The 70,302-nt window shown below is 38.9% G+C and overlaps 6 protein-coding genes and 1 non-coding gene across 16 annotated transcripts in view; 5 read left to right on the top strand and 2 right to left on the bottom strand.

The window, feature by feature from the left end:
* Positions 1–3,998, top strand: part of LOC141596405 (heat shock protein 90-6, mitochondrial) — an 8,417-nt gene extending 4,419 nt beyond the window's left edge. Inside the window, exons 11-20 of the mRNA XM_074416553.1 lie at positions 1–103; positions 259–399; positions 491–583; positions 664–741; positions 948–1,202; positions 1,340–1,442; positions 1,619–1,793; positions 1,933–2,038; positions 2,828–2,917; positions 3,614–3,998. The exon at positions 1–103 is cut by the window's left edge and continues 2 nt beyond it. Of these exons, the coding sequence (XP_074272654.1) occupies positions 1–103; positions 259–399; positions 491–583; positions 664–741; positions 948–1,202; positions 1,340–1,442; positions 1,619–1,793; positions 1,933–2,038; positions 2,828–2,917; positions 3,614–3,769 (1,300 nt within the window). The 3' untranslated portion in view covers positions 3,770–3,998. The remainder of the gene's footprint in view (positions 104–258; positions 400–490; positions 584–663; positions 742–947; positions 1,203–1,339; positions 1,443–1,618; positions 1,794–1,932; positions 2,039–2,827; positions 2,918–3,613) is intronic.
* Positions 3,999–5,409: 1,411 nt separating this feature from the next.
* On the top strand, positions 5,410–12,629 carry LOC141596389 (histidine kinase 2-like). 3 transcript variants are annotated; one of them, XM_074416542.1, is made up of 13 exons: positions 5,417–6,226; positions 6,791–7,042; positions 7,125–7,267; positions 7,757–8,032; positions 8,114–8,283; positions 8,375–8,587; positions 8,817–9,003; positions 9,116–9,167; positions 9,286–9,515; positions 9,612–9,710; positions 9,811–10,472; positions 11,205–11,702; positions 11,999–12,629. In XM_074416542.1, the coding sequence occupies exons 2-13, from the start codon at positions 7,030–7,032 to the stop codon at positions 12,243–12,245; spliced, it is 2,790 nt and encodes a 929-aa protein (XP_074272643.1). In that variant the 5' UTR covers positions 5,417–6,226; positions 6,791–7,029; the 3' UTR covers positions 12,246–12,629. The 3 variants fall into 3 exon arrangements, with proteins under 3 accessions (XP_074272624.1, XP_074272643.1, XP_074272633.1); XM_074416532.1 differs by having other exon boundaries at positions 5,620–6,226; positions 7,130–7,267; XM_074416523.1 differs by having other exon boundaries at positions 5,410–6,226; positions 6,791–7,267.
* Positions 12,630–31,418: 18,789 nt separating this feature from the next.
* Positions 31,419–31,525, top strand: LOC141622571 (small nucleolar RNA R71). The gene has a single exon (XR_012533016.1). It is a non-coding gene; the product is annotated as a small nucleolar RNA R71 (small nucleolar RNA).
* Positions 31,526–43,244: 11,719 nt separating this feature from the next.
* LOC141596381 (putative F-box protein At1g32420) lies at positions 43,245–44,994 on the bottom strand. The gene has a single exon (XM_074416515.1). The coding sequence runs from the start codon at positions 44,884–44,886 to the stop codon at positions 43,759–43,761; it is 1,128 nt and encodes a 375-aa protein (XP_074272616.1). The 5' UTR covers positions 44,887–44,994; the 3' UTR covers positions 43,245–43,758.
* Positions 44,995–46,579: 1,585 nt separating this feature from the next.
* LOC141648825 (glucan endo-1,3-beta-glucosidase 4-like) lies at positions 46,580–49,620 on the top strand. Its single transcript, XM_074457553.1, has 3 exons — positions 46,580–46,736; positions 46,833–47,093; positions 49,276–49,620. The coding sequence occupies exons 1-3, from the start codon at positions 46,670–46,672 to the stop codon at positions 49,308–49,310; spliced, it is 363 nt and encodes a 120-aa protein (XP_074313654.1). The 5' UTR covers positions 46,580–46,669; the 3' UTR covers positions 49,311–49,620.
* Positions 49,621–49,882: 262 nt separating this feature from the next.
* LOC141596353 (uncharacterized) lies at positions 49,883–53,613 on the bottom strand. Of its 4 annotated transcripts, none has more exons than XM_074416492.1 (3): positions 53,552–53,613; positions 53,247–53,335; positions 49,883–52,493 (listed from the first exon to the last, which is right to left on the bottom strand). In XM_074416492.1, exon 3 carries the CDS (start codon positions 52,375–52,377, stop codon positions 50,443–50,445), a length of 1,935 nt encoding a protein of 644 aa, XP_074272593.1. In that variant the 5' UTR covers positions 52,378–52,493; positions 53,247–53,335; positions 53,552–53,613; the 3' UTR covers positions 49,883–50,442. The 4 variants fall into 4 exon arrangements, with proteins under 4 accessions (XP_074272593.1, XP_074272599.1, XP_074272607.1 ...); XM_074416498.1 differs by having other exon boundaries at positions 49,883–52,488; XM_074416506.1 differs by lacking the exon at positions 53,552–53,613 and having other exon boundaries at positions 53,251–53,549.
* Positions 53,614–56,874: 3,261 nt separating this feature from the next.
* Positions 56,875–69,606, top strand: LOC141596324 (transcriptional adapter ADA2b-like). Of its 5 annotated transcripts, none has more exons than XM_074416466.1 (12): positions 56,875–57,094; positions 62,873–62,928; positions 63,038–63,219; positions 63,353–63,418; positions 63,514–63,639; positions 63,722–63,797; positions 64,456–64,504; positions 64,592–64,641; positions 65,203–65,419; positions 65,874–66,084; positions 66,662–66,928; positions 69,309–69,606. In XM_074416466.1, the coding sequence occupies exons 1-12, from the start codon at positions 57,042–57,044 to the stop codon at positions 69,498–69,500; spliced, it is 1,545 nt and encodes a 514-aa protein (XP_074272567.1). In that variant the 5' UTR covers positions 56,875–57,041; the 3' UTR covers positions 69,501–69,606. The 5 variants fall into 5 exon arrangements, with proteins under 5 accessions (XP_074272567.1, XP_074272552.1, XP_074272560.1 ...); XM_074416451.1 differs by having other exon boundaries at positions 62,873–62,949; XM_074416459.1 differs by having other exon boundaries at positions 62,870–62,928.
* Positions 69,607–70,302: the final 696 nt, after the last annotated feature.

The following is a 70,302-nucleotide window of genomic DNA, read 5'->3' as shown; positions in this document are numbered from 1 at the left end:
TCGGAATCCTAAAGAAGTTACCACCGAAGAATATAACGAGTTTTACAGGAAGGCCTTCAATGAATATCTAAACCCTCTAGCTTCATCACATTTCACTACTGAGGTGAGAACGGTTATCTTCACGATTACTTTTGTCAAGATATGGATGCCCAAACTATGTTTTCGTTGTTGCTCTAGTTTCTTGTATATATCGTGTTCATTATGCGATCCTGTTTTAATCTCTGCAGTACTTAGGATGCTCTAATATTTGTATGACAGGGTGAAGTCGAGTTTAGGTCTATCTTGTATGTCCCGCCTGCGGCGCCTCAAGGTAAAGGTGACTTGATGAACTTTAAGACCAAGAATATAAGACTATACGTCAAGCGTGTTTTCATTTCGGATGACTTCGATGGGGAATTGGTAAGAATTGTACTTAGATACCTAATTTATTTATTTGCCTTGGCCCTTGTGAGTTATTGATCATATTTTTCTTATCTTGGTATCATTCTAGTTTCCTCGGTATTTGAGCTTTGTTAAGGGTGTTGTGGATTCCAATGATCTTCCGCTGAATGTTTCACGAGAGATCCTTCAAGAAAGTAGAATTGTAAGTCAGTTTGCTAAGCTCTTTTATTATCTTATATGTTCAGATTTCACTTTCCTCATCATCTCTTTTATTGGTTACAGGTAAGAGTTATGAGGAAAAGATTGGTCAAGAAGGCCTTTGACATGATCCTTGGCATATCTATGAGTGACAACAGAGATGTAAGTAAATATTACCTTAATAATACTGAAATTTCTGACTTTTCTGAAATGGTGTGGCGGTAGTGCTACATAAGTACATAGTGCATATTGGGGCATGGACGTGTTCGGCATTTTGCCAAAGCTGTTCATTTTTAGTCCACTACTGGTTAGTGCGTTGCTTCTGATTCTTTTTTCACTAATGGATTTACTTATGTTCTGGGCTGTAGGACTATGAGGCTTTCTGGGAGAACTTTGGTAAACACCTAAAGTTAGGCTGCATTGAGGATCCTCAAAACCATAAGCATCTAGCACCTCTCTTGAGATTTTTTTCATCTCAAAGTGAGAATGAAATGATAAGCTTAGATGAGTATGTAGAAAATATGAAGGCTGACCAGAAAGATATCTATTACATTGCTGCTGATAGTGTGTCAAGCGCAAAGAATACACCATTCCTGGAAAAGCTTTTGGAGAAGGATCTTGAAGTATGACTCTTTCTCATTTCTGTTTGGTTTGATTCCCTCTGCTTTTATTTAATCCTACTGTTGCCCTTCAGTATTAGAAAAGGTAGGACCTCAAAGGGAGGTTACATATCTCATGACATTTTGTTTTTGTTGTGTAGGTCCTCTTTTTAGTTGATCCCATTGATGAGGTTGCTGTCCAGAATCTGAAATCTTACAAGGAGAAGAACTTTGTTGACATTAGCAAAGAAGATCTTGATCTAGGTGGGTTCTTTATCCCTTATGTTACTCGTATCCTCATTTTTCCTTTCGTACCAAGATTTGACAGACAAATATATAGCCAAACATACAAGGTTTTTCATACAATAGTCCAAGACCGAGTAACTTTGTTTGTCCTTGTTGCCTTTCTGGAAGTTTTCTCATCCTCTGACTTGTTGCAGGAATTGAAAATGAGGCAAAAGGAAATGAGATCAAGGAAGAATTTAAAACCACCTGTGACTGGATGAAAAAGCGGCTAGGCGACAAAGTTGCAAGCGTCCAGATATCAAATCGGTTGAGCTCTTCACCATGTGTTCTTGTGTCAGGAAAATTCGGATGGTCAGCGAATATGGAGAGGTAGAGAATCCTTTTAGTTTAATATACTGAATTTACTTGGTTTGGCACTTTGGCTTTGGCCTTAGCTTTGCAGATCGTACGGGGGGCCATACAACCTCTTTTAAAATAACTTAATACATATCTTGTTTTGCAATTGTAGGCTGATGAAGGCGCAGCACGCTGGTGATTTATCGGCTTTGGAATTCATGAAAAATAGGAGGGTGTTTGAGATAAATCCTGAGCACCCTATTATTAGAAGTCTTCAGGTATATAATCACGTTACAACCTGATAATTCACAAAAAACTAGGTGCTATTTAGTATTAATATAACTTGTGCTAAGACTTGTAGACTCCACACTCTTTGAAGGTTTTTGAGTGACGGGTGCTTGTGCACAAGATTTTGGTTTGTGAGTTTCGATATTTTGCATTCTGTAGAAATTTAAGCAAGAACTCCTCGATTCCTAAAGAGTTACTGTCGATGACAGGAGGGAGGGGGTTTCAGGGACGTACTTTGCTCACCCCTTTGTTATCAATAAAGAGATACTCCCTCCATTTTTTTATATATGACGTTTTACATTTACGAGGTAAGCCTTTGACTTTAATATTTACAAAAATATATTTGTTCAAAAAATATAAAAAATGGTACCATTAAATTCCTTACGAAAAACTCTTTTATATGAGTATACATATCATAATATTTAGTCTTATATTTTAAGAGATATTGAAGAGAGAAAGGAGTGTCTCGAAATGTGAGAAAGTCATATATAAAAAAATAGAGGGAGTACCATTTTGGAAATTGCACTTCGAATTGCATTGATTGATTGTTACTTCAAAGTAAAAAGAAGCTCAATGGGTTTAGCAAGCCTTTCAATTTTTTTTTAAAAAAGTCCAGTGAGGTCTTATGGGGGATTAACCTTCAGTGGAACTAGTCTAATTGACAGCAGTATCTACTAGGGCTGTGTGCCTGTGTGTAATGTCTTTTACCTATTGTTCCCTTTTTTCGTTGGTGTTCAGTATCTCCAACAAAGTGACGGTTGTTTTTGTTGATTATTTAGGCTGCGTCCAAGTGTGGCTCAGAAGATGAAGAGGCTCTTAGAGCTGTTGATCTGTTATATGATGCAGCATTAGTATCCAGCGGTTTTACTGTAAGTAGTCTCTTTTGGGCATTTGATTATTACAAGCTTGTTTTATAGCTATAGAGTATAGACTAATGGTAGCTGACTCAAAATTAAATCACTCCCCTAGATACCAAGTATTGTGTTTCCTTGGGCTCTAATATATTGACCAAATTTCCTTTTCAAGTCAATTAATTACGTGTAGCATACGATTGTAGTGTTCTACACACTGTTAATTTCCATGGAGACAAATAATATTTTCTTCTTCAAGGTCTGAACCCGTAGTGAACATTTTCTGCCCAATAGCAATTTTTTCTTTTGAGTTGATGCTGTATTGACTCATCCATTCTTAACACACTTAAAACTGCGACACTTCCCCTAGCGGTGACAAAAGGGTTGGTTTGACGAAAGTAAAGAAAATGCCTCTTAGGGATGTATTGCATCATCTCTCTGTTTCATATTAAAATTTCTTGAATATTTATAGTTTTTTATTTTCTTGTTTTGAAGACGTATCCGTATTTTTAGGGGGAGTCCCCATGTGGCTGTATCTCAAGAGTCATCTTGAGTTCGATATATCAGACACTTGTACCCGTGTCTTGTTAACATAGGCTCTTGGCACAAATTCACTACCAAATTAAATGTGTTCACTGTCTTTAGGTTGAAATGTGGTTGTTATAGGGGTTTTGCTGTTGTTTATGTTGTCTGAGCTGCGTTTTACATCTGCAGCCTGAAAACCCGGCACAACTAGGTGGAAAGATATATGAGATGATGGGTGCTGCTCTAGCTAACAAGTGGGCAGATCAAACAGTTCACCAGCCACAAATTCTGGAGACAGTGGAAGCCGAGATTGTTGAGCCTGCTGGGGCCGAGAGTCAGAAATGATGATTAGTTATATTCACTCCTTACCTCTCTCGTCAATTATGCTTATTTAATAGGTGAAAACCTGAAACTAGATGAACAGAGCATAATGCACAATCAGTCGGGCTATTGCTAAAAGCTTTTTGGGTGTTGTAGTTCTGTTATTTTTATGTTCTCGCTTTCACCATTTAATAAGGATAGACTCTGCTTGAGTAAAACTTTTCCGTAATATGAAATGTGAGAGGTTGCCTAACATCTTTTAGCAGGTTTGCTCTTCAGTTGCTTATGATAGAACGAATGGTGCACAAACCGCGAATGATCAACTGTTGCTTGATACTTTTTGGCTTTCGCGTAAATTCAAAGCCTTTGGAAAGCTAGGAACGAGACTGTTTCAAGAGGTTCTTCACTATAACCGCTTTCTATTCATAACTTTAGTTATTGCCCAGAAACGACTGGATTACATTATGAAACATAGAACGAGCAAATCTGATTCTCTCGGATTTCAATTATACAAGGAGCCAAATTGCTCAATATAAATCCGACATGGGTGGCTTATGTATTAGTTTTTAGCACATAATACCAAAATCAGGAGGAAGTTGATTAAAGTTAATACGTATGACACATAAGCTTGTGACCTCTTACAAAAAGGGAGAGGGGACAAGGTGGGGTACCCCATGTGCTTCTTACTTACCTCTCAATGGACATTTTGTGAGAGGAAACGGTATCCGTCAAAAGCTAAATTAGTGTGGGTACCAAATTTGAATTATTTTTGATACAATTAACAAGAATGGTGAGCATTTCGTTAGCCAATGATGTGAGCTTCCCACTCACATCTTTGCAAATAATCTCAAAACCTGAGCTTCCCGATTCTCCTCATTTTTGTGTTCCACTGCCTATCACCATACAGAGTTGTGGTATCTGGCCCCATTTAAGATTTTCCCGAGATTTCTAATTGTTTGATAGTGTCTCTTGAAATTGTCTGGCTTGTCTCAGTAAATTATGCCGGATGCGATAAACTCGTAATTAAAGAACGAGTCAAATAAGTTAAAAGTTGAGTCATTTTAGCAATGTTTGCATTTGTGTAGTGTTACTATCTCCTAATTAAGTTAAATTATACCTTCAATTATTCTGTTCGAGTGATTATTTACCTAAAAAACCTAAGTAGAAGTGCCAGTCAACACTTTTTTTTTTTTGAGGGAGCCAGTCAACACTTTTTTTATAATCACTATTGATGCTCAAGATTTCTTTACAACTGTTCCAAAGAAGATATTCCATGGGAAAGAGTCGTAGATTTTCTTACAAGAATATCACAAAATCTCTATCATCAAATCAAATTCATTAACCAAAAAGAAAGATAAAATCTTTTTACTGTTGAATTAAGTGGGAATTTTGTTGATTCTTGTATGTGGAGGCTGCCTTTTTCCCATTTTGAATGCACAAAATCTCATTGAAGACGACACGTATCCGTCACTTTCAAGTGACGGATACCATTTCCTTTCACAGATGACCCAAATAGAAGAGAGAGGGAAGCACATGGGGTGCCTCCACCTTGTCCCCCCTATTCGTTTTGTGAGTGACATTACCCGTCACTTGCTCTGACCCGTCTTCGGCAAGAGTTGTTGGAATGAATGATTGTGTGCTCCAAAACTGCTCCAACAAATTCTGCCCATCAAACAAACAAAAATAAAATAAGCAAAAAAACAATGAGTGTCTTAATTTTGTACATATTTGAGTTAAGACCGTTCTAAATTAAGACGACTCTGAAATTAAATAAGACAAAGTGAGAAAGATTTGATTTGCATTAATATTGTCAGAGGTTAGGAAAAAAAGGAGTGAAGACTGGAATGTACAGTGTACAGTACCTTTGAAAGAGTAACCAACCAATTGCTTTCATTGTTTATTTACCCTCTCAAGGTCACATTGATGGGTTCATCAGAGAGTTGCATGATAGGCAACTGTGTGTTTGACATATTGTCTTATGAGTAGACCACTAATATTGTATAGGGCTCTCACAGTCTCACCATTTTCAGCTCTTTCTGCTCATATAATCTTTGGTTTTTGTTTAGTTTTTCTTTAAATTTAGGAAAAAAAATTGTTGGGATTTTTTTTTTGTTGAAGTATCTTAATTTGGATTCTTACCCGGCAATTTGCGGGAACCATTGAGGCATTAGGGGTAATGTTGTTGTAGTTATCTTATTTTGAATGGTGTTGGTGAAAATGTCTTTGAATTGCAACCACTGTCAGAATTCCTGTAATGGCAGAATTCCTGCTAATTTCAAGCTCAGAAAAAGCAAACAACAGAAGCATGGGTTTCCGGGTGAATTGAGATGGAAAGGCAGTGTTTTTCTGATGGGTTTTGTGGGTGTTTTTGTTGGAATAAGTTGGTTTTTGTATGGAGTTTCTGGTGTGGAGCACAAGTCTGTGCTTTTAAGTCAATTTAATTGCAGCCAGAATAGCCAGTTTCATGCTTTGTCTGACCAGGTAATTTTAATTTGTTTAATACTTTTTATGTTGGAAGTTTTGATAAATTGTGGCTATCCCTTTTGAATTTCTGACTTATGTTTGATACTCTTTCGATTTCAGTCATTTATTTACGTTTTATATTAGTCAAAGGTAAGCAAATGAATAGGACGGAGGGAGTATATGTGAATGTCGTGTGACTGTCTAACATGTGAGTGTTATGAATTAAATGAAACTAGATGCTGTTTAGCCTGTTTCTTATACAATAATTTGTTTTTTTTTTTTCGATGACGAGGGGGTTGAATCCCCCGGGCCCATGCATTCCCGCACCACCACATGGACCATGTAAGCCACCCCCTTCGGGGGCTGTAGTGGCCAAGTGATCATCGCCCCCTGCATTTCTGCAAGCTTCAAGGTTTAACCTGGCTACCACTGGACTAACACCATTTGATTGATTAGTTAATCTACGACATTTGGTAGATACAAAGACTTACTCAAAATTCTTGTTTTCAGATGATAAGGCGAACATGCCATTTTGCTAATAGATATGGCAGTGTATAATCTTTTGTTGTGTCTTGTGCGCAGGGGAATTTGGTATGGTCAAGGATACATAGTGATGATGCACAAGAGGCCTGCAAGTCTAGGTGTTTTTCGTTATTGACGAATTGCTGGTGGGTGATTTTGGGGTTGATAATCATTTGTTCGTGTGTCACTAGCGTCCAACTTAGGTTATGGAATAAGCATGAGTTACCGGAGTCACTGCAGCACCTGATGCAGCACAAGCTTCCATTGCCTACTCAAACTCCTGCTAAAAGTACTACAAAATGGCAGAAGAAGGTATTAAACTCTTTTTTTGTAGCTTTGATGATCTTCGCGGCATGGCTGTTCAATAAAGTTTATCAAGATACTATTTTTAAAGAAAAGGAAACACTGTCCAACATGTGTGAAGAGCGAGCCAGAATGCTACAAGATCAGTTCAATGTGAGCTTGAATCATGTTCATGCTCTGGCCATTCTCGTCTCTACATTTCACCATGGAAAACATCCCTCTGTTATGGACCAGGTAATCTATAGCCAATATGTTTTTTATCTTCCATTTTTCCAAATTGTAATGAAATGCATTTGCAATTGTCTATAGCCAATATTTTTTTTTTTTGGGTAAATTGATAAACACTACCAACTTTAATCCTCTTTTTCATAATGAATACCAACATAACCAATAATTAATACGTCAGTACCAAAATATTAACTTTTTTCTAGGATAGGTACCAAATCGCCTTTTTACTCTAATTTTTTTCCTACTTTGTGCTTTCATCTAAGAGAGGGAGTTTGGAAGTGGGTGAGTGGAGATTTGTACTTGAATGATGTTTTTTGGACTTTTTAGAGTAGGTTAAGATGAGATTTTCAGGCGACTTGGTACCTATCGTAGAAAAAAGTTAATATATTGATATTGATTATTAAATATTGATTATGTTGGTACCGATTATGAAAAATGGTCATTATATTGGTATTGTTTATCAATTAACCTTTTTTTTATCTTCCATTTTTCCAGAGAACATTTGGAGATTATACAGAGAGAACTGCTTTTGAGAGGCCACTCACTAGTGGAGTCGCGTATGCATTAAAAGTTACTCATTATGAGAGGGAGCAATTTGAGAAGCAACAAGGATGGACTATAAAAAATATGGAACATGGGGATCAGACTCTTGTGCAAGATTTTGATCCAACAAAGATGGACCCTGCACCTAGACGAGATGAATATGCGCCTGTTATATTCTGTCAGAGGACTGTAGCTCACATTGTTTCCATAGACATGATGTCTGGAAAGGTATTTGAGTTTTTTATTTAGCTTTATAATTCCTTTTAGTCATAAAGATCATAAATATTATGGCCTGCTTTAATATTGCAGGATGATCGGGACAACATTTTAAGAGCCAGGGCGACAGGAAAGGGAGTCTTGACTTCTCCATTTAAGCTGCTTAAGTCAAATCACCTGGGTGTGGTGCTTACATTTGCTATCTATGACATTGGACTTCCACCAGAGGCCACTCCAGAGCAACGAATAGCGGCCACTGTTGGGTAATTCTATACTAGTAGTTATTTTTATGGACTTTGTGCACTACTCTACACCGAACTTAATTGAAGCTTATAGGATATTCTATTTTTCTAGGTATCTTGGTGCATCTTACGACCTTCGATCCCTAGTGGAGAAGATTCTTCAACAACTTGCCAGCAAAGAAACTGTTGTTGTTAATGTCTATGATACAACAAATGCGTCAGCTCCAATTAATATGTATGGGACTGATGTAGTAGATACAGGCCTTCTGCATGTCTGTGGTCTCGACTTTGGTGATCCATTCCGAAAGCATGAGATGCATTGCAGGTAATTTTACTTTCATACCTTTAGATAGTTCAATACAGGCAAAAATCTTCTTTATTTTCTCCTCCTCCATTTTCTATTAATGGTTAGGATTCATTTTAAACCAAAAATGGGAGTTTTTCATAGACCAGCTAAGTCCAACCCTTCGGCACACACTCGTGTTGAATACTTCTGACTAGCAAAGGTCATAAAGTTAGAGTGTTGTCCTTAGCAGGGTCGATTTATGTTGCAGGTTCAAGCACCAACCTTCTTATCCTTGGATGGCTATCACGGCAAGCGGTATAGTCGTGACAATCACAATGCTTGTATATTACATTTTGCTTTCAGCAATTAATCGGATTATTAGAGTGGTGGAAGACTGGCATAAGATGAAAGTACTTAAAGCTCGAGCAGAAGCCGCAGATGTTGCCAAATCTCAGGTGATTTTCTCAATTCTAGCATTTACATTGATTTACCCTTATTATAGCTGACCCTTGTCCTTTTGCAACCTCCATACATGTCATTATATCTTCTGCTTTTGTATTTGTACAGTTTCTTGCCACAGTCTCCCATGAAATTAGAACTCCAATGAACGGCGTATTAGGTAAGGACCTTTACTTTATTATTTTTACTAATGTGTGTGCAGCCGTGGTAAAACTAATCCGACCAGAATGGCCCTTCCCAAATTAGAATCCGAATTTAGAATCCGACTTGTGCTGCAGGAATGTTACAAATGCTGATGGATACCAATCTGGACGATGATCAGCTTGATTATGCACAGACAGCTCATGCCAGTGGGAAGGACCTCATCTCTATTATCAATGAGGTCCTTGATCAAGCAAAGATAGAATCAGGCAGGCTGGAACTTGAAGCTGTGCCTTTTGATTTACGGGCTATTCTTGACAACATTGTCTCACTATTCTCTTTGAAATCTCGTGAAAAACAAATAGAAGTAAGTTTAAGTAGCTATATGACAGGAAAATCATTTCTTCATGAACAGTAAGTCAAATAGATGCCTAACATCGATTGCATACTTTATGTATTGCAGTTGGCTGTATATGTATCTGAAGAAGTACCTGAAATTGTTGTTGGAGATCCTGGGCGGTTTCGTCAGATAATTACCAATCTGGTTGGGAATTCACTGAAGGTTGGTTTTTTGCTTGTGTTCTTTTCTGAGAGTCATTGAGTCTTTTGTTCAAATTTATGTTAACAAGCGTCTAATGGACGAGCTTATCTTCTACCTACAGTTTACAAATGATGAGGGGCATATTTTTGTGTCTGTGCATTTGGCAAATGAAGTGAAGGCCAATCCTGATATTTTGGATGAATTGCTACAACAAAGCTCGACTGAATCAAATGCTGGATTAGAAAGAAACACGTTGAGTGGTTTTGCCGTTGTTGACAGATGGAAAAGTTGGTCTAGTTTCAGACACTTGTGTTCCGCTAATCCTACTGAGACGACTGGAATGATAAAACTGTTGGTGACAGTGGAGGACACAGGGGAGGGAATTCCTCAAGACGCACAAAGCCGTATTTTCACACCATTTATGCAGGCCGACAGTTCCACTTCACGGCATTATGGAGGTACTGGAATAGGGTTGAGTATAAGCAAATGTTTAGTTGACCTTATGGGAGGAGAAATCGGATTTGTTAGCGAACGTGGTGTTGGCAGTACCTTTTCCTTCACTGCTCTTCTTATGAAAGGAGAATCAAGATCTCTGGACCCAAAATGCCGCACATATGAGACATCTGTTATGGAGTTGAAGGGGTTGAGAGCTCTGATCATCGATAAAAGAAGCATTCGAGCTCTAGTTACACGGTATCATCTTCAGCGATTGGGAATATCTGTCGATATAGTTTCCAATCTTCCATCTGCATGCTCATTTATTTCTAGCAAGTTAAATTTCAGGTAAATTTCTTTCTTATACCTTTCATAGTGACAGTTGTGTATGATATTTGTCCTTCAGTCCATCAGCACATAACCAAAGTGCAATTAGCCCAAACCCGCGGGTAGAGCTGGCAAGTCTGACCCGACCCAAACCCGACCCTACAGGGCCCAAAAACATTGCGACCCGAAACCAACCCGACCCGTAACCCGACACGACCCGATTACCAGCGACCCGAACCCGACCCAGACCGACCCGATATTGACCCGACCCGATGCTGACCCGATTAAATTGATAACCCGACAATTATTAAGCTTAATTTTGATCAAAATGAAAGTGATTTTGTGTTTAGATTGATATGTTTGCCTTTGTAATGAAGTAATTAAACCAAATAATAGGTTAAAAGCTAAATTTAACGGTAAAAAATTATAGTAATGTGATTAAGTTATCGGACCCGATAGTGACCCGACCCGATACATCATTTGACCCAAAATGACCCGACCCGATAACGACCCGAACCCGACCCGGCTCGACTTGAAAGGGCATGATGGCCCAATATGACCCAACCCGATGTGGCCCGATCCAAACCCGACCCGACTGACCCGATTGCCACCTCTACCCGCGGGCATCAAAGTGGATGTTTTCCTACAGTAAGAAAAAATCAGCTTGATGTTCCTAGTTTTAGACATATAACTTCCCTTAATAGCTGTAAAATGTTTTAAGGACCTTGCTAATGTATGATATTTGTCCTTCAGTCCATCGGCACCATTAGCCATGGTACTCATCGAAAAGGAGGTCTGGGAAAAAGATATTGTTGCTGATCTCCGTCGCCTTGTTAGAGACGCAGCACCAACCAACTATACTGATAGAGTGCCCAAATTTTTCCTTGTAGCTACTTCAATTAGTTCTAGTGAACGGAGCGAGCTCAAATCTTGTCATTTGGTAGATGATATATTGACAAAGCCTCTGAGATTGAGCATCTTGAGCGGATGCTTCCATGAAGTGTTTTCAAATGGGAGGAAAAGACAATCATACAAAGCCAAACCGGCTAGTCTTGGTAGTTTGCTCAATGGGAAACAAATATTGGTAGTAGATGATAACGCTGTTAATCGTAAAGTGGCAGAAGGAGCTCTTAGGAAATATGGAGCCGTTGTTACTTGTGTCGACAGTGGAAAGGCTGCTGTAAAGATGCTTAACCCTCCCCATGGATTCGATGCTTGCTTCATGGATCTTCAAATGCCAGAAATGGACGGGTAATCAATGCCTTTTCGCTAATTAATACTCCGCAACTTTTTCTCTGTAGGATGATTATTAGTTTCATTTGGTCCAAACACACTGCCTCTTACATTTTCCGTCTCATTTTTCATTATGGATAACCCGAGAATAGCCTTTTTTTTTGTCGGTTGTTACTTGTTAGCAAATTGTAAGTTACATCTCACAATATCTTTACGTGAGACATAGTCCCTCATGAGACTTGCTCGTATGTTAATGGGTCATAATTGAATATCAATGTTGCTTATGTCCCTAGTGTTGATTGCCTGCCTTTTAGGTTTGAAGCTACACGACAAATTCGTCTCAAAGAAAGCGAGTTTAATGAGAAACTTGATATCGATGATGTCTCAGCAGAAAGACATGAGGAGATTCCCTGGCACACACCGATATTGGCTATGACAGCCGATGTCATTCAAGCTACAAATGAGGAGTGCATGAAGAGTGGAATGGATGGATACGTGTCTAAACCTTTCGAAGAGGAGCAACTCTATTCAGCTGTAGCTTGCTTCTTTAGGTCATTATAGTTCTCACTGTATGTATACCCAAACACCTCCGAGCTGGAGTGCTTCTTTAGGCCATATTACTGGAGTGCTTGTATAGTTATCGAGTAGGATGATTTGGAGTTGGGGTTAGGAGGTTAGATAGAGTTGATTAGGAATCTTTTAGTCTCTTCGGTCTATAATCTTAAAATGTCTTTTTTTTTTTTTGAAATACAATCCATACATCTTTGAACATTCCACATTGGAGACTAAGCATCGCTACCAATACCGACTTGTGATCCAAGTTTGAAATGTGGAGGGAAGATGAAATGCTTTGATGCAACCTTCATGTTGTCAGTTTGTCATTGTAACGCATACGCCTATATGAATAGAGTTTACGCTACTATTTCAGTAATTCTACTTTGATAACCGGATGATCCATTATCTTGTTATAATGAATACTAACACACATTGAAAAAGGGTGTTGCTCTTTCATGTACATGATTTACTTAATTATGTACATGTTTTCCGTAATTACCCTTTATCATTTTTTCCACCAACTCCAAACTCTCATGGTCTTTTCTTTCCCTCTCTAAGGGCTTCCTTGGATTGAGGGTAAAAGGGGGGAATGAATATGAGAGTAATAGGTAAGATGCATTTTCTATGTTTGGCATTAGAGTAATTATTCATCTTCTAGATTTATTACCCTCATAAAAGGTTAATACATTACCAACCCTCCCCCCGGGTAATGATTAAGGGATTAAAACATCTACTAAGTAATCATTACCCTTATGCCAAACATATCATCAATGAACTCATTAACCAAATAATTAACTTCGCTCAAAATATATCCCAATTAAAATTTACCCCCGAATTGTTCCATAGATTCCAGGCAAACCCTAAGGAACAAAAAAGCCCACTTCAAACCTAAAAGGCCACAATACAAGGTATTTACATTCTACAATTAAAGTTTGCTACCGATAATCAAAAATTCAATGTTAATTAGCGGATTATCGATGCTTAGGGTCTAGGTAAAGTGTGGAAATATTATGAGAAAAGGCCATGATTAAGTAATGTGTGTAAGTACATGAAAGAGTAACTACGTTGAGAAATGCAAGGAAACAACGTAATTCATTAAATTTACCAAAATAAAACATCTTTTATACGTATATAAAGTATTTTAATTGAACCTGTTATTATAAGTTGAATATTTTTATATAAGACCGTCTTAGATAAGAACCTCTCGGCTGCACAAATTCTCATTATAAACGGGAGATATCCGTCTATAGTTATAAACGGGCCAAATATCCACCCACTTAAAACATAAGACAAACAATAAGTTGCATGGTTGGGCCCAAAAATATCACCACTTTAAGCATATTTGACCCGACTTTCATTTTAGACGGATATATCCATCTATAGTGAGACTAATTGCTTAGGCTAGCAGTATATAGAGTTGGTCAACAGCACGGGCTGACCCGGCCCGACCCGCCTTAATCCGTCATTTTATGCAACTTGGCCCGGCCCGCCATTTCAGCAAAAAAAAATAAAAAAAAAATAGTAAGGCCTGCCTATAGTTAGCATAAAGGGCCGCGGGCTGGTGGGCGGCACGACCCACGGCACGACCCAGCCCAGTGAGAAAATCGAGGAAGTATGGTGATAGGCTTGTCGCGTGCCTATGCAAAGATAAATTCCCTAAACACAAGTAAATGTAGTAATAGGGGTCGAACCACAAGGAAACGGGAATTACGTTGTGAATTGCTATGGGTAGATTTTTATCAAGGTCGATTTCGTTTTTGGTTTGATTTGGTTGTTTGATGATTATTAAAAATTGTGATGTAAACTATATAATTAAAAGAGAGTCTAAGGGGTTCGGGTCACACATGCAAAAGTGAACATATGATTATGATAAATTCAGTACTAATAACATTGTCAATTGCTTAGGCTTAGAGACACCCACCTTACGATATTAGTGTCAACCATAGACCGGGTCCTAGAGAAACTCTCGTCCATGACTAGGTCGTCCTACTATACATGCTTAGTCTAATTCAATTCCGTGCCTCTCGACTTATAGAACGAATGAACAAACTTAATCATTTGAATAAGGCCTTAAACAAAGATTAAACAATATGGCACAAGCATGTGATATAAGCAATTTAGACAATATTATTTTTAACCTATCTTATCATGTTATATATTTGATTTATGCATGGCTCCCCTAGCCCTTAGACTAAGAGATTTAGCTACTCATGTTAAAGTGTAAATTGTAAGTTATATTAAGAGAAATGATAATCATGATTAAATGATTTATAAGAACTAGATGATATAACATGTATAAGAAATAATGCTAATGTAATCTAAATTAAGTACTTTAATTATAAACTATGTGTAAGCTAAGATAGAAATGTAAATTTGCAAACTAGAAATAAGAATACCTCAATAGGGAAGAACTTGTAAAGGAGAAATGTATAATAATCAAATGCTTGAATAACAAAATGCTTGAACAATAACTTGAGTACCAAATGTTGAAAAATTAAACTAAAGAAAGCTTAACAACTTGTAAACTAAAATGAGAAGACTAATGGGAGAAATATAAAGCTTAAGGCTATTGTAAAGTAAAAATGAGACGTAAAGATTGGATGCCAAAAGCTTTGGAACACCTCTCCTATTTATAGGAGAGGAGAGCATAACGTAAAAGCCAAGAGGCATGCAACCCCGATCGGGGCCACCCCACCCCGATCGGGGTCGTGTGTTTCCAGCTCCTTTGCCTTAATTCTCCTCTTAATTGCTTGGAGAATCCTATGTTGGTGATTAATTGTGCGATTAATCACCCGGTTAAGACCTTAATTCCTGGCATCCTAGGTAGCTTGGAATCCTATCTTTTCCACCTTGACTTGGACTTTGAAGTTGGGCTTGACTTTGATTGTTGGCAACTGTTCCGGGTGTGATTCCGGAGCAGGATTGTGACCACTTAAGCTTGTAGAATGATGTCGTTGCTCGTCTCTTCCTTTCACTCTTTCCTGTCAAGATGAACAAACTGAGGGCTCGGCTTGGGGCCGAACGTACTCACTCCGACGCTCAAGTCAGTAAACTTGGAGAGATAAGTTGTATGTTAACTTGGCAAAGTATATTGTAGAGAGATAAGGGAGTTTATACCAGATTTTCAGTTAGTTTCTCAATGAGAGATGATGAGTATTTATAGACTTTCACCTTTTGTCACGTAGTGGCCAAGTGGCGTAAGCGAAAGTGGAAAGATCGTCTTACCCTCGGCCGAGGGACCCATGACAGGCCGGCAGCCTGGTTGACTCCATGCCGAGGGGACCGGATGTGAGTACACGGATTATGCCTCTCGGCCGGCTAGTTGCAAGCCGAGACCCAGTGACAGCCGACAGCTTCGTCGGTTAGAACATTTTCTCTTGACTTGTTGTCTTTTAGCTTTGACCTTGCTCAATATGTTGACTCGGTCGGCGGGTCAGAATATGCCCCATCAATTTGCCCCCAGCGTAGTCTATGCCGTGGTATGGACCTTCGATGCGTGTTGAGCGTATTCTGCGCATGTCGAACTTCTTCCTCGGCTTGGTCCTGTTCAGGCCGTACCATATCCCCCCGCCACATTGTTGTGTAATGGACATCGAATGTGGAAAAAGGAAATGGCGCTGGCCGAGACCAAGGTTGGGAGTGTCGTGTGCTTTTGATTGCCCCCGGCCGGTGCTGCCAAGCTTGGTTGATCAGCTGGCCGTTAGCAAGTAGATACCAAGGAGCGTGTCGAAGAAGATTTGTCACTGTATGTCGATTGACATTCCGTGGCTGCATGCTTGACACGTGGCCTGGTGTTGATTGGTGGACGCTTCATAGGCTTTGCTCTGATTGGTCCACTAAATGGGCTTTGCTCTATAAATAGAGCAGTGTGCCCCTCATTTTGTCGTACAAATTTCATTTTCAAGAAAAATTTTCTCTCTCTAGTTTTCGAAGAGTTTCTTTCTCTCTCTAATTTTCGAAGCGTTACTCGGCGTAACACTTTCTTTCAAGGTAAAAACAAATTCTTCCCCAACTTTTATTTGTTAAGTATTTGTTTGCCGCCATGTCTGCTGTTGACGCTCCGGCCAGTACCTCAACCCCGGGGGGCGAACCGCCGCATCCTGATGAACAGGAGCCACTGGTTGTCACCCCGGTAGGGTTCGGGGGTCGCAAGTCGCCTTCTCCTGAAATTGATGAGAAATTTTTGGAGGATTTTGATGATGAGGAGGAGGAAAAGACCCAATCTTATTCAGAGAGGCCGCATTACTTGTGGCACGGCGAAGCCTGCTCGATTAAACCCGATCGTGTTTGGACGAACAAGTTCGCTAGTGTCTCCGGGCCTGAATTTTTTGAAGACCATTACTCCTTCGGTAGGGGGTATAGAATTATTGTCCCTGAGGGTGATCAGGCAGTCTGTTGCCCTCCCGAAGGCTGTATAGGCGTGTATATTAGGCATCTGGAGTATGGGCTCCGTTTTCCTCTTCATGAACGTGTCTCGGCCATAATCAAAGCCATGAATGTCGTCGTGGCACAACTGCACCCGTTGGCCATTAGGACGATTATAGGCATCGTATGGTTTTGTCTCTTTAAGGGGGTGGCCCCAACGGTGAACCTTTTCTGCCGGCTCCACCATCTTCGGCTGTCTACCCAAGGCGCCATGGGGTGGTACAGCTTGCAGACCGAGCCGGGTTATGTGACCGTCTCAGCCGACATCCGCAAAAAACCGGAAGGGCGGTGGGTATATGTCGAGGTTCCGGAGGACTATCCACCGCCGCCTTGGTCCTTCCGGCCGCGTCAATTTGCGGTGTGAGAGTCAGGGGGAGCATGAAAGATATGTCTCCCGTAATAAGATTAAGATGGACGCCAAGAAGGTTTATCTTAAAGACGACGAAGTGCGGGCAATGAGCATGTTTGAGGCTGAGAAGGATGGCACGCCGAAGGGATGGATGCCTCCGAGGCAGATCGTCCTTCAAGACGAGCCGCTTTGCCACGTCGGCCTCATACCGGCCCTCAGCCAGGGTGAGTGGGGTCGGTATGAGGCCCTCCATTGCTTTTATGCTTCGATGTTTGAGCCTCGGTCTACTTATTTCGCTTAACTGTTGACTTTGTTTCTTGCAGATCGATTTGGCCGGGATCTCTCTGTCTCCATCCTAAGCAAGTTGGGACTTGACCAGGACAAGAGAGTCGTTGAATTGCACCCTAAAGCCGCGTCGCGTGATCGCAGGCAGGCCCCGCACGAACTCATGGAGCAGGCGTTGAAGGCAATGGATGTGGGGGCGACTCAAGTGGAGATTGACGGTAACGTGCCGCGCCGGAGACCAAAAACAACGTCTGCGGTGGCTACGACGTCAACCCCAACTCGATCTCCAATCCCCGTAGTCCAAAAGGATAAGGTGGTCGTCAATGTTGACGAGGACGTCACCGTTCTGGAAGGTCTTCCTCCCTCTGGTAAGAGGAAAGAAACAACGCCTGCTGCTGCTGTTACCGAGGCAGGGAGAGAGGTGGGGTTAGCCGGCTCTCAATCCAAGAAGGCCAGGACTGGTACGGATCTAACCCATGGCTCGGATTTAGCAGGTTCCTTATGCATTCCTGATGACAGGCTTTCTGATATGTCGATGAATGTTGACATGGATGCTTTGTCTGGGTTTTTTATAGATCAGCCGTCGCCAGCTGTTGTTCTCACCGAACGGCAATTGGAGAAGCAGCCTGCGCAGATGGGTACAAAAATGTCGCCGCCGACTCCTCGTCCGAGAAGGTTTCCTTCGTTCAGCTCAGGGTGGACGGCATAAGGTTGGCAAAAAGGCTGGTGAAGTGGGCTGAAGTTGCCGACACTCATCTTCTCGAGCAAGAAAAGCTCGTGGCTCAAACTGCCCCTACGCTCGAACGTCTTAGGCTTGAGCTTGCCGCTTCTAGGGAGGAGGCCGAGAAGACGAAGTGGGACTTCCTGGCCACCATGAAGGACTTCCTCGCTGAGCGAAAGCTTAAGGAGGACGCTGAGAAGGTGGTCCTGGCCGAAAGAGCCAAGGTTGAGTCCGCGTTTGGCTGATGCCGCTAAGCTACGGGAGGAGAGGAACAAGCTTGAGGGTGGTTACAAGGCCATGGTTGAGCAGAGGGAAAGATGGAAGGCCCTGCATTTGGCCGAGGCGAAGGAGCATAAGGGCACAAAGGCTATCCTTGCTCAGAGGGAGAAGGATATTGAGATGCTGAAAACCGTTATCATCCCTGAAATATGTGCCCGGTACCGGGACCAAGCTGAAGATGCTACAAGGGATGCGATTAAGGAGATCCTTCTTGAGGGCACTTTTCCGTGGCAAGATTTTGACAGACTTCTGGATGAGAAGGCGGCTGCGGAGGAGGCCAAGGCCGCGGCCGAGGCGAGGCGGCGAAGGTCGCTCAGAAGCGCGGCCAAGGCGGCCCATGATGCCAAGGTGAAGGAGGCTAGAGAGGAGTCTCGAGAGGGCGGGGCACGTGAAGCCGCAAGTCGTCCTCTGGGCCGCCCACCGACGGTGATGCTTGGCTGCTGTGGTGGCGAGCAAAGAACAAGCATAGGGAGACGGACGGTCGTCACCGGACTCACCTGGCCTTTCGGACGGCCTTCACTGTTCGGGGCCAACTTTTGAGCCTTTCCTCCCTGCCATCCTTTTGGCGCTTCAAGTCTGAATGTTGTAATTTTTGTTGTTCCTTCTCTTTTTTTTGTTAAACTTTGGTAGGTTGAGCTTAGGCTACCCCTATGGGGACGGCCGTCGACTTTATTTTGTCTCACTTGTAAACATTTTTAATGAAGTTTGTTTATCTGCCTTCGGCTTGGCCGAGGCTTTGATCTCATCCTCCATTTAGTTGTCTTCTTACGTTTTTAAACATATTGAGCGCTTTTTCGTTTTTACCTTCGGCTTGGCCGAGGCAATTAGATTGCGTATCTCAACTGTACTTAAACGTTTTTAGCATATTGGTCGTGTCCTTTGCTGCACCTGAACAGGCCGAGGTAGCAAGGTTCACGTTTCCCAATTTGCTTAGCAACATGTTGGCATGTCGGTCGCTTCCTCCTCCACTCCCGGCTTTGGCCGAGGCGGTCAGATTTGCGCTCCCCAACTGCTGTTGTAAACATGTTAGCATATCGGTCGTTTCCCCGTCACTCCCGGCTTTGGCCGAGGCAATCGAGGTTACGGCTCGACTGCATTCGTATCTATAGACATATTGATCGCTTCCTCTGCCACTCCGGATTGCCCGAGGCGATCAGATTTGCGTTTCTCAACTGTACTTATACGTTCTTAAGCATGTTGGTCGCTTTTGCGAGTATCAACTGCATTTGTAGTGACTGCCCGGCTTTGGCCGTGGCGTCTACTTTGGTACGACTACGGAGGGGACAAGCATTTCGATGGAAAACTTGGATCACTCTTCATTAGATATAATCACGCGTTGGGGTGCCCACAACGGTCTCGGACACCTCCGCTGCTATATGAAATATTTCCTAAGGTTGTCTGTGTTCCAGTGGCTCATTAGAGGCACACCCTCCATGTCTGTCAGCCGGTATGTCCCCGGCCTCATTTCTTCAACCACCCTGTAGGGTCCTTCCCAGTTGGCCGTCATCTTACCATGGATGTTTCTTTTGTTTGTTGCGGCCGACTTTCTCAGGACTAGATCTCCTACTCTTAAGTCCCTTTTGTGGACCCTACGGTTGTATGCTCTTCTCATTCGGTTTTGATATACTGCCAAGTTGAGCCGTGCCGTATCTCGACTTTCTTCGACCAGGTCTAGGGAGACTCTCAGGCCTTCTTCATTTTTGGCTGGGTTAAAGGTTTGCGTTCTGAATGTCGGCACCGCTGCTTCAATTGGCAGGACGGCCTCAGACCCATAGACTAGGTGGAATGAACTGTACCCTGTTGCTTCTTTCTCCGTGGTTCGAAGTGACCACAGGACGCCGGGTAGTTCATCAGCCCATCTTCCCTTTAGATCTTCAACCTTCTTCTTCAACCCGTTCAGTATTGTTTTATTAGCTGCCTCCGCTTTGCCCGTTGCTCTGAGGGTGGCAGACGGAGGAGTATGCAAATTTGATACCGAGCTCTTCCAACCAATTCATCACCATGTCGCTCCAAAACTCTCGGCCGTGGTCAAATACAATGACTTGGGGTAACCCAAAACGAGTTATGATGTTCTCCCAAATCACCTTTCTTACGGCCGCCGTGGTCTTGGCAGCTACCACGACAGCCTCGACCCATTTGGTGAAGTAGTCAACGGCGACAATCAGGTACTTCTTTCCTCCGGAGGCCGTCGGAAATGGTCCTAATAAATCCATCCCCCACTGTGCAAATGGTAGGGGACTAAGTACTGGCTGCAGGTCTCGAGAAGGTGCATATATTACCGGAGCATGCATCTGACAATTCTTGCACTTCTTGGTTTTTGCCTTGGAATCTTTCAGCATGGTAGGCCAGAAGTAGCCGGCTCGGAGAGCTTTGTGGGCTAGCGTTCTCGCCCCCATGTGATGTCCGCAGATGCCTTCGTGAATCTCGTCAAGTATAAGCTCCGCGTCTTACCGGGCCGACACATTTCAAGAGTGGTCTTATTACGGACCTTCTGTACAATTCTCCTTCGAACACTAAGTACCTTGCAGCGATCCTTCTTATCTTCTGAGACAGACTGCGGTCCTCCGGCAACACTTTTTTCAGCTTGTATTTCATTATCGAAGTCATCCACGTCGTCTCGGTTTCGATGTCGCCCACCATGCCGACGGTCTCAGTGATGCTTTTAGCATTTCTGATATCCACCAGCACGGTTCGACTGACATTTTTTATGCTTGAAATGACAAGTTTTGAGAGAGCGTCGGCTCGGTTGTTCTCAGACCTGAGGATGCACTGTATTTGGAAAGATTTCAATTTTGAGGTGTCAGCTTTTACCCTCTCCAGGTACCTTACCATCCCATCGTCTCGAGTCTCATACTCTCCTCTGATTTGATTAGTCACGCACTAAGAGCGAGTCTGTTTTCAACACAATATGCTCCGTCCCGGCAGCTCTAGCTAACTCGACTCCAGTTATCACCACCTCATATTCGGATTCGTTATTTGAGGCCGAGAAGGTAAACTTCAAGGCGTACTCAAACTCGTCTCCGTTAGGGCTGATGATAAGGATGCCGGCTCCTGAGCTGTTTGCCGTGGAGGACCCGTCGGTATACACTTCCCACACGCCGGGATGTGATTCTTCTTGGTACGTGCACTAGGCCAGGAAGTCTGCAAGCGCTTTCCCCTTTATCGAAGGCCTCGGCTTGTACTGAATGCCAAAGCCGGAGAGCTCCACTGCCCATTTGATAAGTCTGCCGGATTTTTCGAATTTTTCTAATGCTTTCTCCAATGGCTGGTCGGTTAAGACCGTCACGGGATGTGCGTCGAAGTAGGGTTTTAGCTTCCTTGCGGCAACAACGACGGCGAGGGCTGCCTTTTCGATTAGTGGGTAATTTCTTTCGGCGGGCCAGCAGTGATGTATGGCCGATATAGTAAATGGGTGTTCCGCTTATTTTCTTCCTCGACGACACAAGACCGACCGTGGCCGAGGTAACTGCTAAGTATAGATATAGCGTCTCTCCCAGCGTCGGCCTGGACAGGGTCGACAATGTCAGAAGGTGGGTGTAACGCCCCGTAAATTTCGGACCGTTAATATATTTCGAAAATAATTAATTAATCAAGTAAAATTTGACAATAATGTATTTAAAGTAAAAATAATTCAAAGAAATATAATTTTATTATATTTTGAAGAAACGTATTTATTTTGATAGTTTTGAAATGTTTAAAAATAGTTTAAACCGTGTAAAATCTTTTATTTCGAAATAAGGGCGTATCGGGGGGGGGGGGGGGGGAAATGACAATTCGTTTGAACGTTGGGTAAACGAATTTGGAAATGGGTCGTATGAATACTCAATTTTATTGTAATCTCGTGTTTAAAGACTTTGGTCTTGACGGAATTTGCATTTGACTTACGGATTTAATTATTATTGAAACAAGTCAAACCCGACTCGTAAAAATCCCGACTAAAAATCCCGCACTTCCTTTTTCCTCCTTTCCTTCCTCCCTCACGCGGCATCCCCTCCCCCTTTCCTTTCTTTTTCTGAAATTTCTTGTGTTCATCCTCTAAAAACCCAAAATCAAACACATTTCAACAAAAATCAAGCTAAAATCGCCCTAATTTCTTCGTTTCTTATCGATTTTTCGCATAATTTACCTTTCCGGAATCCCCTCGACGAGATCTACAACTTAGTATGTTCTAATTTCAGTTTTCATTAAGTTGTTTTAAGACCAATTTTCGGTATTTTCGGTTTTATATGCTTATTATTGTGTTTTAATTGTTTATTTAGGTGAAGGATTGGAAGACGAGTTCGGGGACTCGTATATTGTAGAGGTTAGCGGCTAGTGTCGTTAGGGTTTGGGTTTTGAGGTGCTAATTGCTCTTTTTCTAGCTTAAGGTAACATATTTCGAGTTACTCGACGAAAGATCGTCACATGTTTTTGATTTTTGTATGTTTGGTGAATTTTTGTTTGAGAATTAGTTTTCACATGTTTAGAATGGTTGCATGCATGTCAATTGTTAGCTTAAATTATGCCTTTTGTTAGTTTAAATTATCAAAGTTGAATTGGGGACGATTAATTAATTTTCAGACGGTCTTATACTGAGCAAAAATGAAAAAAATAAGAGGAGTAAGGGTGGGGCAGCAGGCCGGCAGGCCCGTGGCAGGCCCACGGCTAGCCCACGGCTGGCCCGGGTCGGTCCGTTGCTTGTTTCGCGGTTTTCCAAGCTTTGTTCATCATTTTAGGTTGATTAATGTTAGGATTAGTATAAGTAACAAATGGGTAGTAATTTGAGTTGAATCATTCTAGTAATAAAAAAAATATGTTAATGGTAAAATTGTGCTTATATTAATAGTTATCACATGTTAGGATAGTTTACAAAATGAAATTGTAATTCATAGGCTCAAAATGAATTTTTTTTAGCGATAATTGTAATGTTTTGTTGATTGTGCCGAAAACTGAGCCTTAGTCCCTTTGACTGATGCGATGTCAGTTAATTGAGTGATTGGTCAGCCGCAATTTGACCTGCACTGTCGCAGGTTGGGGTTGCGGGTAAAAATTCGGTTGAATGATTTAGATAATCGGCCTTTTTCTTGTTTTAGGCCATTTATCAAGCTTTAGTTCACATGTATAGCTTATTGAATTTAATAGCTTCTTATTTTGTAGTAATGGCCCTAATTTCCCCTAAAGCCTTAAATATTGTTATAATTGCTAGGATTGGAAATTAGTATTGAATACTTATTGAGGAACTGTTGGTTTATCTGCTGAATAGACAATATTATATAGCCTTTCACATGATAGAATGTTAGAATTCATGTTGGTAAGTGGGACTTTTTGCCCTCTTATGGTTAAGTGGGTGTCTTAATTGACTTGTGTGGTGAGTCGTGTGTGGTGTGGGCTAAAGTATTCAAGCTGGGACTAGCTGGGACTAGGTCCTAGGTGAGTATTTCGGCCTTCATCATAGATAGGTCTTTATAGTCTCTGACGAGTATATGTTCACTGCTTGATAGCCTTTGTGTTCCTGACTAATGGATTTATATCCAAGTTGGAGCATGACCTCAGGTACTTATTTTGATAGTATGGGGTCAGCTTAAGTACTAGCCAACCCTTCGGTGGTGTCCTTAGGGTACTCACTTCACTTTGTTTTAAAAAACGTTGTGGGTCTTGGGTGCGGTGGTGTGTATCCGCATGTCTAGGTCTGCGCAGATTTTAGGCTAGGGTTGTGTTGTCTCTTGGCCATGTTTTCTTAATAGTAACCGCTGAGCCAAGATACCGGTTCGATTACCTTCCCTACCTCGTGGTATAGACTCGAGTTACAAAGTGACTATTGACCGTACTAAGAACTTATGCCTGTCTTTGGTATATTGCCCTTTCTTGTATGGTGATTTTATGAACTGTAATAGGTGAGATGTAAGCCGGTTACAGTTGATAAAGTTTGGATTACTAATTGTTATATGATTCACATGATAGTTTAGTTTGGTCAGTTTAGGGGTCAATTGCTAGAATACATGATAAGTAAATGGTTTATCAAATTGTTTACATGGTACATTACATGTTACATTAATTTTGACGATTCGTGGCTGGGAGGACTCGAAGTTACTCCCCACTGAATTGTGGCTTTCGTGTTTGTATAAAATGCGATTGACAGGTCGTTGATGCTTTGTTGGGGTCACAGACGAGCTAGTGAGCAAGGAACCTTGGACCTAGTTTTGGCTATTCTATTAGTAACCCTTTTATCCTTTGGTTTGTATATTATTTGAAGGGACATATGTCTCCCTTTTCTATTTTGGGTTGTATCATTCTACTTTCTATTTAGCTATGGCAAAGTAGTTCATCAGCTTTTGCAGGGTTTTGGCACCCGCTTCTGGGAATGTTGGACTTCTTGAGTTGGATTGGTTGTGAATGGTTTAGTTAGAAAATTTTTTTGAAATTGCAGGTTTTTGGATAGTTGAACCATTTACAAACATATCCTACCAGTTTTTCCGTAGAATTTACGCATTTAAGTAATTAGGTAACGCTAATTTTTAAGGGTGTCACAGTGGGTTTTTAGTTGCCTGAAAGCCGTGCTCTGTTCCTTCCCCCAGCTAAAGTTTTTATTCCCTTTCAGCACCTTAAAGAACGGAGTGCTCTTGTCGGACGACCGAGAGATGAAGCGGGCGAGAGCCGCCATCCTTCCGGTCAGCATCATAACCTCTTTTCGATTTCTCGGCTCCGGCAGGTCTAGTATTGCTTTGACTTTCTCCGGATTGACATCAATTCCCCTGGCGCTGACAAGCACGCCGAGGAACTTGCCGGCTCGGATACCGAAGTTACATTTCTTTGGGTTAAGCTTCATCTTATATTTCCTTAGTGAACAAAATGTCTCGCTCAAATCAGCTAAGTGCTCGCTGTCAGACTTGCTTTTTACAATAGCATCGTCGACGTAAGCCTCGATGTTTCGCCCTTTTTTATTTTGGAACACTTTGTCCATCAACCTAGTGTAAGTTGCGCCAGCGTTCTTCAAACCGAACGGCATCATTTTATACATGAATGTGCCGTGAATGGTGATGAATGCGTATTTAGGCATATCTTCCTCGGCCATAAATACCTGATGATACCCTGAGAAGGCGTCTAGCAGGCTTAGCATAGTGTAGCTTGCCGTGGCGTCAATTAAACTATCTATTCGAAGCAAGGGATAGCAATCTTTAGGGCACGTTTTATTAAGATTGGTAAAATCAACACACATCCTCCACGCCCCTGACGATTTCCTCACCATTACAACATTTGCTAGCCACTCAGGGTAAGTACAAGGCATGATAAAGCCCGCCCTAGTAATTTGTCTACTTCAGCTTTGATGGCCTCATCCTTCTCGGCCGAGGAGTTCCTCATCTTCTGCTTGACCGGCCGAGCGGTGGAGAGTACGTTCAGCTTGTGAACGATCACCTTCCGGCTCACGTCTGGCATCTCGGCAGCTGAGTATGCGAAGACATCTTTGTCCTCAGCAGGTCTAGGAGATCAACTCTGAATTTTGGCTCCAGGTCGACACCGACAGTTACGGTGCGCTCTGGGTCAATTTCCACTTCCTCGGTCTCGGCTCCTTCAACCATGCCGACATTAGTATTCATCGGTTCGCACTCCTGCTGCAAGGATGAACTCTTCCCTTTCTCTGACTTCTTCGCCACTTTGAGGGATTGCATGTTGCACCCCCTGGCAGACACTTGGATATTGACTATTTCATCTCTCTCGTCCTTTGAGACGAGCTTTTGTGCTTCCCCCCGGTCCGAGACGTACATCAATGTCAGGGCCCGGATGGACATCACTGCATCGGCCTCGCTCAAAGTGACTCGGCCTATGAGAACATTGTAGGCAGACGAACCGTCGATAACCACAAACTCAGATAAAACATTCTTAGCCGCATCTGCTTGACCGAACATCACCGGCAGTCTGATTGACCCCAGGGGTACCAGGTCGGCCCCAAAGAAGCTGTATAGCGGGTTAGTGCAGGGGCTCAGGTCTCCAATCTTCAGACCGAGATTAAGAAAGCACTCCCTGAACATGATGTTCGTGTAGGCGCCGTGTCAATCGGGCACCTTTTGACCAAGTGGTTGGCTATATCCAGGTGGACTACAAGCGGGTCACTGTGCGGGGCGACGACTCCCTCGTAGTCCCTCTTTCCAATGGTTATATCGGGGATGGTGGAAGCGGGGATCGCTGTTTTAGGCACAAAGTTGATGGCTTGGTATAACTCATTTAGGTGCCGTTTGTGCCCATTAGCTGACCCACCGTTCTCGTTTCCCCCGATGACAACCTGGATTACTCCCATCCGTTGGAAAACTGATTTTCTATTCGCCCCGTCGGCGCTTGTTCTTGGGCCTCCAGCTACATACTTGCTGAGGCTCCCCTTTCGGATTAGCTCTTCGATGGCGTTCCTTAGGTGTCGACAGTTGTCAGTTTTATGGCCGGTGTGGCCGTGGTACTCGCAAAATCGGCTTGTGTCATCGTCCCCCTCGCCTTGGGGGTCTTGCCCACTTCGTCCATCATTCTTGCTTAGGTAAAGACCTCGGGCTGGAGATGCGGCTGGGGGTGAGACTACTTGTGCACCGCTCTCGGTTGTATGGTCTCGAACTCCCCAGCGCCCGCCGAGTGCTGTTTCCTATTAAATCTCTCAGGCCGTGACCTATTCCCGTCACGGCGACCTTCATCTATGTTGTCCCGGCGGCCCTTCCTCTCTGGGTGTCCAGCTTCACTGTGGCCTACCCAGGTTTTGTGATAATCTTCCACCTTTACGGCTCGGTCGGCCATCTTTCTGGCGGAGTCTAAGTTGAGATCTTCGCACTTGATCAGCTCGTTTTTGAACTCGCCTTTCGGGAGGCCTTTCATCAGCGCGAAGGCCGCCAGTTCGGTATTCAGCTCACAGATCTGCTGAACCTTAGCGTCGAATCTTTTCACGTAGCTTCGGAGGGACTCGTCCTCCCCCTGTCGGATAGTTAGGAGATCCGATGTTTCCACGGCCCTTCTCTTGTTGCAAGCATACTGGGCTATGAAATTGTCTCTCAGGTCGGCATAACAGTATACCGAGCCATTAGGTAGCCCCGTGTACCAACTCTGAGCCATCCCATGCAGGGTCGTTGGGAAGACTCGGCACCACACCTCATCAGGCTGCTCCCATACCGACATGTACGACTCGAAAGCCTCGGCATGGTCGGTCGGGTCGCTATCCCCTTTGTATGATAAGGGCGGCAGCTTCAGCTTAGTCGGCACAGGGATCTCGAGGACATAGGCACTGAGGGGCTGTCTGACCACGTGTCGAATGACACGCAGCGATCGGCTCCTCGCAACCTTAGTCCGGCTTCTCTACCTCTGGTGGGAAGGGCTTGTTGTCCGACTTTGGTGAGTCGGACTTCTTTCATTCCTTCGGGGTTGGCCTCGTTGTTGCCGCGGCGACGCTGTCCTTCCGCGAGTGGGGGAAGGACTCAGGTCTGCCACTGGCACCACGGGCTCTGCTGGCGTTCTAACATGCCCAGCTCCTTGTATCGCTCCGGACAAGTTGTTCGGAGTCACTTTATGGGCCCTGGTCACCTGTGGATGCGCTGCCGTCACCGTCGTCGTGACAGGGGTAATCGGCGTGCTACCCATCAGGTCCAGGAATAGCTTTAATTTGGCCGCATCGACCACATGTCCCATGACAGTGATTTGGTCGGTAGGCAGCGGTGTTTCTGGCTCTTTTGGCATCCCGAACGCCGTGTCAGTGACTCGGCCGGTGGGGGACTGCCCGATCTCAGAATTACGGAACGTGTCATCCTGGTAGAATGCCATTCCTTCACTCATAGTTTCTTGTTGCTTTGACATCTTCTTAGCTCGCTGAATGGTTTTTTTTTTTTTTTTTTTGTAATGTAGGTGACTAGCTTTTAGTATCTATCCCCACAGACGGTGCCAATTGTTCCGGGTGTGATTCCGGAGCAGGATTGTGACCACTTAAGCTTGTAGAATGATGTCGTTGCTCGTCTCTTCCTTTCACTCTTTCCTGTCAAGATGAACAAACTGAGGGCTCGGCTTGGGGCCGAACGTACTCACTCCGACGCTCAAGTCAGTAAACTTGGAGAGATAAGTTGTATGTTAACTTGACAAAGTATATTGTAGAGAGATAAGGGAGTTTATACCAGATTTTCAGTTAGTTTCTCAATGAGAGATGATGAGTATTTTAGACTTTCACCTTTTGTCACGTAGTGGCCAAGTGGCGTAGCAGGTGGAAAGACTGTCTTACCCTTGGCCGAGGGACCCATGACAGGCCGGCAAGCCTGGTTGACTCCATGCCGAGGGGACTGGATGTGAGTACACGGATTATGCCTCTCGGCCGGCTAGTTGCCAAGCCGAGACCCAAGTGACAGGCCGACAGGCTTCGTCGGTTAGGCTGTTTTCTCTTGACTTGTTGTCTTTTAGCTTTGACCTTGCTCAATTTGTTGACTCGGTCAGCGGGTGCAGAATATGCCCCATCAGCAACATTTGCAATTCTCACTTCAATCCAACAAATCTTCATGCAAACACCCAATCCAATGCTCCATGCTTAGTCCAACACTTGGTCTTGTTTAGCTTAATAAACTTAGTGTATGGAATGATAGGAAAAAGCCTCTAAATGTTTAGATTCCTACAAAAACATGTTAAGACAAGCAAATACACTAGAACAATAAATATTAGCTTATGACACTATGATAAGTGCTAAATAACTATTAAAATGAAGCTAATATGGGGGATGAAAGTATATAAAATATGCACTTATCATACGGGCACGGCACGACTGGGCTTGAGACAGGTTCCGACGCGATTTTCTTCAGAAATTCGTGCCAGGCACGGCACGGCCCAAGCACGATGGATCTCGGCACGCACCAGGCCCGACCCGAAGAATAGCCCGTTGATCATCATTTATTAAACAAAAAGTACACTAATATTTAATAAAATATACTATATATTTAAACCATCAATCATCATTTGTTAAACAAAAAGTACATTAATATTTAATAAAAATGTATTTAAACCATTAATCATCATTTATTGAACAAAAAGTATTAAAAATATATCAATTGTATAACATTTTTTCTAAAAATAAAAAAATATTAAATCACATGGGCCGGCCCACGGACAAGGCACAAAAAGCCCATGGGTCAGGCACGGCCCGAGCACGAAAATGGCCATGCCTTGAGCGAGCCGCGGCGCAGGTTTGGATCAGTGGGCCTGGCACGGCTCGAGGAGCCCAATATCCGTGCCTAGGCCGGGCCAATTTTGGAGGAAGACACGACGGGCCGGTCCAGTACGGCTCATTGCTGCCTACTCTAGGCCGGACCGGGCCGTGGGTCCTGCCGCAACAACTTTATCATGAAAAGTTCATGAACAATCGACTTGTGTTTGTCGTTTGTCTTTCAATCATTGATATTTTAGGCCCCTTTAGATTACTAATAATACTTTATATCCTTATCGTTTGAGTTTTAATGTGAAGTATATGGACTTTGAGAGAAGAGCAGAATCGGGTTGCATTGAATATGAAAATTCAGAAGCATCCAGAAAAACTCTAGTTGTTGGAGCGTAAAATAAGGACGGTTTGCTTGTGAAGAATTACATTGTCATCCTAGAGCCGGACTTTGGTATAAATTATTTCGTGTTTAATTTAAACATTTTTCCCTATGTTTTTTGGCGGTGCAGCCACTGGCACGGGAAATAAATCCAAGATATTTTCTATGGGATCGACATAGTACAATGGGTCAAACGAATGGAGAATTATCCAACCACTCTACCCATATTGCCATTTCTCAAGATTGAAAGGTATATCAATTATTCTCTCTATTTACAACACTCAAAGACCACTCAAAATCATTATTACAATTTATGACACAAATTTATTTAAAGTTGAGGTTACGATGTTTATTTAAGTTATTATAGTCTCCACTGTATGTATACTCAAACATCTCTGATCCTACGATGCCTATATTACCGAAATGCTTTTAAAGTTGTTGAATAGGATGATTTGAAGTTGGGGTTAAGATTTTAGATAAAGTTGATTAGGAATCTTAGTCTCTACGGTCGATAATTTTCAAATGTCTTTATTTGTGTTGAAATACAATCCCCTACATCTTTGGAAAACAAAAATTATTAATCAATACGTATATTGTCATAATATATCATCAAAATATATTTATTTTTATGTATATGGCTACAATTTACTAAACTTTTGCCACAGTTTATTATTATTTTGTCACGAATATTGCTATGTTTGTTAGTGTTTTGCAACGATTATTGTTATTATTTTTTTCTTTTTTTTTTCTTTTTTTATTATTATGCTCCCTCCGTCTTTGTCATTTTTCTATTTTTTATTGTTATTTCATTAAAAAAAATTCTCTTATTTTCTCTTAACTGTTGTAACAATTAATCAAATGAAAACAATTTAAATTATGCCGGTATATAATAGATAAAACAATAATCATTCTCACATTATAGATTCAAAGTTAAAAGATATGATTCTCATTAGTAGAAAGTGAAAAAAAAAATATAGATTTACCCTTTTAATTAAATTCATTATATATACTCCCTCCATTCAACAATTATCACCCCATTTTAATATAATAGCTCTCACATATAATAGAAAAATGGTCCATTCAACAATTATCACCCCATTTTTATATAATACCTCTCACATATAATGGAGAAATGGAGTGATAATCGTTGAATGGAGGGAGTATATGTTTTTTCTATATTTACACTAAACTTGCGGTAGTCAATATTTGTAATTTGTTGTTGACATGTCAAAAGTGTGGTCATTTCCCCCACAAAGCTCACAAGGTGAAAGTTCGTCTACCTCCTCCATGGGTTGGACCATGTGAGGCGGTAGCTTGATGAACTTGGTTCCTTTGTAATTTCTCAAGTTGCTTTGGTAAGAAGATCAAGCTTAGCATTTGTTTCGCCATTTGAACTAGAAGAATTCTCGTTAGGGTATTTGCCATTTTTCCTAAGCATATTTTCCCTTGATTTATAATTGGCGTCCGAGTCCACCATCTTCTTAATTAGTGTCGTCCCTTCCTCATCACCCAAATGGTCAAATTTCTCTCCCGCAGAGGCATTCACCATTTCTTTAGTTCTAGACAACAAGGTTTGGAAGAAGGTTTGGGTGATATACCACTCCGGAATCCTTTGGTGATGACAACTAGCGATAAGGTCTTGATATCTATCTCATGCTCCACCCAAAGATTCTTCATCTTCTTGTTGGAAAGTGTGGATTTCATTTCGAAGCATGGCGGTCTCGGATGACGGATAGTATTTGGCCATGAACGCCTTGGCTAAAGCGTCCCATGTTGTGAATGTATCCGGAGGGTGGTTATTCAACCACCGGTCCGCCCTACCCGTCAAAGAGAATGAGAACAACATCATCCTTAGAGTGTTTTCGGATACTCCGTTCTTCTTCATCATATAGACCTTTCTCTTGAACTTTCGTAGGTGAGCATGGGCATATTCTTCAATGTGTCCCTCAAACAAGTCTTTTTCAATCAACTCCACTTGGGCGGGGTGCATCTCGAAATTGTTGGGAGCCAAGGTACCAAAATTAATTGGATTGCAAGAATCATTGTGGTTTGGGCGATTGTGATCTCGTAGAGCCGCCATTGGTGGTGGTGGGTTTGGTATTTGAGGAGGTGATGATTGAGGTGGACTTGGAAGTGGAAAGTTGTGAAAAGGGATTTTCTATAGGGATCTCAATTGTGTTGGTTGGTAGGAGAAGGGTTGGTGTTTCAATGGTGTGATGGGTGTGAAGTTGCTTGGTCAAAAGTTGTTGGAGGAGAATCTCGAACTCTTGCTAGGGTCCTATTTCTTAAGGTCCGGAAGAGCCTCTCGGGGTCGGGGTTGAAAAGCAATGCGTGGTGATTTCTCCTAGGCATGCAACTTGGTGAACTGTTAGTCTCCTAGTGTTTTTACACACTAGGGAAAGACAAAAATCACGCACTCTACACGGGAACACACAACTACTCAAGCAAACAAACAATTGAGCTAAAACTAAAACTAAGACTCTTAATAAACTAAATATAACCTAACGTCATCCCCGACAACGACGTCATTTGATGAGTAAGAAATATGGTGTTATGTAGTGTCGTCGTTTCTTATCACCAACAAAATTTGTAACCCAATTTAGTAGTATAAATCGGGGTCGAACCACGAGGATGGAGAAGTTTCTACTTAGTTTAATACTAGTCTAATTTATTCAGGAAAATGAAGGGAGTTGATTCAAACTTAAACAACTAGATATAAACTAAGACAATCGATTGTGATGAAGTGTAAACGATTGATTTAAAGACTATGGCTTTTGGGTTCATCTAAATGGGTTTAGGACAAACATGGTGATTTAATGGGTCAATGGTAAGCATTAGCCTAGGAAAAACAATCAATGTCTTGACCTTCCTAAAGATGACACCTAACTTTCATTAAGCATCAATACTTCTCCTAAACATACAACAAGACCCTCCATAAACTTTCATTCATAGGGGAATTAAGCAAATAATGAAGAAAGGCATGTGCTCTCACTCATACAATTCATCAAACACCTTGTGTGCATGGATAAGAAGGCTAAACAACTCACCAAAAACCCAATATTAATCATCCAATCATACCCATTAATCCCATTTAAACTCCTCCTAAACCCTAGGAGGATTTCTACTCACACATATTCAAATGATAAATGCAAATAATTGGAGAAAGACAAGTAATCAAAGTAGAAGACATGGTATAAATTTCAACAATGATAAAAGACAACTTGAAATGTAAACTATATATTGATTAAACAAAGTAAATAAGAAGAGAAATGTACCAACAATAAGGAAAGATGGTTACTTTGATTGAATTAATGAAGAGATCCTTCAATATCTCCAAATTACAACCCAATAACCAAATATAAACAATTGATGATAACTACTACTAAGCTAATTTTACTAAGTAACTAGTTTGAAAGCCCGTACTTCGTACTGGTTAATGACCTTGATTATTTTAAAACTAAGTTATAGAACATTATCGATTAGGTGTTTCGAAGTTCAAATCCGTGTGTCACATAATTCTAAAAAAATGAAATATCTTAATCCCTTATGGTCTCTTGATACGTACTTGATTCTAAGCATTAAGTAGCCTTTAAAGCTTTGTTATCTCGAATTATAGCAAAATTTATTAAGTTCTAATCATCATAAGTGTAAGTCAATGGGGGCGCTTTGATAACTCTTATGATTAATACAAAGACAAGTGTGAAATTAATGAATAGTTTACATTTGCTATATTTTGGTAGAGAGAATAAAGTAAATGTAAATTATTGACTGGGACGGAGGGAGTATATATTTTGTTTGAACCATATATCTACCCTTCAAATACGGACAATTTCCTTACGCGTGTCATTCTTATAAGTTAGTCATTTCAAATTTTTTTGTTCAGTTAATAAGACCGTCTTACATAATAATAATAATTAATTTTCTAATTACTGATACATAAAGTTAATTTTTATGTTCTTTCTTTCACAAAGCACATGTAATGTATACTCCTATGATCATCTTATTGCTATCATTCCACCGTAAAGACGTAAAAGATAAATCCGTCTATGTTTTTGGCCACTATAAGCAAACATACAATTTAGTGACAACAAAATTATAGTTTGTTAAATTTAATTTTAACCCTTAAAAATACAAACTCTTAAGAGCTATCTTTCACAATAGTTAAGTGACTCAAAAGATTTTGGGTTGATTCCCAAGTTTCAAGGATGGCTTCTATTTATAATCAAAAGATCACCCTACCTTATGCATGCTAATCTTTCAATGTGGGACAAATCTACTATTTACATGTTGTATATTCACAACACCTCAATTATTTTTCAATGTGTGACAAATAACATACTAAAAATACGTCATCTTTTTCACACCTATTTCGACATCCAACCTGAATCTCGAAATACGGACAATTGCTACTCATTATATCTAATAGTAGTTATATTTAATATTTAATAATATGAGAAAATGCTATATGTTAATATTCGTACATTCAACATCCAATTCGATTGATAATGAGCAAATAGTAACAAACTAATCTTATCTACAGTCTAAAGTTTTTCGCCCGTATATAGGTAACATTTGTGTAATTTTATCTTATTGCTAACAAATTAATCTTATCTAAAGCCCAAAGTTTTTCTACGTATAAAATTAACATTTTTTCTTATAAATATTAAGTAGTTTTTAAGGGTTGGACTCTCTAGATGGAAAAAAAAATGTTAAAACTTGAAAAATTAATATTATGTAACGTTACTTTTAAAATCTCTTATATAATAAGAATACTACTGATGTATGTTCGTTATTTAAAAAATCAGCTTAAAAATTAAAAAATAAATAACTTATTGCTAACTACTAAATTTGAGTAAAAAAGGAGATAATATAACAATATATAATTATATAATTGTGAAACCACTAAAATCAAAAGTATAATACAAATAAATTTCACTATTGTGGAGGTAATAATACAAACTCTTATAAGAGCTATCTAAAACAATATTTAAGAGACTCAAAAGATTTTGAGTTGATATTTAAGTTCCAAGAATGACTCATATTTATAATCATAGGATCACCCCACATTATGTTAATCTTTTGATGTGCGACAATTCTACTATTTATAATAATAGGATCAGCACACCTTATGTTAATCTTTCGATGTGGGACAATTCTACTATTTATAATAGGATGACCATACCTTATGGTAATTTTTCGATGTGGGACTATTCTACTATTTATACGTAGTATGTTCACGACATCTTATTATTTTACAATGTGTGACATATAATATACTAAGAATTACATCATCTTTTTCGCACCTTGTTCGACATCCAACTCGATTTAATAACGTTTTGTTCTTTGTATTTTCCCCCTTAACTGATGTATGAACTCTTTTTCTAAGTCTTTTAATTTAAGTACATATTTAAACAAAAAAAAGTTGAAGACGGATAATTCCGTCTTAAATAAAAAATCGTGGATAATAAAATACAAATAAATTTGGTACTAAGACTACATAAGCTGTTATGGTCTATGGATTTTTTAGGAAAATATTTCTGTAGCATTTTATTATTAGTGTGTTGTCAGTTCCTAGAGTTAATATGGTAGCTGAACCTTGAGCTCTTTGCTATACTTGGATTTCTTCGACTGTTGTCCGCTTAATTGTTTGACTAATATTCAGTGAGTTGATCCCATTATAATGAAATCATACCCAACTCATTTTTATATTCTCATTCTCATTAAATTAAATTAATCAATATTAATCGCTTTTAAGACTTATTAAGTATGGAGATCATGCATACTTATTGTTACATTTGTTAGTTAGTCTTATCGGTGTTTGATTGTTAGATTAAAGTATAATATAATTAGATAATTGAATCAAGAAAATCAAGGTCGCTTGTATCAATTTAACTTTTAGAGCACAACAAATGTAACATATAAGACAAATGTAACATATATGAGCTTTTTAAGATAATACTTAAGAGACTTAAAAGATGACTCATATATATAATCATAGGATCATTACACCTTAAGTTAATCTTTCGATGTGGGATAATTCTATTATTTATAATTGGATGACCCCACCTTATGGTAATTTTCCGACGTGGGATGATTCTACTATTTATACGTAGTATGTTCATCACACTTACATTATTTTTTAATGTGTGACATATAACATACTAAGAAGCACGTCTTTTTTTTCTCACCTAGTTCGATATCCTATCCTTTCTATTAATAATCATATTTTTTTTCTTTTTTTTTTGTGCAAATGATATGAAATTCATACTCTAATAATTTCATTTTTTAATCCCAAATCTAATTATATAATTTTTTTATGATAGTTTTTTATAAAATGAAATGTAAAATATTTTTATATAAGAGTTATAAACATGACTTGGATATATAATATAGTAAATATATATTATAATAATTAAGAGACTCGAAAGATTTGGGTTAATACCTAAGTTTCAAGGACGCCTCTTATTTATAATCATAGGATTAACCCACTTTGTTAATCTTTCAATGTGGGACATTCTATTATTTATACGTAATATGTATATTCTCCACACCTACATTATTTTTCAATGTGGGACATATAATGTATTAAGAACTAAGAGTTACACTATCTTTAGTATGTGCAAATAATTTAAAATTTATACTCTAATGATAGCATTTTTTTATCACGAATCTAATTATATTATTTTCATAATTTTTTTAACAATATTTTTTTGTCAAATGAAATGGAAAAGTTTTTATATAAAAATTGGAAATATCACTTGAATATAATTTATGAAATATATATATTATAATAATTAAAAGATTTTCCACTTTATTTTTTACATCAAAAATTATTATTTATGATATTTTCCTAAATTGATTTTTGTTGATGTGGACGCTTTAGAATCGCTCTAAAAAAGCTTCTTTTATAAATATATATATATATAGATTAATATTGATTAAGGAATGATTAGTACTTTGATTAAGGAAAGATTTCATAAATTAAGGAAAATTTCAGATCTAGGGTTGTGTGCCTAAAATGAATTAGGAGAGGGGTATTTATAGTTTTACAAACATTTAGTTTAAAAATTACAAGGAAATAGAAATGCGGGGAGAAGGAGTCTGAGACGGTCGACCGGCCGCCGGTCCTGGACCGGCTGTCAAATCCCTGTAAATTCTGCTTGATTTAATATTGCCAGGTGAGTCTAGCCGGCTGACCGGCTGCCGGCTCTGGACCGGCCCCAAGGAGGGACTATCAGCCGATTGACCGGCCGCCGGCATGCCGGCTGGGAGTCCTCTTTCACTTCCTTTCTCATAGTACGAATAAAGGGACTCTCAGCCGGTTGGGAGTCCTTCTACGCCTTCCTTTAATCTTCTTCCTTATGCTTGCCTTGTGAGGTCCTTTGCTAGCTCCCTTAGTCCTCTTCCCGATGCAAAAACCTGCAAGGAGAGACATAAAACTCATAGTACGCCAGTACGGGACTAAAGTTACAAAATGCAAGCTAGAAGGGTCAAAAACCGTGTAGGTTCGGGAAAAAATGCATAGAGAAGAAGGGGGAAATTGACACAAAAAATGCCCGTTCATATCCTTTGTATATATCATTTCCTTTTCTTGTATAGGCTTCTCAGTCAAGTTAGGTCTAGGGTTTTGCTCTCTTGTAATTAGAATATATTTACCGTTTGTTCATCGTTTAATAAATCAAGCAATTACATAATAAACTTCTCATCTTATATGGTATCAAGACCTCCATCGATCCTAACTCGATTTCTCACAAATAGCCGCCTGACGTCTTACCTCGGCCACCATGACTAACACCTCTCAAACAATCACCAACCCCAATGATCCCAACTCACCTTTCATCCTTGTCAACCTCTCCATCGTGGAGAAACTCACACCCTTAACCTACCTTCCTTGGAAAACCCAGATTGAGTCGATCTTTTTCGGCTATGATCTCTGTTCGTTTCTCAATGGAAAACCCCTGTTCCATCCGAAACCATAACCTCTGCCGACAAGAAAACTAGCCCCAACCCTGCTTACTCGACTTGAAAGCGCCAAGATCGCCTTCTTTTTGGTGCTCTCCTCGGTACTATACTACCCACCATCACACCCCTTGTCTTTCAAGCTAAAAAAAACTCATGAAGACTGGACCATATTAGCCACCACCTATGCCAACCCATCTCATGGCCATGTTCTCCAAATCAAAGACCGTCTTCGCTCTTTATCCAAAAACAATCAATCAATTACCGACTATATGCATGCCATTAAAGCATGTACCGATCAACTTGCCATAATGGGCAAACCAATGGATCTTGAAGACATTGTTGACAAATCTATTTGTGGTCTCGACTACAAAATTTACAAACCCATCATCGATGCCATACGTGCTCGCGATGAACCTATCACTTTTGAGGCCCTTCATGAGAAGTTAATCAACTTCGAACTCACTCTTCAACACACAATCAACCCTGCTTCTTACCCTGCCATGGCCTATACCATGTCTTACTGTCCATTCAACCGCACCTATTCCAAACAACCACATCCACCCTCTTCTCCTGTCGCCTCATCCAAGCCTTCCCCTAATCCGTTCATAGGCAAGTGCCAATTCTGTCAAACCACGGGTCATATCATATCTCAATGCTACAAGTTCAGAGACTTGTACTCTACTGTCGTCTTCCCACCACCAAACACCTCCTTCCGCAACAATAACACCTACACTTTTGCGAACACCAACAATCGCGCTGCTCCACCTGCCGCTCACACCGCCACTGTTTCTCAGCCTCCATCTCACCCCCATTGGCTCCTTGATAGTGGTGCAACTCACCATATAACCAATGATCTTGAAAACCTCTCTTTTTATTCACCATATGACGGTTTAGACGAACTCATAATTGGTGACGGCTCCACCCTTCTTATCTCGTATATCGGTTCGTTCACTATCACTGTTAATTCTTCAAAAATTATCTTTAATAATGTTCTATATGTTCCGCAAATTTCTCAAAACATAATTTCTATTTCTCAACTTTGTCTTGATAATCCTATTTTTGTTGAATTATCACAATCATCTTGTCCTATTAAGGAACTCCAGACGACCAAAACCCTTCTCCGAGGAAACAATAGCCGAAGAACATATCACCTTACACCAGCTGATTTACATGTTTACGCCGTAGCTGCTCGTGACTCTCTTGCGTGGCATCATCGGCTTGGACATCCCTCGGCACCTCTGCTACAATATTTACGTAATACTTTCAATATTTTTATCGAATAATTTCAGTCACTGTGACTCTTGTATTGTTAACAAAAGTCACAAACTTCCTTTTAATTCTCCCTAGTTTTATTACTACAGCACCATTGCAGTTAGTATTTTCCGATGTATGGACATCACCTATTTATTCTCATGATAATTTCAAATATTATGTTATATTCGTTGATCATTTTACAAAGTATGTTTGGCTTTATCCACTAAAACGGAAATCCGACACAATCACTAATCACTGTCTTCAAACGTTTTCGTGCATTGGTAGAAAATTTTTTTATTCGACCAATTTTACAACACTTTTCCGATAACGGTGGTGAGTACATTAAACTCAATTTCACGCTCTCTGACAATGGAATTGGGCAACTTACCTCACCTCCACACACACCTGAACACAACGGATATGCGGAATGCCGTCACCGTCACATTGTCGAAACCGGTCTCACTCTCCTTACACATGCTAAACTTCCATCAACCTTTTGGCCACATGTCGTCTACCTCATTAACCGGTTTCCAACCCCTACTCTTAATCACATGTCACCCTACTTAAAACTGTTTGGCACGCCTCCCAACTATATGAAACTCCGCAGCTTCGGTTGCTTATGCTACCCTTGGCTTCGACCGTATACCAAGCACAAGCTTGAACCTCGCTCTCAACCGTGTATCTTTATTGGTTACTCTCCTACCCAAAGTGCTTATTACAACCTTGAGCCCGTTTCCAACAGAACATATGTGTCTCGCCATGTTAAATTCATTGAAACACAATTTCCGTATCCCGACCTTACATCCACCTCCTCCACCTCACTTATTCCTGATTCCAATTCGTGGTGCACCTATGCTGGCCCTACTCTCATCCCTTATCCTCCTCCTACCACTAGTGTTGACACCCCATCTCCCCCACCTAGGCAAACACCCCCACGTAACAGTCTCGTCCCTTTCTCTGCCTCTTCCTCAGCCACCCCACCCTCTTTCACCACGTCCCATGTTCCCACACCCTCCACTGCCAGCTCCTCTCCTTCGCCACCTCCACCACCGCCCCACCTCCCCTATCTCGTCATGTTGTCACTCGCCTCACCAACAACATTGTTAAAACCAACTCCAAGTACGCCAAACTTGCCATTGTCAACCAACATGCCCTACCATCAACCACGAAACAAGCCCGACCTCTTAAATCCTCTTTGGCGCGATGCTATGCTTGATGAACACCGTGCTCTTCTTAAGAATCAAACCCGGACCCTCGTTCCACCCAACCCAAGTTATAAAGTCGTCTGCTGCAAGTGGGTTTATCGTGTGAAATACAAACCTGATAACTCTATTGAAAAGTACAAAGCTCGATTATATTAGTCGCCAAAGGTTTTCATCAACGGTCAGGGGTTGACTACTCGGAAACATTCAGTCCCGTTATTAAACCAACTACGGTACGTTTGATCCTTTCTCTTGCGCTTACTCGAGGCTAGAGTTTTCGTCAACTAGATGTTAACAACTCATTTCTACAATATTCCCTCGCTGACAATATTTATATATCTTAACCATCGGGTTTTATTGACCCTCAATTTCCGTCCTTTGTATGCAAATTGTCGAAACCAATTTATGGCTTAAAACAAGCTCCTCGGGCCTGGTTTACCACACTTAAGTCGTTCTTAATTTCGTATGGTTTTAAACAGTCCATTGCTGATTCATCATTGTTTTTGTATGCCAAACCCGATACCACTATTTAATTTATGCATTAATTTATGTCGACGATATTATCGTCACAGTCCTCACACATCGATTGTCACCAAATTTATTTTCGTTTTGTCCGAAAATTCTCCCTCGAAGACTTAGGTTCACTCTCTTATTTCCTAGGTGTCAAGATCACACCCAACACCCATGGTTTGATCCTAACCCAATCTAAATATATTCATGATGTCCTTGATAAGTTTAAAATGTTGGAGTCTAAGCCTGCCACCACGCATATGGCTACCTATCCGACACTAAATTACACCGACGGCTCTCCTTTGCCAAATCCCACTGACTATCGTGCCCTTGTTGGAAGCCTTCAGTACATGTCCTTCACTCGACCTGATGTCGCGTTCCCTGTCAATAGATTAGCTCAATTTATGCAAAACCCGACCGATATTCATTGAAATTTCCGCCAAACATGTGCTTCGCTACTTGCGTGGCACTCAAAACCATGGTCTGCAACTATTTCGTACTTTTCCACTTTATTTGCACGCTTTTTGTGATGCTGATTGAGGTGGTGACACAGACTCTTATACTTCCACGACAGGTTACTTTACATTTCTTGGTCGAAATCCACTCTCGTGGACTTCCAGAAAATCGAGCTTTGGCTCGCTCTTCCACTGAAGCGGAGTTTCGTGCTGTCGGAGATACCACGACCGAATTGTTGTGGTTACAATCTTTACTGCAAGAACTCGGTATTCAACTTTCGCCACAACTCGTCATCTATTGTGACAACCTGGGTGCTACCCATTACTCTGTAAATCCGGTCTTCCATTCGCGTATGAAGCATGTTGCGCTTGATTTCCACTTTGTGCGCGAGCAAGTTCAGTCTGGTCACTTGCGTGTTCAGCATATTGCGGGTGATGACCAACTAGCTGATATTCTCACCAAGGCTTTGCCAAACCTCGTCATCAGCTTCTACTCTCCAAGATTGGCCTTAGTTCCGGATCGTCCATCTTGTGGGGGCGTATTGAAGATATTTCCGTATCTTAGTGTATATATTTCGGTTACCATATTTCTCGTTCATATCTTTTGTATATATTGTTTCCTTTTCTTGCATAGGCTTCTCCGTCAAGTTAGGTCTAGGGTTTTGCTCTCTTGTAATTAGTATATATGTACCGTTTGTTCATCGTTTAATAAATCAAGCAATTACTTAATAAACTTCTCATCTTATACTTATCTACTCACTTCTTGCCCATTTAATTCCAAATCACTACAAAGCAAAGATACATTTATATCATTTTGTGCTTGTTAGGATTGTGCTAGACTTTTTGTTAATTCATTTTTTTATAGGTGAAATTTATTGAGTTGATTTCATAACTATAGAATATGAAAAGGTTAACATGTAAATGTAATGCGTCACATGTCATTTTATTAGCTACTTAATCTATCATTTTTATATTATTGTAAGACAATAAAATTTCAAAGATTAAAACTCTAGTATGGACTTTGAAATTAAAATTTTGTTTAGTTAATAACACTCAAAAAGCCCAAAATCTAATACTTAGTGTGCTTTTATTGCATTTATTGTTTCCTATTTTATTTAATTTTATCTTTTTTCTCTTTTTCTAAATAATAAGTGATGACATGGTTTGCTTAGAACTTTCCGAAAGGTGGATGGTGTGTTATTTATAAATTATTATGAGTTGAATATTTATATAAGACCGTCTTAGATAAGAACATCTGAAGTACTCCGTTATGGTCTTATGGTGTATACAAATAAAGCAAAGCAACATGCCTAAGCTGGCTGTTTTTTATTTGGTCTTTGGTTTCGTGGTAGCACAAAATAGAAGTGCTGCAGTAGAACTCCGGCCAATCTATAAAATGTTCAAAGGTCCACGTTCAAATCCTGACTGCGGCAATTCTTTACCATCTTTTTTTAAATCGTCGCAATTTACCACCTCCAGTAATTTTAATCTACAAGGTATACTTGGATCACACAGGAACCCTAATCTATGACAATATTTCACTTCGAGCATTATGCTGTCCACTTCTCTATATTTTAGATCCTAAGAATCGGAACAAGACGGAAACTTGAACAGTTTCTTATGAAGATCAATGCGTATGAACAGCTTTCAGGGATGGTGAACTTGGTCTTGGAATGGTGTCATGAACAACATTCATGAGGTAGTGATGACAGATGGGCGGCATGCGGAAACAGCCGAAGAGTGGCCTGAAGACTGCAAATATACTTGGGCCTCGGACAGCGGTTGGGGATAGTGACACATTCAGAGACCGCTGTATAGAGGGATCCCAGATGATTACTCCCGCCGATAATCCCACAACAATGTCTACCCCTTCCCTTTATTGTTTGTTAGACTTTGTTGTTTAAGTTGCAGGAGGCTGCATTGCACCTGGTTGCCCTATTCTGGCGACCATTTTTTCCCGCTGCCATTGTGCCAGGCTAGCTAATATCCGACAGCTTTACCAAAGTTTTAATACACAAATACGAGACAATAGACAAAAACAATCAGGTCATGCTTAAAACTGCCATAAACATCAAACAAACAATCAAGGAACATTCAACATTATCTCCTAAAACATGCATGTGTCAACTGAGTTGCTCAGTGTCACTAGCTATCTCCACATCTGCCTACAATCCTTAATAAAAATTCGTTACAAATACGACTTCACAAGAACATTGTCTGCCACACGCTATGAATGACAATCAAATAGCAAAGCTCCATAACAATGTCTAATTTTGACAATAAGCAAAATTAGAAAAGGAAATAAACAATATTGTCATATATATTCCACTTACAACTTAACCGATAAACAAAAGTACTGACAACGAGCTTTTCTGATGGCTTGCTTGCGATAAGGGCAATCGTTACCATGGTAATGCAGCTCAAAACAAAGGGAAAGAGGAAGAAAGTGGTGGTATCGGATGAAACAAAAAGAGACAGAGGGAAAACTATTACTTTCTTATTCCATTTTCTTCCATTTTCGCAAACTCCATTACCCTTGTAACAATTACTTCGGTTGAATCTTACTAATCAATGATAATCGTCACTGGAGGAGCGTCTACTATACCACCCTTTTTGTCATCAGCAAAATTTTGAGGCGAGAGAGCAATATCAACACCCTCTTGAAGTAAAACCAAACTCTCTTGGTACGATTCTACGTGCCAATGATATTCGCGATGAGATATCTCCAGATTCACCATTACAGGATTATCCACAATTGGCTCTACCACGGCACCAGGTCGCCCCATCATCACCACAAGTCCATTCTTAGTAAAACCAACTAAAAATTGCCGCAAACTAGTCGTACCAAGGTCGAGTGTAAACAACTTGACCCATGACTTAATCCCGGCATTCTCTAATAATCTCCAAATGTCACTTTTCCTATAATCTAGAGTATGAATCAGCACAAGCGAGTCACGGAAAATCGACAATTCTACTTCACTATAAGGAAACAGATTATTAACCTCATCAGGACAGGCAAACTCGGAACACGACTCAGAACTCAAATCAAACGATACAAGCTTCATTCTATGATCATCCAATGCAGTAACCCTATGAATAATTCCTCCTACAGTTCGAGGCCGAGACCGGGTATTCCAATTAGGTACAAAATCAATCTTCCTCCAACATTTTTCCCTAAGTGAGAACACATAATTATGATCATCATCAATTTTGCTAACTACTTTATAATCATTTGTCAAGACATCAAACCCGAACCCGAAAACACGACCCGGGGGATATTTTGAACCGGAAGAATCGGGAAGAATGTAACATTTTCTAATACTAGGGTTCCATAATAAAACAATCCCAGATTTATAATCCCATAAACAAACTAAACCATTAACACAACCCAGAATAACAAAAAATTCACTTTTACTTTTGAAAGGGAAATAAAGGGATTCAATTGAATTGAAATGTTGATTGTCATGGTGTAAGGTGTATGTTTCTTTGAATTCAAACATGAGCATTCGTCTGAAGAGAATTTTAGGGTTTTGAGAAACATGGGTGTGATTTAGGTGTAATGAAATGAAATTAGAAGAGTTAATTAGAGAATACCAATATTTGCAGACACATCTGATTTGTAGTAATGATTTTGCAGGAATTCTTATTAGGATTTCGCAAAGTAAATCGGCAGGTAAACAATTGAGTTCCATCTAGTTAGTTTTTTCAGATATTTGGATCTTAGAAGAGGAGTATGAATGTATGATGATGGAGTGGTAAATTGTTGACAAATTGGGAATGATGGGGGTGAAACTGAAATGAATCTACACAAAATCTTATTACCGACGACACATATCCGTCCATAACTAAAGACGTGTCAAATACAATACCACATTCCTATAGGATAAGCAATAAGTGAGGTGGTGGGGCCAAAAATATCACCATTTTCAAGTTATTTGACCCGTCTTTAGCTATAGACAGATATATCCGTCTATGGCAAGACTAGCTGATGAATCTATGTTCTTCATTCTATATTGTGGAATGGTGGAGATGGAAGTTGGCCGTGTCTTGTGTCGGCCTATCGTGTTAGGAGAAGAAAATGGCACGTCTCAAGGATGAGAATTGAGAAGGTGGGCTACGTATCGTGTCGTGCCAGGCCTGTGAATTGGAAATAACGGCCCAGGCACGAACCTTAGCGTGCCGTGTTTGGGCATGTCCATACAAATCATATACTTTAGCCCTTATATCTTCGTATTTTGAGCCTGTCGTGTCCAAGTGGGTTGTACCATGGGTTAGGCAAAGTTTTTTTTCCTCAAATTTCGTCCTAGGCACGGCTCATGGCGTGTCGTGCCATGTTGGGCCGTGCCAATCCTCTATCGTGCTAAAATGGATCATGGGTCGTACCGGCTCAACGACCCACGTGCCCACTTCCATCTTTAAGGGTGAATAAATAAAACTAATTTTTGTATTTGTATAAACTAGGGTACGATTAAGCTAAGGTTTACTTGAGTCAAAGGGAAAAGTGACAAATTGATCCCAAATGTTTATGTACGTGATATAAAAGTTCTTTACCTTTTAAATGAGCAAATTATTCCCAAAAGTTTATCTTAGTGTGCAATTGACTTTACTTGTTTCCAACATTTTGGTCGCCGGAAAAATTTATGTGATACTAGAATTAAAAATATTCTTAATTTAATCAAAGAATATCTATTTTTTTTTTAAAGAAACAAACACATGCTCAAATAACAAGAACAATTACATTTTTATTGTTCTAATGAAGAAATTCAATAGAATAGTAGAGTTTTGGGTGAATTGAGGGACAATGTATATGGGATTTGTTGAAGAATAAAAGATAATAAAAACTAGTGAAAAGTCAATGTGATAGAGTCTTGACTGAACTAAGTCTAATTAGCGAATTAATAATCTTAGCTTAAGGTAGACAAATTATACAGTGTGAGTGTTGACTAATCAGTTTCTATAATAGTCCGCAATTCAGTAATGAGCATTATGCCTGCCCTTAACGTGTGCTAAAGTTTAGAGATGATGGCCAAGCTGGAACTGAATCAAATCCAAGTGACTCCCTTCATTTACATGTCGGTGACCTCTTATTTCTACGTTTTCAGATTTATGTTCACACAATCACCACATAACATTATAATTTCCCGAATTCATTTTTCAAACGACCATTTTTCGTCTAAAGCTTCAGACATAACCATTTTATAGTCTAATGTAACCAAATGATGCAATTTATGGTAACTTATTTTTCAATAGTGGTCACATTTGGTTATAAAATAGTTACAAAATACCGTCTTATTGCTTCATATCAGAACGGCTCGTCTAAAACAAAACCAACCGTAATAATTGACATTATTTGAAACTAGAGTGTCCAGTCCAAACTACCAAGTTTAAACTAGTATACTCCACAAAATAGCATGTTATTTAAACTAGAGTGTCCATGCTATATCCTATCAAACTTCATCTATTTTAGCCTACACAATGTCTCTTCCTTCCTTGAAAATATTCATTCCTCTGCTCTTCCTCATTCTAGTTCCACTGATTTCAGGTATGTATGTAGTTTAATACACAAGCGAAACATTTCATTACTTTACCAACTAAGCTAATTGACATCTGACACGATGCATTTTATGGATAATTATAGGAGATGGAGAATTGCCGCCACAATGGTGCGTAGTAGACGTGCAGACACCAGATGATGTACTGATAGGAGCAACGAATTGGGCATGTGGAGGAGATGGTGGTGCAGATTGTAGTATGATACAAGAGAATCAACCTTGTTATTTTCCTAACACGCCTCAAAACCATGCTTCTTATGCCTTCAATAGTTACTTTCAAAAGTTTAAGCATCAAGGTGCTAGTTGTTACTTCAATGGTGCTGCCATTGTCACCGATCTTGATCCGAGTACGTGCATCTTATCTTAATCTGTTTTCCTTTATTTTAGATTATTTCATTTTGCCAACTTTAATATTGGTTGTCTAACTGTGATAAAGTTTTTTAAATTAACTTGAGTTTAAGGGGTGCATTAAGGAATATAACATTATGTGACGATAGTGGCGGAGTCAGGATTTGAACTTAGGGGATGAAAAATTTTAAGGGTCGAATAAGTAATTTTATAAGGTACACTCGAAAAATTTAACTAAAAAATACGAAAATCTTGTCCATAGGGGGGACTTGGCTCCTGCTAGCCTCCTAGCTCCACCGCTGTGCGACTAGTAGCGATATTGACTGTATCACGAATGCTATATGAGAGGCATCAATGTATGAAACATCACTATAGCCAAATGCTAATCAAATTTGGTTGGTGTGAGTGGTAAGAACTCTTATATCTTAAACAAGTTATTCGGAATTCGATCTCTAACTCTTTCAAGTAAAAAAAAAAAAGAACTTAAAATGGCCAGATGGGTACCTTAAAGGAGATTGCGATATTCATGTTCAAAACACCAACAAAAAAAGTATAGACAATTCCTAGTCATAAACTCCAAAAAATGGTCCAAAAAATTAAAGATTAAAGAAAACCGTCTGTCTTGCTTGTGACCTCTCACAACCCTCTTTTACTTACCCCTCCCACTTGCCTCTTTATTTTACGTCACAAACTTATAACAAATTTTGTCCATCACAAATAAGAATTCGAGTAAAGAAAATGGGACAAAGGTGTTGGAAGGCTTTCTACAAAATCACATCCACATGGATCAAGTGGGCAAAGGTCAAGATTCAAGCATGTTCCCTTAAGGATGGGCCTTGTGTCACATGTTACCCCTAAGGCCCTAACTGGACCATTTTGTTTTTTGGGTTGCAAACAAATGTGAATTAGAAAGATTATGCCGATAGATTTAAAATTCGTATTCCTAATCTACTAAATCTCTCAACAATTTTTTTTTTTTAAAAAGCATCTTATTAAATAAGAAAGATAACTACAATTAGGTGTATTCATTAAATAAGGAAACTAATAATTATATTTTTTTTCATTAAATTATTATCTTTCATTAAGATTAATCTTTTTTATCAAATTATATTATTTTCACTAAACTCTAAACTATAATATCTTAATTAAAATATAAATAAAATATAAATAAAATTATAAATTGCTAAACCTTTTATTGATGTTATTACTTGAAAATGACTTGATCCATATACTACGTATGAAATAAAACTATAAATTGCTATTATTACTTTTGTGACAAAAAATATTAAGAAAATTTCAAATTTTAAATCATTAGCTTTGTGGTATAATTTTTTTTTTTTTTAATAATACATTTCAGCACATTGCTCAATTCTTGATTAATTGTCAGTTACAACCTTTTCTCAAAGCAAAATTCTATGACGAGGACAATTAATAAGATATCACTATTATATAAGCAATTTATTAAAGATAAAAGAAACTCTAAATATTGTGCATTTATTGCACAGGTCTAAACTATGTAAGATAATATTACCACACTTAAGTTGGAGCAAAATCCAACTCCAACAATATTTACTGTTTTTGTGTTTTGAGTTATATTGTACTCTCTCCTATTCACCATTTTATTCCCCTTTCTTTTTTGCATAAGAAATAAGAAATTGAATTTGAATTTGAATTTGGACCACGCAGAACACACTACTACACATGCTAATGAATTTGGTCCACACAAATCAACCCAAAAAGGAATTAGGGAAGAAAACCTGAATAATCTGTTTAAGGAAATAGGGAAGAAAATGATGAATTGGAGGGAATAGTTTTTTGAGCTTGATGTTTAAGTAAACGAACTTAAAAACTTTATACTAGAGCTCATAATCTTTAAAAACAGACTTAAAATTTTTATTATAAAACTCAAAAATTACACAACCAATTGTAATACATCAGATGTACTCCGTATAGTCTACTTACTAATGAAACGAATAACAACTTTTGTATATGTCTTCCTTCTATCAAGGTGGTTTTTTTCTTAATGACTCTTGTATGAGGTTGGTTGTTGGGTTTATACTCTAAGTTATAACGGAAAAAACGTGTAATATACACTTTGTATTAGTTCTACTTTAGGCTGGAATCGTGTGACAACAAATTTAGGCTTTGTAACTGACACACCTTCTTGTATTTGCCTTACAGGTTACGGCAACTGCCACTTTGAATCTCTCCCTTGAAATCATACATCTACTCCATATTACTATTTCCGATTCTGTGCTGCCTTCTTACTGCCGGAATGCTGTCTACAGAATTTTTTGATGTCGCTATTAAATTTGTTTATAATCGATCACTTCAATTACTCGACTCGACTATTACAAGTTTAATTATAGACTTCGATTGTTTTACACAAGAAGTTCAATACGAGTACAATTTAATTCACCTACGAAGAACGGTGTAGTGAGCTCTGTATTATGTTACTCGGACTTGACTGGCGTGTTCTAAAATTATTCTACTCAAGCTCGATTATAAAGGTCGTACCAAAATAAATTCACAGGTGTCGGATGCAACCTTTCAGGCTGAATTATGTTTTACTCCGTGTTGGTATAAGTGTTATATCGAGATACAATAGGTAGCCAAAATGAAATCTCGAATTCATGAAAAAGCAAGTCCTCCGTCTCAGTCATTTCCTACGTTTGTCCATTTATAACGAAAATGTAAGGAAATGACTCACAGCCAAAGTACCGATGAGACTAGGACAAAAGAATACAACCCCGCGAAAATTCACAGAAAGAAAACAAGAGACTACGAAGAGGAAGTCTAAATCATCGCTATAAATTATAAAGCACCGGCGCGAGAAGGGCTACAAGAAGGGAGGAAATTTTTCATGAAGTCTTACAGCTAAATTACAAAACCAAAAAAAAAAAAACCAAAAAAAAAAGAAAAAAGAAAGAAAAAAAAAACTGTGAGAAAAAGGTAAATGGATTAAAAATATAAAATGCAGTAAATGCTACATAAGCATAGCACCCACTTAAGAACAATGAACCCTTTAAAATCTTCTGAGTTCAAATCTTGTAGATTGATTGGTTTTCTAAGCAGACAGCTACTGCTACTCTACTCATTTCCTATTGATCAACTCCCTGCCCTAATTATCATAATCTTTTCTCTATAAGTATGTTAAACACCTTCTTAATCAACAACTCATCACAACAACATCATGCTTGTACAAGCATCCATCTACAGTCGATCGCGATTTTTTTCCGTTCATATACATTTAGTACATAAACTTCGCTTTTCGCCTCTCTGGGTTCAATGGTTGATTGATAAATACTTCAGATATCAGGTAAAGGTAAGGGTTTTGAACCTTGCCTCTTATTTAAGTGTGTTTAAGTTGCGACTTTTCTCTTCAACCTCCACCTCGTTGACTGTCCCGAGTAGACCGTCTGGAGTAGCAGCGGGATCAAGGTCCCAGCACCCTTCAGGCAAACCATTAACTTCTTTGAGCAACCAAGATGGGACTGGGTGAGAGAACCTGACCATTTCCCTCCTTGTGATCCACCGAACTGCGTCCTTGTCGGTTTTCCTTGTATACACTGTTTTGTAGCCCTCGACCTTCACAAGTGGGGTAACTGACACCCCGTAATCTTCAGAGTAGTCGTTGAGGATCTCGACCATTTCATATTGATGCCTGACGTCATAAGGAGTTGACCTATTCCAATCAGGTGACCAGTTTCGGTATACTGCCCATATGTCCCCACTTCTAGGGAAGATTCTGACACATCCTCCTCGGCCCGCCTTCTCCTGGGTCAAGGGATGAGAGAACATGTTGACCTCTTCAACGATGTCAGAATTTGTAGCGCGGAAGTGTCCACATGATTTAGTGAACCCGCAGTCTAACCAATTCACAACACCAAACTCGGTGTCAGTTTTAGAACCCAAGTAGCTGATGTGGATTTTGAAGGGATTTACCGAAAGTATCTGTCGGATCAGACAATAAAGGCGGGGCATGCCATCCTCTTCATCATACAATGCCCATATCTGCTTTGGCTGGAAACACTCCTCTGTCCTATCCTTGTCGAAATCATGAAAGTCAGAGTCTGGAACCGTAAGGGTGACAGGCCCAAGTTTGTTGGGCTCCAAATAGGGATTGGGCTTTTTCCGCGCATCTCCAGATTGAGGTCTTTGGGCGATCTCCGCTTTAGTCAGCTTGATCTCTTCCAATTTCTTCTTTATTGCTATTCTTGCTTTTTCGATCAGCAAGGCTCTATTATCCAAAAGTGGGGGGAGGGGCCGCCTTACTGATGATTCATTAGTAACGGAGAACTTGGGCACACTACATCCATTATTATTGGGAATTACAGCTTCTCTAACGACTCCAGGCTCGACCTTCCTTTTCTTATATGGTCTTGTAACCTTCACGCCGTTAGGTTGACCTTGACCAACTGATCCATTCCCATTAAGGTTGACTTCTGTTTTTGGCTTTCTACCAGGTTTACTAGGACACCCGTTGGGCTTATAGACGGTACCATTTGAAGTCCCTGGGCTCGTGCTCCACTGAAATGACATATTTGAAACATACTCGGAACTATGTCCAGAATGATGTGTCGGAATCCCATTTCCCGAGACAATTACCGTGCTAAATCCATGACTAGAATGACCATTTTCAGGGGTAAACGACCATTGGGTTGGAGAAACAGGGTACGCACCATTAATCGGAGCTATACCCAATTCCACGGCCATGAATGTACCTCGACAATTCTTACAAGAGAGTCTCTTGTTAACATACTTCCTTAGATACTCATATTGAACCTGACAAGAAGTGCAGACAGTCCAAAAGGTAGGAGGAACACAGGACGACTTGACACAATACTCGGGATATGAACCCCCAGCTACCACTGCAGAAGACAGCTGAACATTCCTTTTCAGGTAATAAGAAGCTCTCTTGGCCTTATCTGACAAATGAGTCCAAGCCTCGGAAACAAGCCTAAAAGCACCATCAGCTCCTATGGTTCTATTCTTATCGGGATGTAGTAAAACCGCCAGTCTTTTATACTGTTTCTTGATCATTGACCTGTCAGCAGTTGGTTTCAACCCGAGAACCGAGTAAAAGTCAATCTCTCCATTGACTTTACACTCGGATGCAACATATATGTCAAATGTGGCAACCATCTGTGAAATTCCCTCCAATTCAGGAAACAAATTTTGAGCTTTTAAAGCAAAATTTTTGGCACCCAAAAAGTCCTTCTCAGCAAATCGCTTCTCGGCATGCTGTTTCGCTACAAATGCCTCTTCTTTCTTTGATTCCATGATAAGACTCAAAACCTCAGATCAGATGTAAGACTTCAATGAGAATAAGGACCACAGACAGCCTTTTATAAACTGACAACGAGTGGTGCTACCAGCCCATATCTACATTATCTGCACTTTAAATCAAACCCAAATGAAAAAAAAAAAATAAAAAATAAAAAAAAAGATCCCGAAAAACAATCACCAGTCATTAAATTAACACAAATCCTCATATGAGAAGACCGTCTTTAGAAGGGTAATAGTTAAATAAGTCGGTCTTGCGTTATATTAACACACAAGACCGTCTTTCAGGAAACTAATCGGTCATCCACCAAAACGCCTTCACACTTAATGAAACAGAAAAATCGAATAACAAAGGCCACATAATCCGATTCGCAATAACAGTTACAACTCTTTAAAATGCAACTAGAGAAATATGGCAGATACTTCACGTTTAAAGAAAGCAATAACAGTTACAGCTCTAACATTATTTAAGGTGCATCTCAACATTGTACACCAAACCCTCAATATCAGATCTAGAGCAGAATATCAAGCAAAATTAACAGTCCAATTACGCGAAACACGAAAACTGATCAAACTAATACAAGTATCATAACAACATCACATATAATCAAATAATAAATGAATAAATGAATTCAATCACTATAATCATGAAGAGCACAGGCTTAATTCTAACAACAACAAATTAACCAACAAAAATTAACCAAGTTGTCAACTATCTGCAAGATCGCAGTACATAATAACAAAATCAATGCAACAGAAACCCAGAATTTTATTAATCTTAACAGCTAACAAATAGCAGAAATATCTACTTAAAGTGGTAAAAATAGGTAAAACAATATTCCTAAATAAAGATTAAATTAACTTACTAACAGTCCAACTGCAGAAAAAAGATGAACACAGCATAGATCCTCTTCAAGACTTCACCAGATCAAAGTTTTCAGCTTTTATTCCAAATCTATGACCAAAAAAAATTTTAAAAAAATGCTGAAAAAACCCAGTTAATTTATCCTTTTTAATTCTTAATTAATTTATAAAATAATTATTTGAAGTAGGAAAAATCAAAACAAAGTATAAAATGCAAATGGGTATTTAGCAAAAAAAAAAAAATTGAAAATTTTGGTGAAGGGAAATTAAAAAGATTCTAAATAAGAAAGGGGGAAAATAAACTTACCAAAATGAAATAAAAATGATAAGTTTGTGTAATGTATAATGTGGTTAAAAAGTAAGCGCCGTTTATGGTATTAGTATTTAATAAATGAGTATTCTAAAATGCACACTAGTGTGTGATGCGCATTATACCTATAATTTTTATATTTTATTTAATAATTTAATAATTATATTAATATTAATAATATTATAAAGTTTTAGAATTAATTGACTTTTTTTGGAGTGAATTTGGTAATGGGTAGTTTTGTCCATCAAATTTATTGTGATGTCATTATATTTTCAAAATGATTACTTTGGGTAAGCATATTTTAATATTCCAATTTTGATTAATTTTTACTTTATTTGAAAGTTTGGTGGCCAATAAATGATACTCATTTAATATTGCTATTAAAATTTCACTAGTACAATTATTACATTTACAAGTGTTATCTTTTGTTTAAGAAACAAAATATACAATAATAATCGTTTATTAAAGCAAATACATAATATATAAGCAAATACTAAAATTTCACTTACAGTTATAAGATTTTTTTTTTCCCGCATAAATAAATAAGTATATATCGATCACCTTGTTTCCGTTTACTAAAACAAATACATTAGGTCATTATATATCTTTTCATGCAATCACAAATTCAAAATCCTCATTTGTGTTTTTAGACAAATGGGATTGCATGCATAGCTATGGCCTATGGGGTATCAAGGAAAGTTCCAACACTTAGTTGCATGTTCGTTGGTCACTAACGTAGTACAATTAGCGTAATGGTTATATATGCATGCCAAGTAGATAGATCATAGATGTATGTTCTTTAGTCTTAAGTAGATAATATAAATTGATTGTGTGGATTACATAGATCGATTGAGTACGATGTTACGTCTTAGTATACATGCTAAAGCTAAGATGGCTCTTGTGATGGTATCGAAGTATAGAAGAGTGTGTTTTTGAGTATTGCCGTGGTGGTGTGGTAGAGTTGGAAGTTAGTTGCTTGAACAAAACAAAGTCTAGTTGTAGTGAAGAGGTCATAGAAGTGTTTAGTTTAAGTGAGAAAAATCTCAATGGAGTAGAGTAGTGGTAATCTCTACACAGAGGATGTATGATGGTAATGCGAGATGTTTAAAAGAAAAATATAAAGGTGAGATGATTAGAAAGGATGAGAATACTGGAGGATTTTAGTTATATTGGGAGGGGGGTCGGTTCTCTCTAGCAATTTAACTTTAGTTATATTTCACGTGATAAATTAGAAAATTAAAGGGAAGAGTGATCGGAGTTTGAGTTAGAAAAGACGTAGGAAAGAAGATGAGATTTAAGTTCATATCTTGAGGTTACATATGGCCTTAGAGATCGAGGTTGCACATGTGTTCGGATGAGTGGAACAGGAGACCAGTTGAGGCATAAAGACGTTGTTTGAAAGGGTCGCTCGAAGGGAAGGCATTGTTAATGTCGAGTTTTGACTAACAAGGAAACCGATATGGTCTATTAACTGTTTTAAGACAAATTGGAAGGTTTTATAATAGCCACTATGAGGGTGGTATTGAAAATTTTTCTCGACGAGACAAACTTAACTTACTTATATAGAATTATTGAGGTTGAATTGGTGTCTCAAATTACACACTTGCCGCCGCTACCACCCCCTACGGCCTACCCCTTACCCTTACCCACGACCACCAGCCCTCGCTTACACCAGTCCCACGACAACACATCCCACGGCCTCACCCTTACGTGACCCCCCGCTCTGCCATCTGCCCTTCCGGCGACTAGTTGTCTCCACCCCAACCACAACTTCTTCAATAAAACCCTAAATACAAAACTAAACCTAATTAAATTTTATTTAGGTAATTTTGAAGCAAAAAAGTGATGCATTGCTAATGAAATTAGAACAATAATTTGTTCAATATATGAATTAAGTGTATCATTGATGAATTTGGTAGGATTTTATTAAATTTTTAAAGGAAGAGAAGAAGAGATAAACTATTTCAGTCCGTCTTGCTTAAGACCGCCACTATCCGTCTTAAGTTTAAGACGGATAGTGGCCTCTCACACAAATGCAAGTGGGAGACAACTCGACAAGTGGGTATATCCATTTCCCATCCACTTCCCTCCCACTTGCATTTGTGTAAGAGGGTACTATCCGTCTTATGAAACAAGAATTTGTGAAACTATTTTTTTTTTTACTTTAGGTAAATGACATACTATGGAAAAACAATGGAAAAAATTACATAAATGAGTAAAACTCATTCATGAAAAAGCAACTACGAAAAAGGATGTAGTGGGACCATGACAATGTGGTTGAGTAATTTAACTTAACATTGGAGAAGGTTGTCATGTATTTCACAAATTCTCATTATAGAGGGATACTATCCGTCTATATGTATAGACGGATACCATTTTCCCTCACAAAATATCCATTTTGCCATAAAGTGGGAAGTATATGGGGGTGCCCCACCTTGTCCCCCTACCCATTTTATTAGAGGTCTTTACCCGTCTGTTCGCTCCACCCGTATATACCAAGACCTATTGCATGTATTTAGCTTAGCACTGGAGTTGCTCTAATTAATTACATACCATACATACCATATATATATTGACGGTAATTATAATCAAAATATTTCCATAAATTATTCTTTAGCTTTACATTAAACAAAGCGAAAAACCTACCCTTTTCAAAATGGAATAAAAATTATTATTGTCTAATTCTCTGATATTTTTATCTAAAAAACCGCGCTTTCGCGAGGGATCAACACTAGTTTTTTTTTTTTTTTTTTTTTTTTGAAAGAAAAGAACATTTCTGTAATAGAACGTCTTACGACACTTACAAAACATATGTATCAAAAACCAATCTAATGGAAATCCAAAAAAAAAATTATGTTATAAAATACTCCATAGACAGGGATTCCAAAACATGATCTGACAATTCGGGTCGTTCTTGTATCTCTATCTTTATGACACTGATTTTGATTAATTATAATACATGACATATGTAGTTTTGACATAACAAGATCAATATTAAAGGTGATCAAATGCGGGTTTGAGTGAATTGAGTCAGACATTGGCCAGACTCATGTTAAAATTTTGGCTCACAGTCAAGCGGGTTAGTGGGTTATTCGTGCCTTTGTAATTTTCTCAAAATGTCTTATCCGTACCCGCTAATTTTGTGGGTGGGATATGCCGGGTTAAATAAACGGGACGACCCATAAACAACTCTAACTCATATCTAAAACTAGCTTTTTTTTTTTCTCAAAAAAAACTAGCTTTGTTTTTCAAGCCAATGGATACGGATACGGATACGGATCCGGATCCCAATCCAACGAGTCTATAAAATTAGGGTCTACATCCGACCATCAGGGGGTTGGGTCGGGAATCGGGAATCGGGATCCGTTGCCTTCCATGTACACAAGTACACACAACAGAGGCAAATTAAAGCGCGCCTGCTTGAAATTTGATCTCTAAAATCCAAGGATTTCTCAACAAATTCCGACCCGACCCGACTCGACTTCAAATGGGTCGGTCTCGTGCAATTCCCAATTCCAACGATGATGATCCTTCTCTTAGGTCCATTCCTTTTCTCCATTTCTTTTACCTTTTCAATTTATGCAAACATTAATCCATGTTTTTTCTTTGCATTTGATTGCTTGAGTTTGTTTATTTTTATTTTTAATTTCTTGGATTCTGACTCCTGCTGTTGCGTGTTTTACTTCTTTTTCGCCTCGCAATCAAAGTCGTAACAATTTGGAGTGTTTGTGTTTGAATAGGGTTTAAGGGTTTGAACTTTTTTTTGTAAGGAGGCAATGTGTTTGACTAGTGTGTGTGTGTGTGTTTGAAACTCAAGGAAAACGGAATTGTAAGGATTTGATTCTAGTTGGAGTGTGTGTGAACGGAATCGTAACGAGTTGGAGTGTTTGTGTTTGATTAGGGTTTAAGGGTTTGAACTTAGGTTTTTTGTAAGGAGGCAATGTGTTTGACTAGTGTGTGTGTGTGTGTGTGTGAATGAAACTCGAGGAGAACGGAATTGTAAGTATTTGGATTCTAGTGTTTATGGCCTGTCGCGATGGCATTTACTGCGACAGGCTAAGTTAGGAGTTAGTCACTGGAATGGAAAGTGTTATAGAGTGTTGTTTTGAAGTGAAGCTTCACGTAGAGTGGAATCGTTGGCTAATTTAATTCTAGTGTCTATGGTGTGTCAACTGCCAACTTGGCATTTTGCCACGAAATGGAAAGTTAGTGTTTTGATTTAGAAGTGAAACTCGTGGATAACAGAATCGTTAGATACTTTAATTGCAAGTTATATGGCCTGTCAAGATGGCATTTTGCCGCGAAATGGGAAGTTAGTAGTTAGTACCTGAAATGGAAGGCGTTATAGAATTTTGATTTTGAAGTGAAACTCGTGGATAATGGAATCGTTAGATTATTTGATTCCAGTGTTAATGGCCTGTCAAAATGGCATTTTGCCTCGAAATGGTGTGTTACAAGTTAGTGCCTGAAAGAGAAGGTGTTATAGAGTTTTGCTTCTGAAGTGAAACCAACGGATAACGGATTTGAGTCTAGTGTTTATGGCCTGACTAGGTGGCATTTTGCTGCGACAAGTATCTTATGATTTAGTACCTGAAGTTGAAGGCGTTATAGATCTTTGATTTTAAAGTCAAACTCGCGGGAAGGAATCGTGTATTTAATTCTAATGTTTATAGCCTATCAAGATGGCATTTTGCGGTGAAGTGGTAAGTTTTGGGTTTCAATATTACTCGGGGAAATAGTAAATGACAATATGGATGCATGGAGAAGTAAAGAACGCTTACTGCTTGAGCAGTTTAGCAACTAATGGGTAACTATTATTGATAGTGTGTCACCTTTTTGCACTTTAATATGACTATGCAACAAGTCTAAGTCTCTTGTGTTTGATTAACATGAGAGAGGTGAACTTAGACTGGAACTCACAGTGAAAGTACTGTTACATTTCTGTGGGCTTAAGGGGAGCTAATACTGGTGTCCGTTCATTTGTGTTTGTGTTCGATGAACTCAATGGAAAAGGAATTGGAGTATTTGTTTGGACTAAGTTATAGTTATTATGTAGTTATTCAGGTCTTATCAAGTTGCAGTCTTCCTAAAATGGTAGTTAGGAGCTGATATAGATGATGTTATGGTGATTTTCATGGTTAATTGGTGGATGAGGAAACAAATCACGATGTTGATACTGTGGAAAGAAAATAATATGAGAACTAATTTAGTCATGAAGCTCAAGTTAAGGTACTTTGTTTTCGCAAAAATTTCTGAATTGCCTAGAAAGGCTAGGGTTGATAGGGTTTCGTGGATACCTTAAAATGTTATGTTTCCCAGAGGCAATCATAGTTGAGGAGTAGTGGCACTGAGCCACTGAGTCTCTTCATTCTTTCAGTTGTTATCTTCTGTAGTATGGTGATTCAAGTCTAACTTTTTATAGCGTTGATTCATTGAGTTGGCAGTAACAAATTGTAGGAGGAACTAAATGATATAGGTCCTGTTTCCTATGCCTGTATTTCATGCATTGCGTAATTTGCTTTGTAGATGCAATCATAAAACAACTAATCAACTGCTGGTATAAAACTTATATCCTCAGTAGGCTTCGTCAATTTTTTGCTGTCGTGTCAAGATATATTTGACGCATACAAATTGTCATTAAGTCGGATACATATTTTTAAGCCTCATATACGAGGTATTTAAAAGGAATAATATATGTAGTTATAAGTTATGTACAGATTGTTTATCAACTTTTGAAAGCGCAGATTGTTTATTGACATTTGAAAGTTTCTATTACTTCTTATGGACTACTAATTATTCATTTTTTGTAACAAAATCTCTCAACTCTAAATATTGACTTCTGCACAAAAGAAATAATCTTATCGTGGATATGCGCACACATAATTAGGACTTTTAACTTCCTTTCCAAGGATTATAATTAAGATGTTACAATTTCTATTATAATTATCTATAGTACATCTGTTTAGCTTCGTTTTTGAACCTTTAAAATGTTCACTGTTAGCAGTCAGTTAATGCACTTAAACTACATCAAGAAGTCTGTCTTCCTTTGCTTCTCCTTTCCTGGAGCCTACAGATTATTCTGTTTGGTATATGCTATACTCACTTCAAGAGTGTTGCCATTGCTACACTGTCAATTGATGTGACGCAAGGAGGAAGGGTGTTAAAAAAATGCATCAACTATGGCCTTTTGCAGTATCCTACTATTAACCAATTGTGATTTTTTTTTTTGTTTTTTTTTTTTTTGTTTGTGTCTCAGTCATATTTTACGATTTTTAGTTACATGCTTAAATCTGTCCCGCTATATCTTTGACAAAAAAATATTTTTATTTGTCGTCTTTCCTTGCTCCTTGTCTTCTTCAGGGATTTTCTAATTAAAAAGAAATGTATATCTTTTAGATTTCAGCGGGCATTATTTCACAAATTTTGACATTCTTTATGCAGTCTTTATCTGTTGTCACTTGTCAGCTTCATTCAATCACCAATGTATCAATGATGCATTAGTTTCCATTTCGGCCTTCACTGACCCTGATATTCTTTTGTTATACTAGTCTAAATCTCACAACTTTGTCAAATGACCTTCCTTGTTTGCTTAAGGTTATTTGTGTCCTTTTATCCAAACTGAATTGCCCCAATAGCAGAGCTAGATTGTCAAAAGTTGTCATATTGATGAGGCTTACATTTAAGAAAGTATCTAAAACTGATTTTTCTCTTTGTCATTCTTTCATACTTCATATCATTCTAGTGTTGAACTTGCCAACTTGGCGTACTATTTAAATATTTGAAGAAATCAATTATTGACCTGTTTTTTGCACGTTTACTCCGTCAATTTTGTCGGAGCTAGTGAATAGTTAGTTCCACACTAATATCCTATAACAAATGAAAACCAGCATTGTTTCTTCCTCGAACCAATATTACTTGAATAAATCAATTATTGACCTGCTTTTTGCATTATTTCCATCCCTATCTTAGTTGTAAAAAATCGCACGAGGAGCTAGCCAAAACACCTTGAAATGCCTTGTTTATAAGGTGCAGGACTGCAGGTTGTGAGTTGCACACTTGCACTTATATAATCAAATTCCATATTTTTCTTCACAGTCTTGTATAGTACTCTTCCCTTTGCCTCATTATACCAGTCTTGTACTCATTTACATGTTAGTCTGTTGATTTCGTGAACGGGTATTGTTGCTCAAAATTACAAAATACAATTTTGTTTGCAAAAATAGTGTGCATTGTGTGCAGGACGTGCATGCCTTCATCTCACATCTATGCCACGAGCTCTTGTCGCATTGGTGCACCTTTCGTGTATGAAAACTAAAATTAGGATCTGACGATGGAGGGAGAGTGCTAAACGAATAGTTTTTTTGTGCGGCCAACTATACATCAGTTGGTTCGATGAAGCATTAGTTATCAAGACAAGTAGATGGATACGAGTGGTAGTACCATCACTACCTGATTTTCTGAAAAACGCGAGAGTCCGTGGGGTTAGGAACTAGAAAGCGAGGGGTGACAGGTCAGAATGGTGTAAGAAAGGATCTCGAAAAAATCTCCCCAAGTTCGATTCAAACAATAGAAGAATTGAGTTGTGTGAATTTTATTTCTGATGTGTTGTGGTATTACTGATCGGTGTGATAGTTCTAAGTTTAAAGCTTGCACACCTTAGTTGATTCTATGCAGCAGATTAATTACCAGTTTACCACCAAGAATAGTATATGGACAAGGCAGGCAGAGGCACTAAAAAATTAAGGTTCTGTAAAGCGTTATGGCTAATTGGCTATACAGGAGTTAAATACAAAAAGTCAAAAATATACTCCCTCCGCCCCGGTCAATTGTTGTCCTTTGGTTTTGGCACAAAGACCAAGGAAAGAGGAGGGGACCAATTATTAAATGACAAGTGGACCAAATTGTGTGTGAAGGATCAAATTGCTCATCAAATAAATAGAAAGGACAACAATTGATTGAGACACCCAAAATGGAATAGGACAACAAATGACCGGGGACAGAGGGAGTATTATTTAAAATTGAAGATTTGGCAGGTTTTGGGCTATCAAAGGCCAAGAATGCCAAGTTTGTAAATTGAATAGTTCTGTACTTCTGTCTATGACCTTGAACAATCTTCTAGAGTCTAGACATTGGCATCTACAGCTTATGAAGCTGTATCGTCATAGAAGCTTACAATGACAGTGGAAGACCATTATGTGCCCTAAAACACTGGAAGGGTAATAGAACAAGCTGAAATGGAAAAGGTTTTGTGTGCAAGTGCATTTGGCAGTGTAATGTATGTTATGATGGGGATGGCTGGCTGAAGATTATTTAGATACGTTTGGGGAACCATAGATTTGGTATCAAGGAGACAGCTTGCTTCTTGAAAGGCTATGCTGAATTGCTGATGATGTTTGGTCTCCTATCAGCAAATGAAGTTTTGTTTTGTTGTAGGTTTGTAGCTAAGTTTCTGCTATTATCAGACACTCCAAATTATTAATGGTCCTCTTCCCAAGTAACCCATAACTTTTTCAAGTCCATAATCTCAAAAGGACAGACGTTAGAAAAGGGCCACTGCTCACTGAAAAGTACCTAGGTTGAGCATTTAAGGTAGACAATTACTCTAATCAAGGTGGCTCACGGCATGCCTGCGGGCTGGAGCATACACATTTTTTCAGTTAGAAAAACACAGGATTGATTACCGACAGATCTGCTACATACACATGACAAATACTCCTTGTAGCTAGGCAACTTTATAGTAATCGATCTATAGGCTCCAACTAAAATAGTGCTGAGTTATTCTTGTTTTGAAGTATCTTTTAGAATACGTGTTCCATGTAGAATTATTTAGTTCTAGGTCTATGCGAGTGGAGTATTTCTTTTTTTTTTTTTTTTTTTTTTTTTTTTTAATCTATGGTTTCAGTCTGAATGATAATAGTGTAGCTAGTACTCCTTTCCTCCTTGGCAACATTGATAGAATTTTGATAAATGATTCAGAGCATCATGCTCTTTGTGCTCTTGCTGTATGCTTTTTCTTACTTTAGTAGATGTAATTTTTCCTCCAACATTGTTAGTTTTTCCTTCTGTTTTTCCCCATAGCAATCTGTAATTGCTGAAAATTATGCTCCTTTGAGGAAACTATGAAACAGAGACACCAATGCAGGTATACTAGGGCTTTCATTTCTGGAATTTTGCAGTATTTCTTTGTAGGTTTGTTTATATTCAAGTTGTCGTTTTTAGTTTCATCCATTTTAACCCCTATTGTAAATTTAATCCTTATGAATTTGGCTTATTGTCCCTTCATAGTCTTATTTCTTTGTATTCATCAATTTCCAGTAGATCAAAGAGGAAAAAGGCACCTTCAGGTGCAGATAATGTAGAGTCAGTAACAGCAGGTAGTGGAATGCCCCGCTACGGTAATTGAATATTCAATTATTCATTAACATTGTTTATCTATACTGAGAAGAATGTAACTCTACTTTCTGTCCTCATCCATTGTGTCAGGTCAAGATGATTCAAATGACGGGAATAGGGCCCTTTATCACTGTAATTATTGCAACAAAGATATTACTGAAATGATCCGCATCAAGTGTGCAACATGTACAGATTTCGATTTGTGCATTGAGTGCCTTTCTGTGGGCGCGGAGGTTCATCCTCACAAAAGTGACCATCCATACAGGGTTATGGTAAATTATGCTATTTTATTGCACTTTTGAACTCTGTTATTGTCTGTATTATCCGTTCAGTGATTCAGCATAAAACGGTGAATTAGTACAATATTTTTTTTTCTAATATTATGCAGTTCTTATTACATTACAGGATAACTTATCATTCCCCCTTATTTGTCCTGATTGGAATGCAGATGAAGAGATATTGCTCCTAGAGGTACATCGCTGATTACTTTGTTCGGAATAACTACCTGAGTTGATTCCTATTACCACCCAATAGAATCGTCTCTTGGTTAATACTCACTTGTGCAGGGAATTGATATGTATGGACTTAGCAACTGGGCTGAAGTAGGAGAGCATGTTGGAACAAAAAGTAAATCAGAATGTATTGAGCACTATAATTCTGTTTACATGAACTCTCCTTGCTTTCCTCTTCCGGTATGATAACACGACTAAACCTCAGTACTCTTCCTATCTAAGATCTCTAGCCTCAACCTGCAATATATTCATGTGATTGCAGGACCTGTCTCACGTTGTTGGAAAAAAGAGAGAGGAACTTCAAGCTATGGGGAGGGAACATAATGAACTCCAAAAATGTAAATTTGAAATTTTAATTTATAAATTTCAGATGTTCATGATCTGAGGACTAGTTTAGTATATCCCATTGATTCTCCAATGAGTGTCAACTTTAGACCTGATATTTTTATTTGTCTTTTCATAGTAGCAATAATTTTAAATAACAATTTTCACAACCTTTAATAATCTAGATCAGACTTGACATTGAAGAATGGGAATAGGAGGATCCCATGGACATGAGTATATCCCTTTTAAATTATTATAACTTAGAATGGTAGCTGGGTATTTTAATTGAGATAATTTCTTATTGTTATTGATTATAGTCAATAAAGGGCAGCCCGGTGCACGATGGCGTCCCCGCTAGGCGAGGGTCCGGGGAAGGGTCCCACCACAAGGGTGTAATTGGGGCAAGCCTTCCCTTGCCATTTTGGCAAGAGGCCGCTCCAAAATTGATTATAGTCAATAGTTAGACTATTTTCTTATAGAATAAAAAAGTTGACTTTGTAAAATACCCTTTAAAATCTTCTTTTTTACTTTATAATTTCTTGATTTGATGAACTTATACTCCATAATCCATATGTCTTGAAGATGTCGTTTAGCTGTTCTGACTGACATTTTCAGTCACTATTGCTAAGTTCTAAACTAGTTTTCTTTTGTTCTTGACTGCTGCTGACCCAGCTCTTGAAGAAGTTTCATTCAAAGAAGCGCCCCCGTCTGAGAAAGTCAAGTATGGCCGATTTCTTCTGTGTTGTGTGTTCCATATGTGTATGCACTTGTTTTCTATCACTCTGCTTACTCTGTAATCTTTGCCTAGTATTGAAGAACAGCGAAAAGAAGCTTTTGGTGGCCAGTCATTTCAGCCTGGTATGTATTACTCGTTTTTAATTTTTACTTTCCCGCAACAAGAGTACAAGACTGGGCTTAACAATTCATAAGCTTTGTATACAGTAGAGGCCTTTTCTATTTCCATTGGAGCCCAAATAATCATTATTATTTGGTTCTGCATCATGAATTTCATGATAGAATTAAGCAATGCAAAATGACTCACTAATTGGTTGCGCTTCCATTTATCGTATAATTAGTAGGTTATTAGATGCAATTTTAGACGCAATTGATATTTTGGGTCATCCGAAAGCAATTTATATTGTACAGAGGGGCCAGACAATATACATCAGACCCCCCTTAACCTGCCATTTGTGTGAGCTTTCAAGGTACTGGGGTAATGTTATTGTATATAACAGAGACATGCTCTACCGTGGCTTCTAGTATACTATTATTTTAGAGGCATCTAAGAAGCCTTCTTGTTCCCTTGTGGTCAAGGACGGTAATGATGACATCATACTCAAAGGTGTGATATTGGAAATAAATCTATTTTTGCCGGTACAGCAATATCGCCGATAAGATATTTTGGATATGGTTGTGCAGATACACCTTCAGATAGGAAACTAGGAGAAAAGAAACCTAAAATTGACGATGGTCCTTCAGTCACTGATTTGAGTGGGTACAACCCTAAGAGAAAAGAATTTGAAGTTGAATATGACAATGATGCTGAACAGCTAGTAGCTGATATGGAATTTAAAGACATCGACACAGAAGCCGAGCGCCAGTTGAAGCTTAATGTTGTAAAAATCTATAATCGAAGGTTTCTTTATGCAACTGCTTCACATGATTTGTTCTAGTTCTCTCCTTTTTTAACATTATTTTTTAATTTGGGGTTTCAAATGAAAATGGTTTTCTTCAAAATTTGAAACCTTTGTCATAAGGTTTATAGCTGTAATCGACATCCCTCGGTAAACTAGAATGGATGATTATGTGTTGAGAATCATATATCTCTTGCAATTTGTATCTCTAAGATGCTAGGATTTCAGTAGAACCTGTGTACATAAATAGCAAGGCTGTTAACTTGGATTTCTAAAATATGAAAATCCCGTTGGTTGAATTGATAGGGGTGAATAAACGAGCTTTTCTCAAATTTTGGGACGAAGGCTTTGTTGTATAAAGATTGCTATAAATTTCGCATGCTTATGTATAAAACTGCGGTATGATATTTAGTTTTCAGTTGCACTGACAGCTTGCCCATTTATTTCAACTATCAGGCTTGATGAGAGGAAGCGGCGCAAGGATTTTATCATCGAGAGGAATATATTGTACCCAGATCCTTTTGAGAAAAACCTATCACCTGAAGAGAGGCAGATTTGTCAGCAGTATAGGGTGTTCATGCGGTTTCATTCAAAAGAAGAACACGAGGAACTGCTGAAAACTGTTATCGAGGAACATCGGATTCTCAAAAGAATACAAGATTTGAAGGTTTAACTCTATTCCACCTGCACTCACAAGAAGATTATAGATCTTAATTAGGATTAGGAGCAATGACTCGACCTCCATAACTTAATGTGAGGCATAAATTAAACCCTTCGTGAACAACCTAACGCAGGTTTGACAGAAGACCAACCCCTGCCAATTTGAACTTTTGGCTTTTACATTGACCCGGTTGGAACGGACCTGATTTGACCACCTTAAAGTAAAGAAACTTCAGTAAGTGCGACTGAAGATGACCCAGATTGAGCTGACCCATAGGCCATAACGATTGTCGCAAACATAACCTGACACAAAGTGATCTGCACTCAAAATAACATGATATATGCACACAATGGAAACAAACTGTGAGCCAAAATGAGCCAACCAATCCCAAAACTGATACTCGTATGATCGTATCTTATTTACCCAACTCTATAACAAGGAGTAAGATGTCTGGCAGATCTATTTCTAGGTTTAGCTCTAATCGAAGTCCTTAGAAATATTCCTAGTAAATCCCTGAAAGTCGAAACCATTGGTGATATCACTGATTTGTGTTCTCTGTGAAACTGGAGTAATTTCATTGCAGGAAGCTAAAACTGCTGGTTGTCGCACATCTTCCGAGGCAGAGATATATATTCGGCAGAAGAGGAAACGAGAGGCAGAAGAAAATGCGCGAAAAATGAAGGATACTATTGAGGGTGGTTCAGGGGGTAAAGGATTGCTAAGGACAAGTCATCCTCGAGAATTTGGTATCAAGGACTCATCTTCAACAGCTCCAGAATACCCCACTGCTAGATCTCTTGATGACTGGGATGTCTCCGGGTTTCAGGGAGCTGATCTTCTCACAGAGACGGTAAGCTGTATTTTTTTTTTTGTTTAATTTCAGAGCACTTTGGTTTTCCCCTTCCAAAATATTACTGGAGTTGTACGACTAAAATTTTACGCTATTTTAGTATGAGATCAACCCATTTACTCACGAACCACAGAAAACCATGATTTTTCCTCATAAGGAAAGTGGGAAGAAATCGAAGAAAATGTCAAAATGAAGTAATAACCACCCCCATTATTGAATCGGTTTCATGATAATCTTATTACAAGAACGTTCGATATGAGGTTTTACTTTCCATTTTCTACGTAGTCAGATTTTCTATTATTTGTTTCTTGATAGGATAAATTAACTCCCCCTTACATAAACCACTTTTCTAAAATTACCTTAAAGAAAAAAGTTAAAAATTGCTACCTTCTAAAGCACATCATTTTTGAACTTGCTACCAAAGTGCCTTTCCAGAAAGTTTGTGAACTGACCAAAATGCCCCTCATTATATACTTCACTCTAACCCTTCTTTTCAGTACTCTTTACCCTTCTACTCTCACTCTGCTGTCCGTCATTTCTCCTCCCTAATTATTATTCTAATTTAATCAAAATATGCAACTAATCTCATCAGCATCTGGAAATTAAAACATTAAATCGCCTATAAGTATACTAATGAGCCCATGAATGTGAGACATTGACAACTATCATGAGCTATATTACCTTCTAACTAATTCATCTTTTACATTATCATTGCAAAGAGGCATAGAATGACACATATGGCCGTTGAAAAGCCTTTCAAGAATGAACTTTCACTCTCACAACTACTCTAAGCTTACAAGTTACAACCTTTGCTCTATCAATCTTCGCTTTATGCGTCTCTACTTGCAGTTTCTTCCTCTCTTCCTTAGCAATCTAACTTCACCCTCTTAACATTTTAGCAATTTTGTCCAAGTTGGTTGATGAGATCTGTTTGCCAAACACTTGGGGTTCGATCAACCCAACGAAATTATTTGCATCTATGGAAATTATTGTTAGGGCTGGAGAATTTGCAAGTCTCAAACCTTCGACCCCGATTGTTGAGTACAATAAGGATCTACAAAATAATATCTTGGGTTGAGAATTGTGCGATGAGCTATGCAGTAAGCTTTGTGATATTTTCCTGTATAAAATACGACAAATTTTACTAAATTGTAAAAACTGATGAAATAAGAGTCCTAATTTAACTACAAACACCCAACTGCGATTTCATTCATATTGACCATAAACTAAGGAACGAAACAACGAAATAAAGAATGGGGAAGAGAAATCACCTTCAACTGTCTTTGTCGATGATAGCTGCTATAGGTTGGGGGAAAGAGAAATAACAAAATGATGAGGGAAGCAGAGGAGGAAGAAGAAGATGAATAGCAGGGGAAAGAGCTAAGAGAATGGAAATATTAGAGAGGGGTATTTTGGTCATAAATTTTAAGTTTGAGAGGGAAATTCAAATTGTGCCGGAATATTACATTTTTAGTCACCCAAAAGGCACTTGGGCAGCGAGTTCTAAATTGATGTGCTTTAAATGTTAGCAATTTTTTAACTTTTATAAGGTCGTAATTCTAGAAAAGTGGTTTATATAAGAGTGTATTTGTTAATATAGTTGTTCATGGGTCATCCCGCCCATTAGGCCCGCCTGTCCACCATTAGGCCCGCCTGTCCAGTCCACTTATTAAGTGGGCTTGGACAAGTATTTTTTACCCGAAAAATTAAGAGGGCAGGACAAGCCCAGCCCGCCAGGTTAAATGGGCGGGTATGGACAACAAGAAAATCCCGTGAGCCGGCCCATTAGGCCCGTTTACTATTTAAATCCTTTACTTTTACTCTTAAAAAAAGACATTTTCAAAGAAAATTTTATCAATTTTATATGGATGTCGAACACTAAAATAATAGGTAAACTATAAAGGTTAAAATATAACGAAAGTATTTATATATTGGGTACCCTTATATATTTTAATTAATAAAACATCTACATTGAAGTTTTGTGTTACGGCCAAGGATAATTGTCCCATAATCAAGGCCTGGCCCGCCCACTAAAGTCTTAAAGGACAACTTTTTCCTTCACCGCCCGGCTCATGTCCAACCCAAGCCCGCATTTGAACCGCTATTGTATCCTTCTAAATAATAATTAACTAAATAAAAATTGCCTCACGTAACTAGTAAAACTTGTTGTGTTTGTGATAGTGTGAAGTACGACCATTTAATGCAATTCCCGATGTAATTTTCACCATGGGGTATGTCAGTATGTGGAAACATCCTCTTTGTACCGTTAACATAGGGACAACCTTGTGGACATTTTGATCCCTGTACTCCGCCATTTGCGGCCATGTGGGATTCCTTTAGATACAGGGTAACACTATAACAATTTTTGTTCCTGAAACAGGAAAAAGGGGTTTGTAGGGAGATCAGGATACTGCCGTCACATTATCTGAGTATGCTGCAAACCATGTCGACCGAAGTGATGAAGGGGAACATCAGCACGAAATCGGATGCACATAGATTCTTAAATGTTGAGCCAAGCAAAGTGGATAGAGTGTATGATATGCTTGTGCAAAAGGGAATTGCTCCACCATGAGCGAGCTCTACTGTATGTTCCTGCCATTTTGATAGATTTTGTAGTTTTACACTTACTTTTACCGTAGAACCACAGGAATGAATCACATTGAGGACAGTTAGCATCACTTCTTCTATGACACTGCTACAGGTTAACATCTCTCACTGCAAGTATAATTCAGAAAGAGGGAGGGTTTTCTTGTCTTTTTTTCGTGTGTGAGGAGACTGTCAACACAATGCAAAAGTAAGCGATGTTAATCTGTAAGACCAACCTAGGTTGCTCACATAACTTCAATTTTAACCATTAATTTAAGATATTTTTTGTAAGAAAATACGAGTAATATTTAGTATTATAATTGACTTTTAACAGAGAATAGTGATTTCAACAAAATTGGTGTAAAAAGGGAGATGAGGTTGTTAAATGTTAATGATTAATTTTAACACAAAATCTCATTATAGACGGTCACTATCCGTCTATAATGAAAGACGGGTCAAATACAATACCATTTTCCTAATAAAACAAAAGACAAGTGGGATGGTGGGGCCAAAAATGTCACCACTTTCATTGTATTTGACCCGTCTATAGCTATAGACGGATATACCCGTCTATAGCAAGAATTATTATAATTTTAAATACAGTTTTTCTAATTATTTATTGTTAAATTTTCCATTTAAATATTCTTAATATGTCTCTTTAGGGCACATTTTAGAAAAACCGTTTTAAATATTAGGTTTTCAAATTTGTTCGCTAGCAAACTTTACTCATATGCTCATGCTAACTTGACTTAACTTTAAAATTGTATCCATCTGCTAATGTCTCAATT

This window comes from Silene latifolia, chromosome 1, assembly GCF_048544455.1.
Source record: "Silene latifolia isolate original U9 population chromosome 1, ASM4854445v1, whole genome shotgun sequence".
NCBI lineage: Eukaryota > Viridiplantae > Streptophyta > Magnoliopsida > Caryophyllales > Caryophyllaceae > Silene > Silene latifolia.
Note: the sequence above shows the minus strand (reverse complement) of the source record. Positions and strands in the feature narration are given on the sequence as shown.

Coding starts and splice junctions, on each gene's coding strand:
- LOC141596353 (XM_074416492.1), bottom strand. CDS start 52,377: ATGGAATCAAAGAAAGAAGAGGCATTTGTAGCGAAACAGCATGCCGAG.
- LOC141596389 (XM_074416523.1), top strand. CDS start 5,948: ATGGTGTTGGTGAAAATGTCTTTGAATTGCAACCACTGTCAGAATTCC. Junction 9,168..9,285: donor TCCAATGAACGGCGTATTAG/GTAAGGACCTTT, acceptor CTTGTGCTGCAG/GAATGTTACAAATGCTGATG. Junction 9,516..9,611: donor CTCGTGAAAAACAAATAGAA/GTAAGTTTAAGT, acceptor TATGTATTGCAG/TTGGCTGTATATGTATCTGA.
- LOC141596381 (XM_074416515.1), bottom strand. CDS start 44,886: ATGGAACTCAATTGTTTACCTGCCGATTTACTTTGCGAAATCCTAATA.
- LOC141648825 (XM_074457553.1), top strand. CDS start 46,670: ATGTCTCTTCCTTCCTTGAAAATATTCATTCCTCTGCTCTTCCTCATT. Junction 46,737..46,832: donor TCTAGTTCCACTGATTTCAG/GTATGTATGTAG, acceptor GGATAATTATAG/GAGATGGAGAATTGCCGCCA. Junction 47,094..49,275: donor TGTCACCGATCTTGATCCGA/GTACGTGCATCT, acceptor TTTGCCTTACAG/GTTACGGCAACTGCCACTTT.
- LOC141596324 (XM_074416441.1), top strand. CDS start 57,042: ATGGGTCGGTCTCGTGCAATTCCCAATTCCAACGATGATGATCCTTCT. Junction 63,419..63,513: donor AAGAGATATTGCTCCTAGAG/GTACATCGCTGA, acceptor TCACTTGTGCAG/GGAATTGATATGTATGGACT. Junction 66,085..66,661: donor AAAGAATACAAGATTTGAAG/GTTTAACTCTAT, acceptor ATTTCATTGCAG/GAAGCTAAAACTGCTGGTTG.